Below are 67,112 nucleotides of genomic sequence, written 5' to 3' on the forward strand. Positions count from 1 at the left end.
GGTCCGGCGGCGGGCTTCAGGGAGTCAGGCACTTTGGAAGCATGGGCCGGGCACGAGAGCGAGACAGCGGGGCCCTGAATTCACAGCAACACCGTGCTCCGGGGAGAACGACGTCCGGGGAAAGACGAGTGCGGAGAGAGAAGCACGCAGGAGAGTGGAAGCGTCCCGCTTCGGGAGGCCGGAGCGCCCGGGCCGTGGGGCCGGGCTCTCCCGGGGCAGCGCTCCGAAGCGGAGGTGGGAAGCTGGTGGCTGCCTCGGCCTCTGTGGCATGGCCCGCGTTCCGGCCCCCTGGAGCTCCCTGGGAGAAACAAGAGAGGGGGGCATGCCAACAGCACCACCCCGCACTCGTCGCTCCACGGAGAAGCATGCCTTCGGAAAGCTGAGCCTGGAAAGCTCGAGTGAGCACCACAGCCTTCCCTCCGAGCGAGAAGCCTGGAGCCGAGCGGCCTTGGGCGTGCAGGCCTCTCTGGCCGAGAGCGAGAGAGTGGGCGCGGCGGGTGGGGGCGGAAGCCCAGGGAAGGCTGCCTGCAGGGCCTGGGGTCGGGGGCCGACCGAGATGTCGGCCCCTTCTCTCGGCCTCACCGTAGCCCCGCAGAAGGGCTGCGAAAGCGGCTACTGCTGCGACGGTGAAGCGCCACATGGAGCAGGACAAACGGCCTAGTTGGGGGGGCGCGGGAGAACGTCAGACAGCAGCCTCTTTTCCCTCAGGTGCAGAGAGCCTTCGGACGACCCAGCGGAGCAAGCGTTCGGAAAGCCCCGGGCTGCACAGCCGGCTCGCGGAGAGAGCCGAACGGCCGCGCCGGCCTCCCACCAGCCTCTCTGGGGTGGCTCTGAGCAGGGAGCCCTGCCCGAAGCGGGCGGTGGAAGCGCAGAGCTCCTGCCAAGGGAGAGCGTCAGGACGAGGCAGTGGCCCAGCAAGCCCCACTCCGTCCCGTGAAGAGAGAAGCGCTTGTGGCCCCTAGGAGCTCAGAGCAAGGCCAGACCCTCAGCTCCTTCGGCGCGCGTCACGGAGCGGTCCCTGTCAGCTCCCCCTTCCCCTCAGTCCCAGAGCCTTCCCTCAGACGCAGTGGAGGACGCCCACGCTCTGCCGGCTCGGGCCTCCACCCCGGGGACGTGTGGGTGCCGCCCGCGCCTCCGGTCCGGCGGCGGGCTTCAGGGAGTCAGGCACTTTGGAAGCATGGGCCGGGCACGAGAGCGAGACAGCGGGGCCCTGAATTCACAGCAACACCGTGCTCCGGGGAGAACGACGTCCGGGGAAAGACGAGTGCGGAGAGAGAAGCACGCAGGAGAGTGGAAGCGTCCCGCTTCGGGAGGCCGGAGCGCCCGGGCCGTGGGGCCGGGCTCTCCCGGGGCAGCGCTCCGAAGCGGAGGTGGGAAGCTGTTGGCTGCCTCGGCCTCTGTGGCATGGCCCGCGTTCCGGTCCCCTGGAGCTCCCTGGGAGAAACAAGAGAGGGGGGCATGCCAACAGCACCACCCCACACTCGTCGCTCCACGGAGAAGCATGCCTTCGGAAAGCTGAGCCTGGAAAGCTCGAGTGAGCACCACAGCCTTCCCTCCGAGCGAGAAGCCTGGAGCCGAGCGGCCTTGGGCGTGCAGGCCTCTCTGGCCGAGAGCGAGAGAGTGGGCGCGGCGGGTGGAGGCGGAAGCCCAGGGAAGGCTGCCTGCAGGGCCTGGGGTCGGGGGCCGACCGAGATGTCGGCCCCTTCTCTCGGCCTCACCGTAGCCCCGCAGAAGGGCTGCGAAAGCGGCTCCTGCTGCGACGGTGAAGCGCCGCATGGAGCAGGACAAACGGCCTAGTTCGTAGGGCGCGGGAGAACGTCTGACAGCAGCCTCGTTTCCCTCAGGTGCAGAGAGCCTTCGGACGACCCCAGTGGAGCAAGCGTTCGGAAAGCCCCGGGCTGCACAGCCGGCTCGCGGAGAGAGCCGAACGGCCGCGCCGGCCTCCCACCAGCCTCTCTGGGGTGGCTCTGAGCAGGGAGCCCTGCCCGAGACGGGCGGTGGAAGCGCAGAGCTCCTGCCAAGGGAGAGCGTCAGGACGAGGCAGTGGCCCAGCAAGCCCCACTCCGTCCCGTGAAGAGAGAAGCGCTTGTGGCCCCTAGGAGCACAGAGCAAGGGCCAGACCCTCAGCTCCTTCTGCGCGCGTCACGGAGCGGTCCCTGTCAGCTCCCCCTTCCCCTCAGTCCCAGAGCCTTCCCTCAGACGCAGTGGAGGACGCCCACGCTCTGCCGGCTCGGGCCTCCACCCCGGGGACGTGTGGGTGCCGCCCGCGCCTCCGGTCCGGCGGCGGGCTTCAGGGAGTCAGGCACTTTGGAAGCATGGGCCGGGCACGAGAGCGAGACAGCGGGGCCCTGAATTCACAGCAACACAGTGCTCCGGGGAGAACGACGTCCGGGGAAAGACGAGTGCGGAGAGAGAAGCACGCAGGAGAGTGGAAGCGTCCCGCTTCGGGAGGCCGGAGCGCCCGGGCCGTGGGGCCGGGCTCTCCCGGGGCAGCGCTCCGAAGCGGAGGTGGGAAGCTGGTGGCTGCCTCGGCCTCTGTGGCATGGCCCGCGTTCCGGCCCCCTGGAGCTCCCTGGGAGAAACAAGAGAGGGGGGCATGCCAACAGCACCACCCCGCACTCGTCGCTCCACGGAGAAGCATGCCTTCGGAAAGCTGAGCCTGGAAAGCTCGAGTGAGCACCACAGCCTTCCCTCCGAGCGAGAAGCCTGGAGCCGAGCGGCCTTGGGCGTGCAGGCCTCTCTGGCCGAGAGCGAGAGAGTGGGCGCGGCGGGTGGGGGCGGAAGCCCAGGGAAGGCTGCCTGCAGGGCCTGGGGTCGGGGGCCGACCGAGATGTCGGCCCCTTCTCTCGGCCTCACCGTAGCCCCGCAGAAGGGCTGCGAAAGCGGCTACTGCTGCGACGGTGAAGCGCCACATGGAGCAGGACAAACGGCCTAGTTGGGGGGGCGCGGGAGAACGTCAGACAGCAGCCTTGTTTCCCTGAGCGGCAGAGAGCCTTCGGACGACCCCAGCGGAGCAAGCGTTCGGAAAGCCCCGGGCTGCACAGCCGGCTCGCGGAGAGAGCCGAACGGCCGCGCCGGCCTCCCACCAGCCTCTCTGGGGTGGCTCTGAGCAGGGAGCCCTGCCCGAAGCGGGCGGTGGAAGCGCAGAGCTCCTGCCAAGGGAGAGCGTCAGGACGAGGCAGTGGCCCAGCAAGCCCCACTCCGTCCCGTGAAGAGAGAAGCGCTTGTGGCCCCTAGGAGCTCAGAGCAAGGCCAGACCCTCAGCTCCTTCTGCGCGCGTCACGGAGCGGTCCCTGTCAGCTCCCCCTTCCCCTCAGTCCCAGAGCCTTCCCTCAGACGCAGTGGAGGACGCCCACGCTCTGCCGGCTCGGGCCTCCACCCCGGGGACGTGTGGGTGCCGCCCGCGCCTCCGGTCCGGCGGCGGGCTTCAGGGAGTCAGGCACTTTGGAAGCATGGGCCGGGCACGAGAGCGAGACAGCGGGGCCCTGAATTCACAGCAACACCGTGCTCCGGGGAGAACGACGTCCGGGGAAAGACGAGTGCGGAGAGAGAAGCACGCAGGAGAGTGGAAGCGTCCCGCTTCGGGAGGCCGGAGCGCCCGGGCCGTGGGGCCGGGCTCTCCCGGGGCAGCGCTCCGAAGCGGAGGTGGGAAGCTGGTGGCTGCCTCGGCCTCTGTGGCATGGCCCGCGTTCCGGTCCCCTGGAGCTCCCTGGGAGAAACAAGAGAGGGGGGCATGCCAACAGCACCACCCCGCACTCGTCGCTCCACGGAGAAGCATGCCTTCGGAAAGCTGAGCCTGGAAAGCTCGAGTGAGCACCACAGCCTTCCCTCCGAGCGAGAAGCCTGGAGCCGAGCGGCCTTGGGCGTGCAGGCCTCTCTGGCCGAGAGCGAGAGAGTGGGCGCGGCGGGTGGAGGCGGAAGCCCAGGGAAGGCTGCCTGCAGGGCCTGGGGTCTGTGGCCGACCGAGATGTCGGCCCCTTCTCTCGGCCTCACCGTAGCCCCGCAGAAGGGCTGCGAAAGCGGCTCCTGCTGCGACGGTGAAGCGCGGCATGGAGCAGGACAAACGGCCTAGTTCGTAGGGCGCGGGAGAACGTCTGACAGCAGCCTCGTTTCCCTCAGGTGCAGAGAGCCTTCGGACGACCCCAGTGGAGCAAGCGTTCGGAAAGCCCCGGGCTGCACAGCCGGCTCGCGGAGAGAGCCGAACGGCCGCGCCGGCCTCCCACCAGCCTCTCTGGGGTGGCTCTGAGCAGGGAGCCCTGCCCGAGACGGGCGGTGGAAGCGCAGAGCTCCTGCCAAGGGAGAGCGTCAGGACGAGGCAGTGGCCCAGCAAGCCCCACTCCGTCCCGTGAAGAGAGAAGCGCTTGTGGCCCCTAGGAGCACAGAGCAAGGGCCAGACCCTCAGCTCCTTCTGCGCGCGTCACGGAGCGGTCCCTGTCAGCTCCCCCTTCCCCTCAGTCCCAGAGCCTTCCCTCAGACGCAGTGGAGGACGCCCACGCTCTGCCGGCTCGGGCCTCCACCCCGGGGACGTGTGGGTGCCGCCCGCGCCTCCGGTCCGGCGGCGGGCTTCAGGGAGTCAGGCACTTTGGAAGCATGGGCCGGGCACGAGAGCGAGACAGCGGGGCCCTGAATTCACAGCAACACCGTGCTCCGGGGAGAACGACGTCCGGGGAAAGACGAGTGCGGAGAGAGAAGCACGCAGGAGAGTGGAAGCGTCCCGCTTCGGGAGGCCGGAGCGCCCGGGCCGTGGGGCCGGGCTCTCCCGGGGCAGCGCTCCGAAGCGGAGGTGGGAAGCTGGTGGCTGCCTCGGCCTCTGTGGCATGGCCCGCGTTCCGGCCCCCTGGAGCTCCCTGGGAGAAACAAGAGAGGGGGGCATGCCAACAGCACCACCCCGCACTCGTCGCTCCACGGAGAAGCATGCCTTCGGAAAGCTGAGCCTGGAAAGCTCGAGTGAGCACCACAGCCTTCCCTCCGAGCGAGAAGCCTGGAGCCGAGCGGCCTTGGGCGTGCAGGCCTCTCTGGCCGAGAGCGAGAGAGTGGGCGCGGCGGGTGGGGGCGGAAGCCCAGGGAAGGCTGCCTGCAGGGCCTGGGGTCGGGGGCCGACCGAGATGTCGGCCCCTTCTCTCGGCCTCACCGTAGCCCCGCAGAAGGGCTGCGAAAGCGGCTACTGCTGCGACGGTGAAGCGCCACATGGAGCAGGACAAACGGCCTAGTTGGGGGGGCGCGGGAGAACGTCAGACAGCAGCCTCTTTTCCCTCAGGTGCAGAGAGCCTTCGGACGACCCAGCGGAGCAAGCGTTCGGAAAGCCCCGGGCTGCACAGCCGGCTCGCGGAGAGAGCCGAACGGCCGCGCCGGCCTCCCACCAGCCTCTCTGGGGTGGCTCTGAGCAGGGAGCCCTGCCCGAAGCGGGCGGTGGAAGCGCAGAGCTCCTGCCAAGGGAGAGCGTCAGGACGAGGCAGTGGCCCAGCAAGCCCCACTCCGTCCCGTGAAGAGAGAAGCGCTTGTGGCCCCTAGGAGCTCAGAGCAAGGCCAGACCCTCAGCTCCTTCGGCGCGCGTCACGGAGCGGTCCCTGTCAGCTCCCCCTTCCCCTCAGTCCCAGAGCCTTCCCTCAGACGCAGTGGAGGACGCCCACGCTCTGCCGGCTCGGGCCTCCACCCCGGGGACGTGTGGGTGCCGCCCGCGCCTCCGGTCCGGCGGCGGGCTTCAGGGAGTCAGGCACTTTGGAAGCATGGGCCGGGCACGAGAGCGAGACAGCGGGGCCCTGAATTCACAGCAACACCGTGCTCCGGGGAGAACGACGTCCGGGGAAAGACGAGTGCGGAGAGAGAAGCACGCAGGAGAGTGGAAGCGTCCCGCTTCGGGAGGCCGGAGCGCCCGGGCCGTGGGGCCGGGCTCTCCCGGGGCAGCGCTCCGAAGCGGAGGTGGGAAGCTGTTGGCTGCCTCGGCCTCTGTGGCATGGCCCGCGTTCCGGTCCCCTGGAGCTCCCTGGGAGAAACAAGAGAGGGGGGCATGCCAACAGCACCACCCCACACTCGTCGCTCCACGGAGAAGCATGCCTTCGGAAAGCTGAGCCTGGAAAGCTCGAGTGAGCACCACAGCCTTCCCTCCGAGCGAGAAGCCTGGAGCCGAGCGGCCTTGGGCGTGCAGGCCTCTCTGGCCGAGAGCGAGAGAGTGGGCGCGGCGGGTGGAGGCGGAAGCCCAGGGAAGGCTGCCTGCAGGGCCTGGGGTCGGGGGCCGACCGAGATGTCGGCCCCTTCTCTCGGCCTCACCGTAGCCCCGCAGAAGGGCTGCGAAAGCGGCTCCTGCTGCGACGGTGAAGCGCCGCATGGAGCAGGACAAACGGCCTAGTTCGTAGGGCGCGGGAGAACGTCTGACAGCAGCCTCGTTTCCCTCAGGTGCAGAGAGCCTTCGGACGACCCCAGTGGAGCAAGCGTTCGGAAAGCCCCGGGCTGCACAGCCGGCTCGCGGAGAGAGCCGAACGGCCGCGCCGGCCTCCCACCAGCCTCTCTGGGGTGGCTCTGAGCAGGGAGCCCTGCCCGAGACGGGCGGTGGAAGCGCAGAGCTCCTGCCAAGGGAGAGCGTCAGGACGAGGCAGTGGCCCAGCAAGCCCCACTCCGTCCCGTGAAGAGAGAAGCGCTTGTGGCCCCTAGGAGCACAGAGCAAGGGCCAGACCCTCAGCTCCTTCTGCGCGCGTCACGGAGCGGTCCCTGTCAGCTCCCCCTTCCCCTCAGTCCCAGAGCCTTCCCTCAGACGCAGTGGAGGACGCCCACGCTCTGCCGGCTCGGGCCTCCACCCCGGGGACGTGTGGGTGCCGCCCGCGCCTCCGGTCCGGCGGCGGGCTTCAGGGAGTCAGGCACTTTGGAAGCATGGGCCGGGCACGAGAGCGAGACAGCGGGGCCCTGAATTCACAGCAACACAGTGCTCCGGGGAGAACGACGTCCGGGGAAAGACGAGTGCGGAGAGAGAAGCACGCAGGAGAGTGGAAGCGTCCCGCTTCGGGAGGCCGGAGCGCCCGGGCCGTGGGGCCGGGCTCTCCCGGGGCAGCGCTCCGAAGCGGAGGTGGGAAGCTGGTGGCTGCCTCGGCCTCTGTGGCATGGCCCGCGTTCCGGCCCCCTGGAGCTCCCTGGGAGAAACAAGAGAGGGGGGCATGCCAACAGCACCACCCCGCACTCGTCGCTCCACGGAGAAGCATGCCTTCGGAAAGCTGAGCCTGGAAAGCTCGAGTGAGCACCACAGCCTTCCCTCCGAGCGAGAAGCCTGGAGCCGAGCGGCCTTGGGCGTGCAGGCCTCTCTGGCCGAGAGCGAGAGAGTGGGCGCGGCGGGTGGGGGCGGAAGCCCAGGGAAGGCTGCCTGCAGGGCCTGGGGTCGGGGGCCGACCGAGATGTCGGCCCCTTCTCTCGGCCTCACCGTAGCCCCGCAGAAGGGCTGCGAAAGCGGCTACTGCTGCGACGGTGAAGCGCCACATGGAGCAGGACAAACGGCCTAGTTGGGGGGGCGCGGGAGAACGTCAGACAGCAGCCTTGTTTCCCTGAGCGGCAGAGAGCCTTCGGACGACCCCAGCGGAGCAAGCGTTCGGAAAGCCCCGGGCTGCACAGCCGGCTCGCGGAGAGAGCCGAACGGCCGCGCCGGCCTCCCACCAGCCTCTCTGGGGTGGCTCTGAGCAGGGAGCCCTGCCCGAAGCGGGCGGTGGAAGCGCAGAGCTCCTGCCAAGGGAGAGCGTCAGGACGAGGCAGTGGCCCAGCAAGCCCCACTCCGTCCCGTGAAGAGAGAAGCGCTTGTGGCCCCTAGGAGCTCAGAGCAAGGCCAGACCCTCAGCTCCTTCTGCGCGCGTCACGGAGCGGTCCCTGTCAGCTCCCCCTTCCCCTCAGTCCCAGAGCCTTCCCTCAGACGCAGTGGAGGACGCCCACGCTCTGCCGGCTCGGGCCTCCACCCCGGGGACGTGTGGGTGCCGCCCGCGCCTCCGGTCCGGCGGCGGGCTTCAGGGAGTCAGGCACTTTGGAAGCATGGGCCGGGCACGAGAGCGAGACAGCGGGGCCCTGAATTCACAGCAACACCGTGCTCCGGGGAGAACGACGTCCGGGGAAAGACGAGTGCGGAGAGAGAAGCACGCAGGAGAGTGGAAGCGTCCCGCTTCGGGAGGCCGGAGCGCCCGGGCCGTGGGGCCGGGCTCTCCCGGGGCAGCGCTCCGAAGCGGAGGTGGGAAGCTGTTGGCTGCCTCGGCCTCTGTGGCATGGCCCGCGTTCCGGTCCCCTGGAGCTCCCTGGGAGAAACAAGAGAGGGGGGCATGCCAACAGCACCACCCCGCACTCGTCGCTCCACGGAGAAGCATGCCTTCGGAAAGCTGAGCCTGGAAAGCTCGAGTGAGCACCACAGCCTTCCCTCCGAGCGAGAAGCCTGGAGCCGAGCGGCCTTGGGCGTGCAGGCCTCTCTGGCCGAGAGCGAGAGAGTGGGCGCGGCGGGTGGAGGCGGAAGCCCAGGGAAGGCTGCCTGCAGGGCCTGGGGTCGGGGGCCGACCGAGATGTCGGCCCCTTCTCTCGGCCTCACCGTAGCCCCGCAGAAGGGCTGCGAAAGCGGCTCCTGCTGCGACGGTGAAGCGCCGCATGGAGCAGGACAAACGGCCTAGTTCGTAGGGCGCGGGAGAACGTCTGACAGCAGCCTCGTTTCCCTCAGGTGCAGAGAGCCTTCGGACGACCCCAGTGGAGCAAGCGTTCGGAAAGCCCCGGGCTGCACAGCCGGCTCGCGGAGAGAGCCGAACGGCCGCGCCGGCCTCCCACCAGCCTCTCTGGGGTGGCTCTGAGCAGGGAGCCCTGCCCGAGACGGGCGGTGGAAGCGCAGAGCTCCTGCCAAGGGAGAGCGTCAGGACGAGGCAGTGGCCCAGCAAGCCCCACTCCGTCCCGTGAAGAGAGAAGCGCTTGTGGCCCCTAGGAGCACAGAGCAAGGGCCAGACCCTCAGCTCCTTCTGCGCGCGTCACGGAGCGGTCCCTGTCAGCTCCCCCTTCCCCTCAGTCCCAGAGCCTTCCCTCAGACGCAGTGGAGGACGCCCACGCTCTGCCGGCTCGGGCCTCCACCCCGGGGACGTGTGGGTGCCGCCCGCGCCTCCGGTCCGGCGGCGGGCTTCAGGGAGTCAGGCACTTTGGAAGCATGGGCCGGGCACGAGAGCGAGACAGCGGGGCCCTGAATTCACAGCAACACAGTGCTCCGGGGAGAACGACGTCCGGGGAAAGACGAGTGCGGAGAGAGAAGCACGCAGGAGAGTGGAAGCGTCCCGCTTCGGGAGGCCGGAGCGCCCGGGCCGTGGGGCCGGGCTCTCCCGGGGCAGCGCTCCGAAGCGGAGGTGGGAAGCTGGTGGCTGCCTCGGCCTCTGTGGCATGGCCCGCGTTCCGGCCCCCTGGAGCTCCCTGGGAGAAACAAGAGAGGGGGGCATGCCAACAGCACCACCCCGCACTCGTCGCTCCACGGAGAAGCATGCCTTCGGAAAGCTGAGCCTGGAAAGCTCGAGTGAGCACCACAGCCTTCCCTCCGAGCGAGAAGCCTGGAGCCGAGCGGCCTTGGGCGTGCAGGCCTCTCTGGCCGAGAGCGAGAGAGTGGGCGCGGCGGGTGGGGGCGGAAGCCCAGGGAAGGCTGCCTGCAGGGCCTGGGGTCGGGGGCCGACCGAGATGTCGGCCCCTTCTCTCGGCCTCACCGTAGCCCCGCAGAAGGGCTGCGAAAGCGGCTACTGCTGCGACGGTGAAGCGCCACATGGAGCAGGACAAACGGCCTAGTTGGGGGGGCGCGGGAGAACGTCAGACAGCAGCCTTGTTTCCCTGAGCGGCAGAGAGCCTTCGGACGACCCCAGCGGAGCAAGCGTTCGGAAAGCCCCGGGCTGCACAGCCGGCTCGCGGAGAGAGCCGAACGGCCGCGCCGGCCTCCCACCAGCCTCTCTGGGGTGGCTCTGAGCAGGGAGCCCTGCCCGAAGCGGGCGGTGGAAGCGCAGAGCTCCTGCCAAGGGAGAGCGTCAGGACGAGGCAGTGGCCCAGCAAGCCCCACTCCGTCCCGTGAAGAGAGAAGCGCTTGTGGCCCCAAGGAGCTCAGAGCAAGGCCAGACCCTCAGCTCCTTCTGCGCGCGTCACGGAGCGGTCCCTGTCAGCTCCCCCTTCCCCTCAGTCCCAGAGCCTTCCCTCAGACGCAGTGGAGGACGCCCACGCTCTGCCGGCTCGGGCCTCCACCCCGGGGACGTGTGGGTGCCGCCCGCGCCTCCGGTCCGGCGGCGGGCTTCAGGGAGTCAGGCACTTTGGAAGCATGGGCCGGGCACGAGAGCGAGACAGCGGGGCCCTGAATTCACAGCAACACCGTGCTCCGGGGAGAACGACGTCCGGGGAAAGACGAGTGCGGAGAGAGAAGCACGCAGGAGAGTGGAAGCGTCCCGCTTCGGGAGGCCGGAGCGCCCGGGCCGTGGGGCCGGGCTCTCCCGGGGCAGCGCTCCGAAGCGGAGGTGGGAAGCTGTTGGCTGCCTCGGCCTCTGTGGCATGGCCCGCGTTCCGGTCCCCTGGAGCTCCCTGGGAGAAACAAGAGAGGGGGGCATGCCAACAGCACCACCCCGCACTCGTCGCTCCACGGAGAAGCATGCCTTCGGAAAGCTGAGCCTGGAAAGCTCGAGTGAGCACCACAGCCTTCCCTCCGAGCGAGAAGCCTGGAGCCGAGCGGCCTTGGGCGTGCAGGCCTCTCTGGCCGAGAGCGAGAGAGTGGGCGCGGCGGGTGGAGGCGGAAGCCCAGGGAAGGCTGCCTGCAGGGCCTGGGGTCGGTGGCCGACCGAGATGTCGGCCCCTTCTCTCGGCCTCACCGTAGCCCCGCAGAAGGGCTGCGAAAGCGGCTCCTGCTGCGACGGTGAAGCGCGGCATGGAGCAGGACAAACGGCCTAGTTCGTAGGGCGCGGGAGAACGTCTGACAGCAGCCTCGTTTCCCTCAGGTGCAGAGAGCCTTCGGACGACCCCAGTGGAGCAAGCGTTCGGAAAGCCCCGGGCTGCACAGCCGGCTCGCGGAGAGAGCCGAACGGCCGCGCCGGCCTCCCACCAGCCTCTCTGGGGTGGCTCTGAGCAGGGAGCCCTGCCCGAGACGGGCGGTGGAAGCGCAGAGCTCCTGCCAAGGGAGAGCGTCAGGACGAGGCAGTGGCCCAGCAAGCCCCACTCCGTCCCGTGAAGAGAGAAGCGCTTGTGGCCCCTAGGAGCACAGAGCAAGGGCCAGACCCTCAGCTCCTTCTGCGCGCGTCACGGAGCGGTCCCTGTCAGCTCCCCCTTCCCCTCAGTCCCAGAGCCTTCCCTCAGACGCAGTGGAGGACGCCCACGCTCTGCCGGCTCGGGCCTCCACCCCGGGGACGTGTGGGTGCCGCCCGCGCCTCCGGTCCGGCGGCGGGCTTCAGGGAGTCAGGCACTTTGGAAGCATGGGCCGGGCACGAGAGCGAGACAGCGGGGCCCTGAATTCACAGCAACACCGTGCTCCGGGGAGAACGACGTCCGGGGAAAGACGAGTGCGGAGAGAGAAGCACGCAGGAGAGTGGAAGCGTCCCGCTTCGGGAGGCCGGAGCGCCCGGGCCGTGGGGCCGGGCTCTCCCGGGGCAGCGCTCCGAAGCGGAGGTGGGAAGCTGGTGGCTGCCTCGGCCTCTGTGGCATGGCCCGCGTTCCGGTCCCCTGGAGCTCCCTGGGAGAAACAAGAGAGGGGGGCATGCCAACAGCACCACCCCGCACTCGTCGCTCCACGGAGAAGCATGCCTTCGGAAAGCTGAGCCTGGAAAGCTCGAGTGAGCACCACAGCCTTCCCTCCGAGCGAGAAGCCTGGAGCCGAGCGGCCTTGGGCGTGCAGGCCTCTCTGGCCGAGAGCGAGAGAGTGGGCGCGGCGGGTGGAGGCGGAAGCCCAGGGAAGGCTGCCTGCAGGGCCTGGGGTCGGTGGCCGACCGAGATGTCGGCCCCTTCTCTCGGCCTCACCGTAGCCCCGCAGAAGGGCTGCGAAAGCGGCTCCTGCTTCGACGGTGAAGCGCGGCATGGAGCAGGACAAACGGCCTAGTTCGTAGGGCGCGGGAGAACGTCTGACAGCAGCCTCGTTTCCCTCAGGTGCAGAGAGCCTTCGGACGACCCCAGTGGAGCAAGCGTTCGGAAAGCCCCGGGCTGCACAGCCGGCTCGCGGAGAGAGCCGAACGGCCGCGCCGGCCTCCCACCAGCCTCTCTGGGGTGGCTCTAAGCAGGGAGCCCTGCCCGAGACGGGCGGTGGAAGCGCAGAGCTCCTGCCAAGGGAGAGCGTCAGGACGAGGCAGTGGCCCAGCAAGCCCCACTCCGTCCCGTGAAGAGAGAAGCGCTTGTGGCCCCTAGGAGCACAGAGCAAGGGCCAGACCCTCAGCTCCTTCTGCGCGCGTCACGGAGCGGTCCCTGTCAGCTCCCCCTTCCCCTCAGTCCCAGAGCCTTCCCTCAGACGCAGTGGAGGACGCCCACGCTCTGCCGGTTCGGGCCTCCACCCCGGGGACGTGTGGGTGCCGCCCGCGCCTCCGGTCCGGCGGCGGGCTTCAGGGAGTCAGGCACTTTGGAAGCATGGGCCGGGCACGAGAGCGAGACAGCGGGGCCCTGAATTCACAGCAACACCGTGCTCCGGGGAGAACGACGTCCGGGGAAAGACGAGTGCGGAGAGAGAAGCACGCAGGAGAGTGGAAGCGTCCCGCTTCGGGAGGCCGGAGCGCCCGGGCCGTGGGGCCGGGCTCTCCCGGGGCAGCGCTCCGAAGCGGAGGTGGGAAGCTGGTGGCTGCCTCGGCCTCTGTGGCATGGCCCGCGTTCCGGCCCCCTGGAGCTCCCTGGGAGAAACAAGAGAGGGGGGCATGCCAACAGCACCACCCCGCACTCGTCGCTCCACGGAGAAGCATGCCTTCGGAAAGCTGAGCCTGGAAAGCTCGAGTGAGCACCACAGCCGTCCCTCCGAGCGAGAAGCCTGGAGCCGAGCGGCCTTGGGCGTGCAGGCCTCTCTGGCCGAGAGCGAGAGAGTGGGCGCGGCGGGTGGGGGCGGAAGCCCAGGGAAGGCTGCCTGCAGGGCCTGGGGTCGGGGGCCGACCGAGATGTCGGCCCCTTCTCTCGGCCTCACCGTAGCCCCGCAGAAGGGCTGCGAAAGCGGCTCCTGCTGCGACGGTGAAGCGCCGCATGGAGCAGGACAAACGGCCTAGTTCGTAGGGCGCGGGAGAACGTCTGACAGCAGCCTCGTTTCCCTCAGGTGCAGAGAGCCTTCGGACGACCCCAGTGGAGCAAGCGTTCGGAAAGCCCCGGGCTGCACAGCCGGCTCGCGGAGAGAGCCGAACGGCCGCGCCAGCCTCCCGCCAGCCTCTCTGGGGTGGCTCTGAGCAGGGAGCCCTGCCCGAGACGGGCGGTGGAAGCGCAGAGCTCCTGCCAAGGGAGAGCGTCAGGACGAGGCAGTGGCCCAGCAAGCCCCACTCCGTCCCGTGAAGAGAGAAGCGCTTGTGGCCCCTAGGAGCACAGAGCAAGGGCCAGACCCTCAGCTCCTTCTGCGCGCGTCACGGAGCGGTCCCTGTCAGCTCCCCCTTCCCCTCAGTCCCAGAGCCTTCCCTCAGACGCAGTGGAGGACGCCCACGCTCTGCCGGCTCGGGCCTCCACCCCGGGGACGTGTGGGTGCCGCCCGCGCCTCCGGTCCGGCGGCGGGCTTCAGGGAGTCAGGCACTTTGGAAGCATGGGCCGGGCACGAGAGCGAGACAGCGGGGCCCTGAATTCACAGCAACACCGTGCTCCGGGGAGAACGACGTCCGGGGAAAGACGAGTGCGGAGAGAGAAGCACGCAGGAGAGTGGAAGCGTCCCGCTTCGGGAGGCCGGAGCGCCCGGGCCGTGGGGCCGGGCTCTCCCGGGGCAGCGCTCCGAAGCGGAGGTGGGAAGCTGGTGGCTGCCTCGGCCTCTGTGGCATGGCCCGCGTTCCGGCCCCCTGGAGCTCCCTGGGAGAAACAAGAGAGGGGGGCATGCCAACAGCACCACCCCGCACTCGTCGCTCCACGGAGAAGCATGCCTTCGGAAAGCTGAGCCTGGAAAGCTCGAGTGAGCACCACAGCCTTCCCTCCGAGCGAGAAGCCTGGAGCCGAGCGGCCTTGGGCGTGCAGGCCTCTCTGGCCGAGAGCGAGAGAGTGGGCGCGGCGGGTGGAGGCGGAAGCCCAGGGAAGGCTGCCTGCAGGGCCTGGGGTCTGGGGCCGACCGAGATGTCGGCTCCTTCTCTCGGCCTCACCGTAGCCCCACAGAAGGGCTGCGAAAGCGGCTCCTGCTGCGACGGTGAAGCGCCACATGGAGCAGGACAAACGGCCTAGTTCGGAGGGCGCGGGAGAACGTCTGACAGCAGCCTCGTTTCCCTCAGCTGCAGAGAGCCTTCGGACGACCCAGCGGAGCAAGCGTTCGGAAAGCCCCGGGCTGCACAGCCGGCTCGCGGAGAGAGCCGAACGGCCGCGCCGGCCTCCCACCAGCCTCTCTGGGGTGGCTCTGAGCAGGGAGCCCTGCCCGAAGCGGTCGGTGGAAGCGCAGAGCTCCTATCAAGGGAGAGTGTCAGGAGGAGGCAGTGGCCCAGCAAGCCCCACTCCGTCCCGTGAAGAGAGAAGCGCTTGTGGCCCCTAGGAGCACAGAGCAAGGGCCAGACCCTCAGCTCCTTCTGCGCGCGTCACGGAGCGGTCCCTGTCAGCTCCCCCTTCCCCTCAGTCCCAGAGCCTTCCCTCAGACGCAGTGGAGGACGCCCACGCTCTGCCGGCTCGGGCCTCCACCCCGGGGACGTGTGGGTGCCGCCCGCGCCTCCGGTCCGGCGGCGGGCTTCAGGGAGTCAGGCACTTTGGAAGCATGGGCCGGGCACGAGAGCGAGACAGCGGGGCCCTGAATTCACAGCAACACCGTGCTCCGGGGAGAACGACGTCCGGGGAAAGACGAGTGCGGAGAGAGAAGCACGCAGGAGAGTGGAAGCGTCCCGCTTCGGGAGGCCGGAGCGCCCGGGCCGTGGGGCCGGGCTCTCCCGGGGCAGCGCTCCGAAGCGGAGGTGGGAAGCTGGTGGCTGCCTCGGCCTCTGTGGCATGGCCCGCGTTCCGGCCCCCTGGAGCTCCCTGGGAGAAACAAGAGAGGGGGGCATGCCAACAGCACCACCCCCCACTCGTCGCTCCACGGAGAAGCATGCCTTAGGAAAGCTGAGCCTGGAAAGCTCGAGTGAGCACCACAGCCTTCCCTCCGAGCGAGAAGCCTGGAGCCGAGCGGCCTTGGGCGTGCAGGCCTCTCTGGCCAAGAGCGAGAGAGTGGGCGCGGCGGGTGGAGGCGGAAGCCCAGGGAAGGCTGCCTGCAGGGCCTGGGGTCGGGGGCCGACCGAGATGTCGGCCCCTTCTCTCGGCCTCACCGTAGCCCCGCAGAAGGGCTGCGAAAGCGGCTCCTGCTGCGACGGTGAAGCGCCACATGGAGCAGGACAAACGGCCTAGTTCGGAGGGCGCGGGAGAACGTCTGACAGCAGCCTCGTTTCCCTCAGGTGCAGAGAGCCTTCGGACGACCCCAGTGGAGCAAGCGTTCGGAAAGCCCCGGGCTGCACAGCCGGCTCGCGGAGAGAGCCGAACGGCCGCGCCGGCCTCCCACCAGCCTCTCTGGGGTGGCTCTGAGCAGGGAGCCCTGCCCGAGACGGGCGGTGGAAGCGCAGAGCTCCTGCCAAGGGAGAGCGTCAGGACGAGGCAGTGGCCCAGCAAGCCCCACTCCGTCCCGTGAAGAGAGAAGCGCTTGTGGCCCCTAGGAGCACAGAGCAAGGGCCAGACCCTCAGCTCCTTCTGCGCGCGTCACGGAGCGGTCCCTGTCAGCTCCCCCTTCCGCTCAGTCCCAGAGCCTTCCCTCAGACGCAGTGGAGGACGCCCACGCTCTGCCGGCTCGGGCCTCCACCCCGGGGACGTGTGGGTGCCGCCCGCGCCTCCGGTCCGGCGGCGGGCTTCAGGGAGTCAGGCACTTTGGAAGCATGGGCCGGGCACGAGAGCGAGACAGCGGGGCCCTGAATTCACAGCAACACCGTGCTCCGGGGAGAACGACGTCCGGGGAAAGACGAGTGCGGAGAGAGAAGCACGCAGGAGAGTGGAAGCGTCCCGCTTCGGGAGGCCGGAGCGCCCGGGCCGTGGGGCCGGGCTCTCCCGGGGCAGCGCTCCGAAGCGGAGGTGGGAAGCTGTTGGCTGCCTCGGCCTCTGTGGCATGGCCCGCGTTCCGGCCCCCTGGAGCTCCCTGGGAGAAACAAGAGAGGGGGGCATGCCAACAGCACCACCCCGCACTCGTCGCTCCACGGAGAAGCATGCCTTCGGAAAGCTGAGCCTGGAAAGCTCGAGTGAGCACCACAGCCTTCCCTCCGAGCGAGAAGCCTGGAGCCGAGCGGCCTTGGGCGTGCAGGCCTCTCTGGCCGAGAGCGAGAGAGTGGGCGCGGCGGGTGGAGGCGGAAGCCCAGGGAAGGCTGCCTGCAGGGCCTGGGGTCGGGGGCCGACCGAGATGTCGGCCCCTTCTCTCGGCCTCACCGTAGCCCCGCAGAAGGGCTGCGAAAGCGGCTCCTGCTGCGACGGTGAAGCGCCACATGGAGCAGGACAAACGGCCTAGTTCGGAGGGCGCGGGAGAACGTCTGACAGCAGCCTCGTTTCCCTCAGCTGCAGAGAGCCTTCGGACGGCCCCAGCGGAGCAAGCGTTCGGAAAGCCCCGGGCTGCACAGCCGGCTCGCGGAGAGAGCCGAACGGCTGCGCCGGCCTCCCACCAGCCTCTCTGGGGTGGCTCTGAGCAGGGAGCCCTGCCCGAAGCGGGCGGTGGAAGCGCAGAGCTCCTGCCAAGGGAGAGCGTCAGGACGAGGCAGTGGCCCAGCAAGCCCCACTCCGTCCCGTGAAGAGAGAAGCGCTTGTGGCCCCTAGGAGCACAGAGCAAGGGCCAGACCCTCAGCTCCTTCTGCGCGCGTCACGGAGCGGTCCCTGTCAGCTCCCCCTTCCCCTCAGTCCCAGAGCCTTCCCTCAGACGCAGTGGAGGACGCCCACGCTCTGCCGGCTCGGGCCTCCACCCCGGGGACGTGTGGGTGCCGCCCGCGCCTCCGGTCCGGCGGCGGGCTTCAGGGAGTCAGGCACTTTGGAAGCATGGGCCGGGCACGAGAGCGAGACAGCGGGGCCCTGAATTCACAGCAACACCGTGCTCCGGGGAGAACGACGTCCGGGGAAAGACGAGTGCGGAGAGAGAAGCACGCAGGAGAGTGGAAGCGTCCCGCTTCGGGAGGCCGGAGCGCCCGGGCCGTGGGGCCGGGCTCTCCCGGGGCAGCGCTCCGAAGCGGAGGTGGGAAGCTGGTGGCTGCCTCGGCCTCTGTGGCATGGCCCGCGTTCCGGCCCCCTGGAGCTCCCTGGGAGAAACAAGAGAGGGGGGCATGCCAACAGCACCACCCCGCACTCGTCGCTCCACGGAGAAGCATGCCTTCGGAAAGCTGAGCCTGGAAAGCTCGAGTGAGCACCACAGCCTTCCCTCCGAGCGAGAAGCCTGGAGCCGAGCGGCCTTGGGCGTGCAGGCCTCTCTGGCCGAGAGCGAGAGAGTGGGCGCGGCGGGTGGAGGCGGAAGCCCAGGGAAGGCTGCCTGCAGGGCCTGGGGTCGGGGGCCGACCGAGATGTCGGCCCCTTCTCTCGGCCTCACCGTAGCCCCGCAGAAGGGCTGCGAAAGCGGCTCCTGCTGCGACGGTGAAGCGCCACATGGAGCAGGACAAACGGCCTAGTTCGGAGGGCGCGGGAGAACGTCTGACAGCAGCCTCGTTTCCCTCAGCTGCAGAGAGCCTTCGGAAGACCCCAGCGGAGCAAGCGTTCGGAAAGCCCCGGGTTGCACAGCCGGCTCGTGGAGAGAGCCGAAAGGCTACGCCGGCCTCCCACCAGCCTCTCTGGGGTGGCTCTGAGCAGGGAGCCCTGCCGGAAGCGGGCGGTGGAAGCGCAGAGCTCCTGCCAAGGGAGAGCGTCAGGAAGAGGCAGTGGCCCAGCAAGCCCCACTCCGTCCCGTGAAGAGAGAAGCGCTTGTGGCCCCTAGGAGCACAGAGCAAGGGCCAGACCCTCAGCTCCTTCTGCGCGCGTCACGGAGCGGTCCCTGTCAGCTCCCCCTTCCCCTCAGTCCCAGAGCCTTCCCTCAGACGCAGTGGAGGACGCCCACGCTCTGCCGGCTCGGGCCTCCACCCCGGGGACGTGTGGGTGCCGTCCGCGCCTCCGGTCCGGCGGCGGGCTTCAGGGAGTCAGGCACTTTGGAAGCATGGGCCGGGCACGAGAGCGAGACAGCGGGGCCCTGAATTCACAGCAACACCGTGCTCCGGGGAGAACGACGTCCGGGGAAAGACGAGTGTGGAGAGAGAAGCACGCAGGAGAGTGGAAGCGTCCCGCTTCGGGAGGCCGGAGCGCCCGGGCCGTGGGGCCGGGCTCTCCCGGGGCAGCGCTCCGAAGCGGAGGTGGGAAGCTGGTGGCTGCCTCGGCCTCTGTGGCATGGCCCGCGTTCCGGCCCCCTGGAGCTCCCTGGGAGAAACAAGAGAGGGGGGCATGCCAACAGCACCACCCCGCACTCGTCGCTCCACGGAGAAGCATGCCTTCCGAAAGCTGAGCCTGGAAAGCTCGAGTGAGCACCACAGCCTTCCCTCCGAGCGAGAAGCCTGGAGCCGAGCGGCCTTGGGCGTGCAGACCTCTCTGGCCGAGAGCGAGAGAGTGGGCGCGGCGGGTGGAGGCGGAAGCCCAGGGAAGGCTGCCTGCAGGGCCTGGGGTCGGTGGCCGACCGAGATGTCGGCCCCTTCTCTCGGCCTCACCGTAGCCCCGCAGAAGGGCTGCGAAAGCGGCTCCTGCTGCCACGGTGAAGCGCCACATGGAGCAGGCCAAACGGCCTAGTTCGGAGGGCGCGGGAGAACGTCTGACAGCAACCTCGTTTCCCTCAGCTGCAGAGAGCCTTCGGACGACCCCAGCGGAGCAAGCGTTCGGAAAGCCCCGGGCTGCACAGCCGGCTCGCGGAGAGAGCCGAACGGCTGCGCCGGCCTCCCACCAGCCTCTCTGGGGTGGCTCTGAGCAGGGAGCCCTGCCCGAAGCGGGCGGTGGAAGCGCAGAGCTCCTGCCAAGGGAGAGCGTCAGGACGAGGCAGTGGCCCAGCAAGCCCCACTCCGTCCCGTGAAGAGAGAAGCGCTTGTGGCCCCTAGGAGCACAGAGCAAGGGCCAGACCCTCAGCTCCTTCTGCGCGCGTCACGGAGCGGTCCCTGTCAGCTCCCCCTTCCCCTCAGTCCCAGAGCCTTCCCTCAGACGCAGTGGAGGACGCCCACGCTCTGCCGGCTCGGGCCTCCACCCCGGGGACGTGTGGGTGCCGCCCGCGCCTCCGGTCCGGCGGCGGGCTTCAGGGAGTCAGGCACTTTGGAAGCATGGGCCGGGCACGAGAGCGAGACAGCGGGGCCCTGAATTCACAGCAACACCGTGCTCCGGGGAGAACGACGTCCGGGGAAAGACGAGTGCGGAGAGAGAAGCACGCAGGAGAGTGGAAGCGTCCCGCTTCGGGAGGCCGGAGCGCCCGGGCCGTGGGGCCGGGCTCTCCCGGGGTAGCGCTCCGAAGCGGAGGTGGGAAGCTGTTGGCTGCCACGGCCTCTGTGGCATGGCCCGCGTTCCGGTCCCCTGGAGCTCCCTGGGAGAAACAAGAGAGGGGGGCATGCCAACAGCACCACCCCGCACTCGTCGCTCCACGGAGAAGCATGCCTTCGGAAAGCTGAGCCTGGAAAGCTCGAGTGAGCACCACAGCCTTCCCTCCGAGCGAGAAGCCTGGAGCCGAGCGGCCTTGGGCGTGCAGGCCTCTCTGGCCGAGAGCGAGAGAGTGGGCGCGGCGGGTGGAGGCGGAAGCCCAGGGAAGGCTGCCTGCAGGGCCTGGGGTCGGGGGCCGACCGAGATGTCGGCCCCTTCTCTCGGCCTCACCGTAGCCCCGCAGAGGGGCTGCGAAAGCGGCTACTGCTGCGACGGTGAAGCGCCACATGGAGCAGCACAAACGGCCTAGTTGGGGGGGCGCGGGAGAACGTCAGACAGCAGCCTCTTTTCCCTCAGGTGCAGAGAGCCTTCGGACGACCCAGCGGAGCAAGCGTTCGGAAAGCCCCGGGCTGCACAGCCGGCTCGCGGAGAGAGCCGAACGGCCGAGCCGGCCTCCCACCAGCCTCTCTGGGGTGGCTCTGAGCAGGGAGCCCTGCCCGAAGCGGGCGGTGGAAGCGCAGAGCTCCTGCCAAGGGAGAGCGTCAGGACGAGGCAGTGGCCCAGCAAGCCCCACTCCGTCCCGTGAAGAGAGAAGCGCTTGTGGCCCCTAGGAGCTCAGAGCAAGGCCAGACCCTCAGCTCCTTCTGCGCGCGTCACGGAGCGGTCCCTGTCAGCTCCCCCTTCCCCTCAGTCCCAGAGCCTTCCCTCAGACGCAGTGGAGGACGCCCACGCTCTGCCGGCTCGGGCCTCCACCCCGGGGACGTGTGGGTGCCGCCCGCGCCTCCGGTCCGGCGGCGGGCTTCAGGGAGTCAGGCACTTTGGAAGCATGGGCCGGGCACGAGAGCGAGACAGCGGGGCCCTGAATTCACAGCAACACCGTGCTCCGGGGAGAACGACGTCCGGGGAAAGACGAGTGCGGAGAGAGAAGCACGCAGGAGAGTGGAAGCGTCCCGCTTCGGGAGGCCGGAGCGCCCGGGCCGTGGGGCCGGGCTCTCCCGGGGCAGCGCTCCGAAGCGGAGGTGGGAAGCTGTTGGCTGCCTCGGCCTCTGTGGCATGGCCCGCGTTCCGGTCCCCTGGAGCTCCCTGGGAGAAACAAGAGAGGGGGGCATGCCAACAGCACCACCCCGCACTCGTCGCTCCACGGAGAAGCATGCCTTCGGAAAGCTGAGCCTGGAAAGCTCGAGTGAGCACCACAGCCTTCCCTCCGAGCGAGAAGCCTGGAGCCGAGCGGCCTTGGGCGTGCAGGCCTCTCTGGCCGAGAGCGAGAGAGTGGGCGCGGCGGGTGGAGGCGGAAGCCCAGGGAAGGCTGCCTGCAGGGCCTGGGGTCGGTGGCCGACCGAGATGTCGGCCCCTTCTCTCGGCCTCACCGTAGCCCCGCAGAAGGGCTGCGAAAGCGGCTCCTGCTGCGACGGTGAAGCGCCGCATGGAGCAGGACAAACGGCCTAGTTCGTAGGGCGCGGGAGAACGTCTGACAGCAGCCTCGTTTCCCTCAGGTGCAGAGAGCCTTCGGACGACCCCAGTGGAGCAAGCGTTCGGAAAGCCCCGGGCTGCACAGCCGGCTCGCGGAGAGAGCCGAACGGCCGCGCCGGCCTCCCACCAGCCTCTCTGGGGTGGCTCTGAGCAGGGAGCCCTGCCCGAGACGGGCGGTGGAAGCGCAGAGCTCCTGCCAAGGGAGAGCGTCAGGACGAGGCAGTGGCCCAGCAAGCCCCACTCCGTCCCGTGAAGAGAGAAGCGCTTGTGGCCCCTAGGAGCACAGAGCAAGGGCCAGACCCTCAGCTCCTTCTGCGCGCGTCACGGAGCGGTCCCTGTCAGCTCCCCCTTCCCCTCAGTCCCAGAGCCTTCCCTCAGACGCAGTGGAGGACGCCCACGCTCTGCCGGCTCGGGCCTCCACCCCGGGGACGTGTGGGTGCCGCCCGCGCCTCCGGTCCGGCGGCGGGCTTCAGGGAGTCAGGCACTTTGGAAGCATGGGCCGGGCACGAGAGCGAGACAGCGGGGCCCTGAATTCACAGCAACACCGTGCTCCGGGGAGAACGACGTCCGGGGAAAGACGAGTGCGGAGAGAGAAGCACGCAGGAGAGTGGAAGCGTCCCGCTTCGGGAGGCCGGAGCGCCCGGGCCGTGGGGCCGGGCTCTCCCGGGGCAGCGCTCCGAAGCGGAGGTGGGAAGCTGGTGGCTGCCTCGGCCTCTGTGGCATGGCCCGCGTTCCGGCCCCCTGGAGCTCCCTGGGAGAAACAAGAGAGGGGGGCATGCCAACAGCACCACCCCGCACTCGTCGCTCCACGGAGAAGCATGCCTTCGGAAAGCTGAGCCTGGAAAGCTCGAGTGAGCACCACAGCCTTCCCTCCGAGCGAGAAGCCTGGAGCCGAGCGGCCTTGGGCGTGCAGGCCTCTCTGGCCGAGAGCGAGAGAGTGGGCGCGGCGGGTGGAGGCGGAAGCCCAGGGAAGGCTGCCTGCAGGGCCTGGGGTCGGGGGCCGACCGAGATGTCGGCCCCTTCTCTCGGCCTCACCGTAGCCCCGCAGAAGGGCTGCGAAAGCGGCTCCTGCTGCGACGGTGAAGCGCCACATGGAGCAGGACAAACGGCCTAGTTCGGAGGGCGCGGGAGAACGTCTGACAGCAGCCTCGTTTCCCTCAGCTGCAGAGAGCCTTCGGAAGACCCCAGCGGAGCAAGCGTTCGGAAAGCCCCGGGTTGCACAGCCGGCTCGTGGAGAGAGCCGAAAGGCTACGCCGGCCTCCCACCAGCCTCTCTGGGGTGGCTCTGAGCAGGGAGCCCTGCCGGAAGCGGGCGGTGGAAGCGCAGAGCTCCTGCCAAGGGAGAGCGTCAGGAAGAGGCAGTGGCCCAGCAAGCCCCACTCCGTCCCGTGAAGAGAGAAGCGCTTGTGGCCCCTAGGAGCACAGAGCAAGGGCCAGACCCTCAGCTCCTTCTGCGCGCGTCACGGAGCGGTCCCTGTCAGCTCCCCCTTCCCCTCAGTCCCAGAGCCTTCCCTCAGACGCAGTGGAGGACGCCCACGCTCTGCCGGCTCGGGCCTCCACCCCGGGGACGTGTGGGTGCCGTCCGCGCCTCCGGTCCGGCGGCGGGCTTCAGGGAGTCAGGCACTTTGGAAGCATGGGCCGGGCACGAGAGCGAGACAGCGGGGCCCTGAATTCACAGCAACACCGTGCTCCGGGGAGAACGACGTCCGGGGAAAGACGAGTGTGGAGAGAGAAGCACGCAGGAGAGTGGAAGCGTCCCGCTTCGGGAGGCCGGAGCGCCCGGGCCGTGGGGCCGGGCTCTCCCGGGGCAGCGCTCCGAAGCGGAGGTGGGAAGCTGGTGGCTGCCTCGGCCTCTGTGGCATGGCCCGCGTTCCGGCCCCCTGGAGCTCCCTGGGAGAAACAAGAGAGGGGGGCATGCCAACAGCACCACCCCGCACTCGTCGCTCCACGGAGAAGCATGCCTTCCGAAAGCTGAGCCTGGAAAGCTCGAGTGAGCACCACAGCCTTCCCTCCGAGCGAGAAGCCTGGAGCCGAGCGGCCTTGGGCGTGCAGACCTCTCTGGCCGAGAGCGAGAGAGTGGGCGCGGCGGGTGGAGGCGGAAGCCCAGGGAAGGCTGCCTGCAGGGCCTGGGGTCGGTGGCCGACCGAGATGTCGGCCCCTTCTCTCGGCCTCACCGTAGCCCCGCAGAAGGGCTGCGAAAGCGGCTCCTGCTGCCACGGTGAAGCGCCACATGGAGCAGGCCAAACGGCCTAGTTCGGAGGGCGCGGGAGAACGTCTGACAGCAACCTCGTTTCCCTCAGCTGCAGAGAGCCTTCGGACGACCCCAGCGGAGCAAGCGTTCGGAAAGCCCCGGGCTGCACAGCCGGCTCGCGGAGAGAGCCGAACGGCTGCGCCGGCCTCCCACCAGCCTCTCTGGGGTGGCTCTGAGCAGGGAGCCCTGCCCGAAGCGGGCGGTGGAAGCGCAGAGCTCCTGCCAAGGGAGAGCGTCAGGACGAGGCAGTGGCCCAGCAAGCCCCACTCCGTCCCGTGAAGAGAGAAGCGCTTGTGGCCCCTAGGAGCACAGAGCAAGGGCCAGACCCTCAGCTCCTTCTGCGCGCGTCACGGAGCGGTCCCTGTCAGCTCCCCCTTCCCCTCAGTCCCAGAGCCTTCCCTCAGACGCAGTGGAGGACGCCCACGCTCTGCCGGCTCGGGCCTCCACCCCGGGGACGTGTGGGTGCCGCCCGCGCCTCCGGTCCGGCGGCGGGCTTCAGGGAGTCAGGCACTTTGGAAGCATGGGCCGGGCACGAGAGCGAGACAGCGGGGCCCTGAATTCACAGCAACACCGTGCTCCGGGGAGAACGACGTCCGGGGAAAGACGAGTGCGGAGAGAGAAGCACGCAGGAGAGTGGAAGCGTCCCGCTTCGGGAGGCCGGAGCGCCCGGGCCGTGGGGCCGGGCTCTCCCGGGGTAGCGCTCCGAAGCGGAGGTGGGAAGCTGTTGGCTGCCACGGCCTCTGTGGCATGGCCCGCGTTCCGGTCCCCTGGAGCTCCCTGGGAGAAACAAGAGAGGGGGGCATGCCAACAGCACCACCCCGCACTCGTCGCTCCACGGAGAAGCATGCCTTCGGAAAGCTGAGCCTGGAAAGCTCGAGTGAGCACCACAGCCTTCCCTCCGAGCGAGAAGCCTGGAGCCGAGCGGCCTTGGGCGTGCAGGCCTCTCTGGCCGAGAGCGAGAGAGTGGGCGCGGCGGGTGGAGGCGGAAGCCCAGGGAAGGCTGCCTGCAGGGCCTGGGGTCGGGGGCCGACCGAGATGTCGGCCCCTTCTCTCGGCCTCACCGTAGCCCCGCAGAGGGGCTGCGAAAGCGGCTACTGCTGCGACGGTGAAGCGCCACATGGAGCAGCACAAACGGCCTAGTTGGGGGGGCGCGGGAGAACGTCAGACAGCAGCCTCTTTTCCCTCAGGTGCAGAGAGCCTTCGGACGACCCAGCGGAGCAAGCGTTCGGAAAGCCCCGGGCTGCACAGCCGGCTCGCGGAGAGAGCCGAACGGCCGAGCCGGCCTCCCACCAGCCTCTCTGGGGTGGCTCTGAGCAGGGAGCCCTGCCCGAAGCGGGCGGTGGAAGCGCAGAGCTCCTGCCAAGGGAGAGCGTCAGGACGAGGCAGTGGCCCAGCAAGCCCCACTCCGTCCCGTGAAGAGAGAAGCGCTTGTGGCCCCTAGGAGCTCAGAGCAAGGCCAGACCCTCAGCTCCTTCTGCGCGCGTCACGGAGCGGTCCCTGTCAGCTCCCCCTTCCCCTCAGTCCCAGAGCCTTCCCTCAGACGCAGTGGAGGACGCCCACGCTCTGCCGGCTCGGGCCTCCACCCCGGGGACGTGTGGGTGCCGCCCGCGCCTCCGGTCCGGCGGCGGGCTTCAGGGAGTCAGGCACTTTGGAAGCATGGGCCGGGCACGAGAGCGAGACAGCGGGGCCCTGAATTCACAGCAACACCGTGCTCCGGGGAGAACGACGTCCGGGGAAAGACGAGTGCGGAGAGAGAAGCACGCAGGAGAGTGGAAGCGTCCCGCTTCGGGAGGCCGGAGCGCCCGGGCCGTGGGGCCGGGCTCTCCCGGGGCAGCGCTCCGAAGCGGAGGTGGGAAGCTGTTGGCTGCCTCGGCCTCTGTGGCATGGCCCGCGTTCCGGTCCCCTGGAGCTCCCTGGGAGAAACAAGAGAGGGGGGCATGCCAACAGCACCACCCCGCACTCGTCGCTCCACGGAGAAGCATGCCTTCGGAAAGCTGAGCCTGGAAAGCTCGAGTGAGCACCACAGCCTTCCCTCCGAGCGAGAAGCCTGGAGCCGAGCGGCCTTGGGCGTGCAGGCCTCTCTGGCCGAGAGCGAGAGAGTGGGCGCGGCGGGTGGAGGCGGAAGCCCAGGGAAGGCTGCCTGCAGGGCCTGGGGTCGGTGGCCGACCGAGATGTCGGCCCCTTCTCTCGGCCTCACCGTAGCCCCGCAGAAGGGCTGCGAAAGCGGCTCCTGCTGCGACGGTGAAGCGCCGCATGGAGCAGGACAAACGGCCTAGTTCGTAGGGCGCGGGAGAACGTCTGACAGCAGCCTCGTTTCCCTCAGGTGCAGAGAGCCTTCGGACGACCCCAGTGGAGCAAGCGTTCGGAAAGCCCCGGGCTGCACAGCCGGCTCGCGGAGAGAGCCGAACGGCCGCGCCGGCCTCCCACCAGCCTCTCTGGGGTGGCTCTGAGCAGGGAGCCCTGCCCGAGACGGGCGGTGGAAGCGCAGAGCTCCTGCCAAGGGAGAGCGTCAGGACGAGGCAGTGGCCCAGCAAGCCCCACTCCGTCCCGTGAAGAGAGAAGCGCTTGTGGCCCCTAGGAGCACAGAGCAAGGGCCAGACCCTCAGCTCCTTCTGCGCGCGTCACGGAGCGGTCCCTGTCAGCTCCCCCTTCCCCTCAGTCCCAGAGCCTTCCCTCAGACGCAGTGGAGGACGCCCACGCTCTGCCGGCTCGGGCCTCCACCCCGGGGACGTGTGGGTGCCGCCCGCGCCTCCGGTCCGGCGGCGGGCTTCAGGGAGTCAGGCACTTTGGAAGCATGGGCCGGGCACGAGAGCGAGACAGCGGGGCCCTGAATTCACAGCAACACCGTGCTCCGGGGAGAACGACGTCCGGGGAAAGACGAGTGCGGAGAGAGAAGCACGCAGGAGAGTGGAAGCGTCCCGCTTCGGGAGGCCGGAGCGCCCGGGCCGTGGGGCCGGGCTCTCCCGGGGCAGCGCTCCGAAGCGGAGGTGGGAAGCTGGTGGCTGCCTCGGCCTCTGTGGCATGGCCCGCGTTCCGGCCCCCTGGAGCTCCCTGGGAGAAACAAGAGAGGGGGGCATGCCAACAGCACCACCCCGCACTCGTCGCTCCACGGAGAAGCATGCCTTCGGAAAGCTGAGCCTGGAAAGCTCGAGTGAGCACCACAGCCTTCCCTCCGAGCGAGAAGCCTGGAGCCGAGCGGCCTTGGGCGTGCAGGCCTCTCTGGCCGAGAGCGAGAGAGTGGGCGCGGCGGGTGGAGGCGGAAGCCCAGGGAAGGCTGCCTGCAGGGCCTGGGGTCGGGGGCCGACCGAGATGTCGGCCCCTTCTCTCGGCCTCACCGTAGCCCCGCAGAAGGGCTGCGAAAGCGGCTCCTGCTGCGACGGTGAAGCGCCACATGGAGCAGGACAAACGGCCTAGTTCGGAGGGCGCGGGAGAACGTCTGACAGCAGCCTCGTTTCCCTCAGCTGCAGAGAGCCTTCGGAAGACCCCAGCGGAGCAAGCGTTCGGAAAGCCCCGGGTTGCACAGCCGGCTCGTGGAGAGAGCCGAAAGGCTACGCCGGCCTCCCACCAGCCTCTCTGGGGTGGCTCTGAGCAGGGAGCCCTGCCGGAAGCGGGCGGTGGAAGCGCAGAGCTCCTGCCAAGGGAGAGCGTCAGGAAGAGGCAGTGGCCCAGCAAGCCCCACTCCGTCCCGTGAAGAGAGAAGCGCTTGTGGCCCCTAGGAGCACAGAGCAAGGGCCAGACCCTCAGCTCCTTCTGCGCGCGTCACGGAGCGGTCCCTGTCAGCTCCCCCTTCCCCTCAGTCCCAGAGCCTTCCCTCAGACGCAGTGGAGGACGCCCACGCTCTGCCGGCTCGGGCCTCCACCCCGGGGACGTGTGGGTGCCGTCCGCGCCTCCGGTCCGGCGGCGGGCTTCAGGGAGTCAGGCACTTTGGAAGCATGGGCCGGGCACGAGAGCGAGACAGCGGGGCCCTGAATTCACAGCAACACCGTGCTCCGGGGAGAACGACGTCCGGGGAAAGACGAGTGTGGAGAGAGAAGCACGCAGGAGAGTGGAAGCGTCCCGCTTCGGGAGGCCGGAGCGCCCGGGCCGTGGGGCCGGGCTCTCCCGGGGCAGCGCTCCGAAGCGGAGGTGGGAAGCTGGTGGCTGCCTCGGCCTCTGTGGCATGGCCCGCGTTCCGGCCCCCTGGAGCTCCCTGGGAGAAACAAGAGAGGGGGGCATGCCAACAGCACCACCCCGCACTCGTCGCTCCACGGAGAAGCATGCCTTCCGAAAGCTGAGCCTGGAAAGCTCGAGTGAGCACCACAGCCTTCCCTCCGAGCGAGAAGCCTGGAGCCGAGCGGCCTTGGGCGTGCAGACCTCTCTGGCCGAGAGCGAGAGAGTGGGCGCGGCGGGTGGAGGCGGAAGCCCAGGGAAGGCTGCCTGCAGGGCCTGGGGTCGGTGGCCGACCGAGATGTCGGCCCCTTCTCTCGGCCTCACCGTAGCCCCGCAGAAGGGCTGCGAAAGCGGCTCCTGCTGCCACGGTGAAGCGCCACATGGAGCAGGCCAAACGGCCTAGTTCGGAGGGCGCGGGAGAACGTCTGACAGCAACCTCGTTTCCCTCAGCTGCAGAGAGCCTTCGGACGACCCCAGCGGAGCAAGCGTTCGGAAAGCCCCGGGCTGCACAGCCGGCTCGCGGAGAGAGCCGAACGGCTGCGCCGGCCTCCCACCAGCCTCTCTGGGGTGGCTCTGAGCAGGGAGCCCTGCCCGAAGCGGGCGGTGGAAGCGCAGAGCTCCTGCCAAGGGAGAGCGTCAGGACGAGGCAGTGGCCCAGCAAGCCCCACTCCGTCCCGTGAAGAGAGAAGCGCTTGTGGCCCCTAGGAGCACAGAGCAAGGGCCAGACCCTCAGCTCCTTCTGCGCGCGTCACGGAGCGGTCCCTGTCAGCTCCCCCTTCCCCTCAGTCCCAGAGCCTTCCCTCAGACGCAGTGGAGGACGCCCACGCTCTGCCGGCTCGGGCCTCCACCCCGGGGACGTGTGGGTGCCGCCCGCGCCTCCGGTCCGGCGGCGGGCTTCAGGGAGTCAGGCACTTTGGAAGCATGGGCCGGGCACGAGAGCGAGACAGCGGGGCCCTGAATTCACAGCAACACCGTGCTCCGGGGAGAACGACGTCCGGGGAAAGACGAGTGCGGAGAGAGAAGCACGCAGGAGAGTGGAAGCGTCCCGCTTCGGGAGGCCGGAGCGCCCGGGCCGTGGGGCCGGGCTCTCCCGGGGTAGCGCTCCGAAGCGGAGGTGGGAAGCTGTTGGCTGCCACGGCCTCTGTGGCATGGCCCGCGTTCCGGTCCCCTGGAGCTCCCTGGGAGAAACAAGAGAGGGGGGCATGCCAACAGCACCACCCCGCACTCGTCGCTCCACGGAGAAGCATGCCTTCGGAAAGCTGAGCCTGGAAAGCTCGAGTGAGCACCACAGCCTTCCCTCCGAGCGAGAAGCCTGGAGCCGAGCGGCCTTGGGCGTGCAGGCCTCTCTGGCCGAGAGCGAGAGAGTGGGCGCGGCGGGTGGAGGCGGAAGCCCAGGGAAGGCTGCCTGCAGGGCCTGGGGTCGGGGGCCGACCGAGATGTCGGCCCCTTCTCTCGGCCTCACCGTAGCCCCGCAGAGGGGCTGCGAAAGCGGCTACTGCTGCGACGGTGAAGCGCCACATGGAGCAGGACAAACGGCCTAGTTGGGGGGGCGCGGGAGAACGTCAGACAGCAGCCTCTTTTCCCTCAGGTGCAGAGAGCCTTCGGACGACCCAGCGGAGCAAGCGTTCGGAAAGCCCCGGGCTGCACAGCCGGCTCGCGGAGAGAGCCGAACGGCCGAGCCGGCCTCCCACCAGCCTCTCTGGGGTGGCTCTGAGCAGGGAGCCCTGCCCGAAGCGGGCGGTGGAAGCGCAGAGCTCCTGCCAAGGGAGAGCGTCAGGACGAGGCAGTGGCCCAGCAAGCCCCACTCCGTCCCGTGAAGAGAGAAGCGCTTGTGGCCCCTAGGAGCTCAGAGCAAGGCCAGACCCTCAGCTCCTTCTGCGCGCGTCACGGAGCGGTCCCTGTCAGCTCCCCCTTCCCCTCAGTCCCAGAGCCTTCCCTCAGACGCAGTGGAGGACGCCCACGCTCTGCCGGCTCGGGCCTCCACCCCGGGGACGTGTGGGTGCCGCCCGCGCCTCCGGTCCGGCGGCGGGCTTCAGGGAGTCAGGCACTTTGGAAGCATGGGCCGGGCACGAGAGCGAGACAGCGGGGCCCTGAATTCACAGCAACACCGTGCTCCGGGGAGAACGACGTCCGGGGAAAGACGAGTGCGGAGAGAGAAGCACGCAGGAGAGTGGAAGCGTCCCGCTTCGGGAGGCCGGAGCGCCCGGGCCGTGGGGCCGGGCTCTCCCGGGGCAGCGCTCCGAAGCGGAGGTGGGAAGCTGTTGGCTGCCTCGGCCTCTGTGGCATGGCCCGCGTTCCGGTCCCCTGGAGCTCCCTGGGAGAAACAAGAGAGGGGGGCATGCCAACAGCACCACCCCGCACTCGTCGCTCCACGGAGAAGCATGCCTTCGGAAAGCTGAGCCTGGAAAGCTCGAGTGAGCACCACAGCCTTCCCTCCGAGCGAGAAGCCTGGAGCCGAGCGGCCTTGGGCGTGCAGGCCTCTCTGGCCGAGAGCGAGAGAGTGGGCGCGGCGGGTGGAGGCGGAAGCCCAGGGAAGGCTGCCTGCAGGGCCTGGGGTCGGTGGCCGACCGAGATGTCGGCCCCTTCTCTCGGCCTCACCGTAGCCCCGCAGAAGGGCTGCGAAAGCGGCTCCTGCTGCGACGGTGAAGCGCCGCATGGAGCAGGACAAACGGCCTAGTTCGTAGGGCGCGGGAGAACGTCTGACAGCAGCCTCGTTTCCCTCAGGTGCAGAGAGCCTTCGGACGACCCCAGTGGAGCAAGCGTTCGGAAAGCCCCGGGCTGCACAGCCGGCTCGCGGAGAGAGCCGAACGGCCGCGCCGGCCTCCCACCAGCCTCTCTGGGGTGGCTCTGAGCAGGGAGCCCTGCCCGAGACGGGCGGTGGAAGCGCAGAGCTCCTGCCAAGGGAGAGCGTCAGGACGAGGCAGTGGCCCAGCAAGCCCCACTCCGTCCCGTGAAGAGAGAAGCGCTTGTGGCCCCTAGGAGCACAGAGCAAGGGCCAGACCCTCAGCTCCTTCTGCGCGCGTCACGGAGCGGTCCCTGTCAGCTCCCCCTTCCCCTCAGTCCCAGAGCCTTCCCTCAGACGCAGTGGAGGACGCCCACGCTCTGCCGGCTCGGGCCTCCACCCCGGGGACGTGTGGGTGCCGCCCGCGCCTCCGGTCCGGCGGCGGGCTTCAGGGAGTCAGGCACTTTGGAAGCATGGGCCGGGCACGAGAGCGAGACAGCGGGGCCCTGAATTCACAGCAACACCGTGCTCCGGGGAGAACGACGTCCGGGGAAAGACGAGTGCGGAGAGAGAAGCACGCAGGAGAGTGGAAGCGTCCCGCTTCGGGAGGCCGGAGCGCCCGGGCCGTGGGGCCGGGCTCTCCCGGGGCAGCGCTCCGAAGCGGAGGTGGGAAGCTGGTGGCTGCCTCGGCCTCTGTGGCATGGCCCGCGTTCCGGCCCCCTGGAGCTCCCTGGGAGAAACAAGAGAGGGGGGCATGCCAACAGCACCACCCCGCACTCGTCGCTCCACGGAGAAGCATGCCTTCGGAAAGCTGAGCCTGGAAAGCTCGAGTGAGCACCACAGCCTTCCCTCCGAGCGAGAAGCCTGGAGCCGAGCGGCCTTGGGCGTGCAGGCCTCTCTGGCCGAGAGCGAGAGAGTGGGCGCGGCGGGTGGGGGCGGAAGCCCAGGGAAGGCTGCCTGCAGGGCCTGGGGTCGGGGGCCGACCGAGATGTCGGCCCCTTCTCTCGGCCTCACCGTAGCCCCGCAGAAGGGCTGCGAAAGCGGCTACTGCTGCGACGGTGAAGCGCCACATGGAGCAGGACAAACGGCCTAGTTGGGGGGGCGCGGGAGAACGTCAGACAGCAGCCTCTTTTCCCTCAGGTGCAGAGAGCCTTCGGACGACCCAGCGGAGCAAGCGTTCGGAAAGCCCCGGGCTGCACAGCCGGCTCGCGGAGAGAGCCGAACGGCCGCGCCGGCCTCCCACCAGCCTCTCTGGGGTGGCTCTGAGCAGGGAGCCCTGCCCGAAGCGGGCGGTGGTAGCGCAGAGCTCCTGCCAAGGGAGAGCGTCAGGACGAGGCAGTGGCCCAGCAAGCCCCACTCCGTCCCGTGAAGAGAGAAGCGCTTGTGGCCCCTAGGAGCACAGAGCAAGGGCCAGACCCTCAGCTCCTTCTGCGCGCGTCACGGAGCGGTCCCTGTCAGCTCCCCCTTCCCCTCAGTCCCAGAGCCTTCCCTCAGACGCAGTGGAGGACGCCCACGCTCTGCCGGCTCGGGCCTCCACCCCGGGGACGTGTGGGTGCCGCCCGCGCCTCCGGTCCGGCGGCGGGCTTCAGGGAGTCAGGCACTTTGGAAGCATGGGCCGGGCACGAGAGCGAGACAGCGGGGCCCTGAATTCACAGCAACACCGTGCTCCGGGGAGAACGACGTCCGGGGAAAGACGAGTGCGGAGAGAGAAGCACGCAGGAGAGTGGAAGCGTCCCGCTTCGGGAGGCCGGAGCGCCCGGGCCGTGGGGCCGGGCTCTCCCGGGGCAGCGCTCCGAAGCGGAGGTGGGAAGCTGTTGGCTGCCTCGGCCTCTGTGGCATGGCCCGCGTTCCGGTCCCCTGGAGCTCCCTGGGAGAAACAAGAGAGGGGGGCATGCCAACAGCACCACCCCGCACTCGTCGCTCCACGGAGAAGCATGCCTTCGGAAAGCTGAGCCTGGAAAGCTCGAGTGAGCACCACAGCCTTCCCTCCGAGCGAGAAGCCTGGAGCCGAGCGGCCTTGGGCGTGCAGGCCTCTCTGGCCGAGAGCGAGAGAGTGGGCGCGGCGGGTGGAGGCGGAAGCCCAGGGAAGGCTGCCTGCAGGGCCTGGGGTCGGGGGCCGACCGAGATGTCGGCCCCTTCTCTCGGCCTCACCGTAGCCCCGCAGAAGGGCTGCGAAAGCGGCTCCTGCTGCGACGGTGAAGCGCCGCATGGAGCAGGACAAACGGCCTAGTTCGTAGGGCGCGGGAGAACGTCTGACAGCAGCCTCGTTTCCCTCAGGTGCAGAGAGCCTTCGGACGACCCCAGTGGAGCAATCGTTCGGAAAGCCCCGGGCTGCACAGCCGGCTCGCGGAGAGAGCCGAACGGCCGCGCCGGCCTCCCACCAGCCTCTCTGGGGTGGCTCTGAGCAGGGAGCCCTGCCCGAGACGGGCGGTGGAAGCGCAGAGCTCCTGCCAAGGGAGAGCGTCAGGACGAGGCAGTGGGCCAGCAAGCCCCACTCCGTCCCGTGAAGAGAGAAGCGCTTGTGGCCCCTAGGAGCACAGAGCAAGGGCCAGACCCTAAGCTCCTTCTGCGCGCGTCACGGAGCGGTCCCTGTCAGCTCCCCCTTCCCCTCAGTCCCAGAGCCTTACCTCAGACGCAGTGGAGGACGCCCACGCTCTGCCGGTTCGGGCCTCCATCCCGGGGACGTGTGGGTGCCGCCCGCGCCTCCGGTCCGGCGGCGGGCTTCAGGGAGTCAGGCACTTTGGAAGCATGGGCCGGGCACGAGAGCGAGACAGCGGGGCCCTGAATTCACAGCAACACCGTGCTCCGGGGAGAACGACGTCCGGGGAAAGACGAGTGCGGAGAGAGAAGCACGCAGGAGAGTGGAAGCGTCCCGCTTCGGGAGGCCGGAGCGCCCGGGCCGTGGGGCCGGGCTCTCCCGGGGCAGCGCTCCGAAGCGGAGGTGGGAAGCTGGTGGCTGCCTCGGCCTCTGTGGCATGGCCCGCGTTCCGGTCCCCTGGAGCTCCCTGGGAGAAACAAGAGAGGGGGGCATGCCAACAGCACCACCCCGCACTCGTCGCTCCACGGAGAAGCATGCCTTCGGAAAGCTGAGCCTGGAAAGCTCGAGTGAGCACCACAGCCTTCCCTCCGAGCGAGAAGCCTGGAGCCGAGCGGCCTTGGGCGTGCAGGCCTCTCTGGCCGAGAGCGAGAGAGTGGGCGCGGCGGGTGGAGGCGGAAGCCCAGGGAAGGCTGCCTGCAGGGCCTGGGGTCGGTGGCCGACCGAGATGTCGGCCCCTTCTCTCGGCCTCACCGTAGCCCCGCAGAAGGGCTGCGAAAGCGGCTCCTGCTGCGACGGTGAAGCGCGGCATGGAGCAGGACAAACGGCCTAGTTCGTAGGGCGCGGGAGAACGTCTGACAGCAGCCTCGTTTCCCTCAGGTGCAGAGAGCCTTCGGACGACCCCAGTGGAGCAAGCGTTCGGAAAGCCCCGGGCTGCACAGCCGGCTCGCGGAGAGAGCCGAACGGCCGCGCCGGCCTCCCACCAGCCTCTCTGGGGTGGCTCTGAGCAGGGAGCCCTGCCCGAGACGGGCGGTGGAAGCGCAGAGCTCCTGCCAAGGGAGAGCGTCAGGACGAGGCAGTGGCCCAGCAAGCCCCACTCCGTCCCGTGAAGAGAGAAGCGCTTGTGGCCCCTAGGAGCACAGAGCAAGGGCCAGACCCTCAGCTCCTTCTGCGCGCGTCACGGAGCGGTCCCTGTCAGCTCCCCCTTCCCCTCAGTCCCAGAGCCTTCCCTCAGACGCAGTGGAGGACGCCCACGCTCTGCCGGTTCGGGCCTCCACCCCGGGGACGTGTGGGTGCCGCCCGCGCCTCCGGTCCGGCGGCGGGCTTCAGGGAGTCAGGCACTTTGGAAGCATGGGCCGGGCACGAGAGCGAGACAGCGGGGCCCTGAATTCACAGCAACACCGTGCTCCGGGGAGAACGACGTCCGGGGAAAGACGAGTGCGGAGAGAGAAGCACGCAGGAGAGTGGAAGCGTCCCGCTTCGGGAGGCCGGAGCGCCCGGGCCGTGGGGCCGGGCTCTCCCGGGGCAGCGCTCCGAAGCGGACGTGGGAAGCTGGTGGCTGCCTCGGCCTCTGTGGCATGGCCCGCGTTCCGGCCCCCTGGAGCTCCCTGGGAGAAACAAGAGAGGGGGGCATGCCAACAGCACCACCCCGCACTCGTCGCTCCACGGAGAAGCATGCCTTCGGAAAGCTGAGCCTGGAAAGCTCGAGTGAGCACCACAGCCTTCCCTCCGAGCGAGAAGCCTGGAGCCGAGCGGCCTTGGGCGTGCAGGCCTCTCTGGCCGAGAGCGAGAGAGTGGGCGCGGCGGGTGGGGGCGGAAGCCCAGGGAAGGCTGCCTGCAGGGCCTGGGGTCGGGGGCCGACCGAGATGTCGGCCCCTTCTCTCGGCCTCACCGTAGCCCCGCAGAAGGGCTGCGAAAGCGGCTACTGCTGCGACGGTGAAGCGCCACATGGAGCAGGACAAACGGCCTAGTTGGGGGGGCGCGGGAGAACGTCAGACAGCAGCCTCTTTTCCCTCAGGTGCAGAGAGCCTTCGGACGACCCAGCGGAGCAAGCGTTCGGAAAGCCCCGGGCTGCACAGCCGGCTCGCGGAGAGAGCCGAACGGCCGCGCCGGCCTCCCACCAGCCTCTCTGGGGTGGCTCTGAGCAGGGAGCCCTGCCCGAAGCGGGCGGTGGAAGCGCAGAGCTCCTGCCAAGGGAGAGCGTCAGGACGAGGCAGTGGCCCAGCAAGCCCCACTCCGTCCCGTGAAGAGAGAAGCGCTTGTGGCCCCTAGGAGCTCAGAGCAAGGCCAGACCCTCAGCTCCTTCTGCGCGCGTCACGGAGCGGTCCCTGTCAGCTCCCCCTTCCCCTCAGTCCCAGAGCCTTCCCTCAGACGCAGTGGAGGACGCCCACGCTCTGCCGGCTCGGGCCTCCACCCCGGGGACGTGTGGGTGCCGCCCGCGCCTCCGGTCCGGCGGCGGGCTTCAGGGAGTCAGGCACTTTGGAAGCATGGGCCGGGCACGAGAGCGAGACAGCGGGGCCCTGAATTCACAGCAACACCGTGCTCCGGGGAGAACGACGTCCGGGGAAAGACGAGTGCGGAGAGAGAAGCACGCAGGAGAGTGGAAGCGTCCCGCTTCGGGAGGCCGGAGCGCCCGGGCCGTGGGGCCGGGCTCTCCCGGGGCAGCGCTCCGAAGCGGAGGTGGGAAGCTGTTGGCTGCCTCGGCCTCTGTGGCATGGCCCGCGTTCCGGTCCCCTGGAGCTCCCTGGGAGAAACAAGAGAGGGGGGCATGCCAACAGCACCACCCCGCACTCGTCGCTCCACGGAGAAGCATGCCTTCGGAAAGCTGAGCCTGGAAAGCTCGAGTGAGCACCACAGCCTTCCCTCCGAGCGAGAAGCCTGGAGCCGAGCGGCCTTGGGCGTGCAGGCCTCTCTGGCCGAGAGCGAGAGAGTGGGCGCGGCGGGTGGAGGCGGAAGCCCAGGGAAGGCTGCCTGCAGGGCCTGGGGTCGGTGGCCGACCGAGATGTCGGCCCCTTCTCTCGGCCTCACCGTAGCCCCGCAGAAGGGCTGCGAAAGCGGCTCCTGCTGCGACGGTGAAGCGCCGCATGGAGCAGGACAAACGGCCTAGTTCGTAGGGCGCGGGAGAACGTCTGACAGCAGCCTCGTTTCCCTCAGGTGCAGAGAGCCTTCGGACGACCCCAGTGGAGCAAGCGTTCGGAAAGCCCCGGGCTGCACAGCCGGCTCGCGGAGAGAGCCGAACGGCCGCGCCGGCCTCCCACCAGCCTCTCTGGGGTGGCTCTGAGCAGGGAGCCCTGCCCGAGACGGGCGGTGGAAGCGCAGAGCTCCTGCCAAGGGAGAGCGTCAGGACGAGGCAGTGGCCCAGCAAGCCCCACTCCGTCCCGTGAAGAGAGAAGCGCTTGTGGCCCCTAGGAGCACAGAGCAAGGGCCAGACCCTCAGCTCCTTCTGCGCGCGTCACGGAGCAGTCCCTGTCAGCTCCCCCTTCCCCTCAGTCCCAGAGCCTTCCCTCAGACGCAGTGGAGGACGCCCACGCTCTGCCGGCTCGGGCCTCCACCCCGGGGACCTGTGGGTGCCGCCCGCGCCTCCGGTCCGGCGGCGGGCTTCAGGGAGTCAGGCACTTTGGAAGCATGGGCCGGGCACGAGAGCGAGACAGCGGGGCCCTGAATTCACAGCAACACCGTGCTCCGGGGAGAACGACGTCCGGGGAAAGACGAGTGCGGAGAGAGAAGCACGCAGGAGAGTGGAAGCGTCCCGCTTCGGGAGGCCGGAGCGCCCGGGCCGTGGGGCCGGGCTCTCCCGGGGCAGCGCTCCGAAGCGGAGGTGGGAAGCTGGTGGCTGCCTCGGCCTCTGTGGCATGGCCCGCGTTCCGGCCCCCTGGAGCTCCCTGGGAGAAACAAGAGAGGGGGGCATGCCAACAGCACCACCCCGCACTCGTCGCTCCACGGAGAAGCATGCCTTCGGAAAGCTGAGCCTGGAAAGCTCGAGTGAGCACCACAGCCTTCCCTCCGAGCGAGAAGCCTGGAGCCGAGCGGCCTTGGGCGTGCAGGCCTCTCTGGCCGAGAGCGAGAGAGTGGGCGCGGCGGGTGGGGGCGGAAGCCCAGGGAAGGCTGCCTGCAGGGCCTGGGGTCGGGGGCCGACCGAGATGTCGGCCCCTTCTCTCGGCCTCACCGTAGCCCCGCAGAAGGGCTGCGAAAGCGGCTACTGCTGCGACGGTGAAGCGCCACATGGAGCAGGACAAACGGCCTAGTTGGGGGGGCGCGGGAGAACGTCAGACAGCAGCCTCTTTTCCCTCAGGTGCAGAGAGCCTTCGGACGACCCAGCGGAGCAAGCGTTCGGAAAGCCCCGGGCTGCACAGCCGGCTCGCGGAGAGAGCCGAACGGCCGCGCCGGCCTCCCACCAGCCTCTCTGGGGTGGCTCTGAGCAGGGAGCCCTGCCCGAAGCGGGCGGTGGAAGCGCAGAGCTCCTGCCAAGGGAGAGCGTCAGGACGAGGCAGTGGCCCAGCAAGCCCCACTCCGTCCCGTGAAGAGAGAAGCGCTTGTGGCCCCTAGGAGCTCAGAGCAAGGCCAGACCCTCAGCTCCTTCTGCGCGCGTCACGGAGCGGTCCCTGTCAGCTCCCCCTTCCCCTCAGTCCCAGAGCCTTCCCTCAGACGCAGTGGAGGACGCCCACGCTCTGCCGGCTCGGGCCTCCACCCCGGGGACGTGTGGGTGCCGCCCGCGCCTCCGGTCCGGCGGCGGGCTTCAGGGAGTCAGGCACTTTGGAAGCATGGGCCGGGCACGAGAGCGAGACAGCGGGGCCCTGAATTCACAGCAACACCGTGCTCCGGGGAGAACGACGTCCGGGGAAAGACGAGTGCGGAGAGAGAAGCACGCAGGAGAGTGGAAGCGTCCCGCTTCGGGAGGCCGGAGCGCCCGGGCCGTGGGGCCGGGCTCTCCCGGGGTAGCGCTCCGAAGTGGAGGTGGGAAGCTGTTGGCTGCCACGGCCTCTGTGGCATGGCCCGCGTTCCGGTCCCCTGGAGCTCCCTGGGAGAAACAAGAGAGGGGGGCATGCCAACAGCACCACCCCGCACTCGTCGCTCCACGGAGAAGCATGCCTTCGGAAAGCTGAGCCTGGAAAGCTCGAGTGAGCACCACAGCCTTCCCTCCGAGCGAGAAGCCTGGAGCCGAGCGGCCTTGGGCGTGCAGGCCTCTCTGGCCGAGAGCGAGAGAGTGGGCGCGGCGGGTGGAGGCGGAAGCCCAGGGAAGGCTGCCTGCAGGGCCTGGGGTCGGGGGCCGACCGAGATGTCGGCCCCTTCTCTCGGCCTCACCGTAGCCCCGCAGAAGGGCTGCGAAAGCGGCTCCTGCTGCGACGGTGAAGCGCCACATGGAGCAGGACAAACGGCCTAGTTCGGAGGGCGCGGGAGAACGTCTGACAGCAGCCTCGTTTCCCTCAGCTGCAGAGAGCCTTCGGACGGCCCCAGCGGAGCAAGCGTTCGGAAAGCCCCGGGCTGCACAGCCGGCTCGCGGAGAGAGCCGAACGGCTGCGCCGGCCTCCCACCAGCCTCTCTGGGGTGGCTCTGAGCAGGGAGCCCTGCCCGAAGCGGGCGGTGGAAGCGCAGAGCTCCTGCCAAGGGAGAGCGTCAGGACGAGGCAGTGGCCCAGCAAGCCCCACTCCGTCCCGTGAAGAGAGAAGCGCTTGTGGCCCCTAGGAGCACAGAGCAAGGGCCAGACCCTCAGCTCCTTCTGCGCGCGTCACGGAGCGGTCCCTGTCAGCTCCCCCTTCCCCTCAGTCCCAGAGCCTTCCCTCAGACGCAGTGGAGGACGCCCACGCTCTGCCGGCTCGGGCCTCCACCCCGGGGACCTGTGGGTGCCGCCCGCGCCTCCGGTCCGGCGGCGGGCTTCAGGGAGTCAGGCACTTTGGAAGCATGGGCCGGGCACGAGAGCGAGACAGCGGGGCCCTGAATTCACAGCAACACCGTGCTCCGGGGAGAACGACGTCCGGGGAAAGACGAGTGCGGAGAGAGAAGCACGCAGGAGAGTGGAAGCGTCCCGCTTCGGGAGGCCGGAGCGCCCGGGCCGTGGGGCCGGGCTCTCCCGGGGCAGCGCTCCGAAGCGGAGGTGGGAAGCTGGTGGCTGCCTCGGCCTCTGTGGCATGGCCCGCGTTCCGGCCCCCTGGAGCTCCCTGGGAGAAACAAGAGAGGGGGGCATGCCAACAGCACCACCCCGCACTCGTCGCTCCACGGAGAAGCATGCCTTCGGAAAGCTGAGCCTGGAAAGCTCGAGTGAGCACCACAGCCTTCCCTCCGAGCGAGAAGCCTGGAGCCGAGCGGCCTTGGGCGTGCAGGCCTCTCTGGCCGAGAGCGAGAGAGTGGGCGCGGCGGGTGGAGGCGGAAGCCCAGGGAAGGCTGCCTGCAGGGCCTGGGGTCGGGGGCCGACCGAGATGTCGGCCCCTTCTCTCGGCCTCACCGTAGCCCCGCAGAAGGGCTGCGAAAGCGGCTCCTGCTGCGACGGTGAAGCGCCACATGGAGCAGGACAAACGGCCTAGTTCGGAGGGCGCGGGAGAACGTCTGACAGCAGCCTCGTTTCCCTCAGCTGCAGAGAGCCTTCGGAAGACCCCAGCGGAGCAAGCGTTCGGAAAGCCCCGGGTTGCACAGCCGGCTCGTGGAGAGAGCCGAAAGGCTACGCCGGCCTCCCACCAGCCTCTCTGGGGTGGCTCTGAGCAGGGAGCCCTGCCGGAAGCGGGCGGTGGAAGCGCAGAGCTCCTGCCAAGGGAGAGCGTCAGGAAGAGGCAGTGGCCCAGCAAGCCCCACTCCGTCCCGTGAAGAGAGAAGCGCTTGTGGCCCCTAGGAGCACAGAGCAAGGGCCAGACCCTCAGCTCCTTCTGCGCGCGTCACGGAGCGGTCCCTGTCAGCTCCCCCTTCCCCTCAGTCCCAGAGCCTTCCCTCAGACGCAGTGGAGGACGCCCACTCTCTGCCGGCTCGGGCCTCCACCCCGGGGACGTGTGGGTGCCGCCCGCGCCTCCGGTCCGGCGGCGGGCTTCAGGGAGTCAGGCACTTTGGAAGCATGGGCCGGGCACGAGAGCGAGACAGCGGGGCCCTGAATTCACAGCAACACCGTGCTCCGGGGAGAACGACGTCCGGGGAAAGACGAGTGTGGAGAGAGAAGCACGCAGGAGAGTGGAAGCGTCCCGCTTCGGGAGGCCGGAGCGCCCGGGCCGTGGGGCCGGGCTCTCCCGGGGCAGCGCTCCGAAGCGGAGGTGGGAAGCTGGTGGCTGCCTCGGCCTCTGTGGCATGGCCCGCGTTCCGGCCCCCTGGAGCTCCCTGGGAGAAACAAGAGAGGGGGGCATGCCAACAGCACCACCCCGCACTCGTCGCTCCACGGAGAAGCATGCCTTCCGAAAGCTGAGCCTGGAAAGCTCGAGTGAGCACCACAGCCTTCCCTCCGAGCGAGAAGCCTGGAGCCGAGCGGCCTTGGGCGTGCAGACCTCTCTGGCCGAGAGCGAGAGAGTGGGCGCGGCGGGTGGAGGCGGAAGCCCAGGGAAGGCTGCCTGCAGGGCCTGGGGTCGGTGGCCGACCGAGATGTCGGCCCCTTCTCTCGGCCTCACCGTAGCCCCGCAGAAGGGCTGCGAAAGCGGCTCCTGCTGCCACGGTGAAGCGCCACATGGAGCAGGCCAAACGGCCTAGTTCGGAGGGCGCGGGAGAACGTCTGACAGCAACCTCGTTTCCCTCAGCTGCAGAGAGCCTTCGGACGACCCCAGCGGAGCAAGCGTTCGGAAAGCCCCGGGCTGCACAGCCGGCTCGCGGAGAGAGCCGAACGGCTGCGCCGGCCTCCCACCAGCCTCTCTGGGGTGGCTCTGAGCAGGGAGCCCTGCCCGAAGCGGGCGGTGGAAGCGCAGAGCTCCTGCCAAGGGAGAGCGTCAGGACGAGGCAGTGGCCCAGCAAGCCCCACTCCGTCCCGTGAAGAGAGAAGCGCTTGTGGCCCCTAGGAGCACAGAGCAAGGGCCAGACCCTCAGCTCCTTCTGCGCGCGTCACGGAGCGGTCCCTGTCAGCTCCCCCTTCCCCTCAGTCCCAGAGCCTTCCCTCAGACGCAGTGGAGGACGCCCACGCTCTGCCGGCTCGGGCCTCCACCCCGGGGACCTGTGGGTGCCGCCCGCGCCTCCGGTCCGGCGGCGGGCTTCAGGGAGTCAGGCACTTTGGAAGCATGGGCCGGGCACGAGAGCGAGACAGCGGGGCCCTGAATTCACAGCAACACCGTGCTCCGGGGAGAACGACGTCCGGGGAAAGACGAGTGCGGAGAGAGAAGCACGCAGGAGAGTGGAAGCGTCCCGCTTCGGGAGGCCGGAGCGCCCGGGCCGTGGGGCCGGGCTCTCCCGGGGTAGCGCTCCGAAGTGGAGGTGGGAAGCTGTTGGCTGCCACGGCCTCTGTGGCATGGCCCGCGTTCCGGTCCCCTGGAGCTCCCTGGGAGAAACAAGAGAGGGGGGCATGCCAACAGCACCACCCCGCACTCGTCGCTCCACGGAGAAGCATGCCTTCGGAAAGCTGAGCCTGGAAAGCTCGAGTGAGCACCACAGCCTTCCCTCCGAGCGAGAAGCCTGGAGCCGAGCGGCCTTGGGCGTGCAGGCCTCTCTGGCCGAGAGCGAGAGAGTGGGCGCGGCGGGTGGAGGCGGAAGCCCAGGGAAGGCTGCCTGCAGGGCCTGGGGTCGGGGGCCGACCGAGATGTCGGCCCCTTCTCTCGGCCTCACCGTAGCCCCGCAGAAGGGCTGCGAAAGCGGCTCCTGCTGCGACGGTGAAGCGCCACATGGAGCAGGACAAACGGCCTAGTTCGGAGGGCGCGGGAGAACGTCTGACAGCAGCCTCGTTTCCCTCAGGTGCAGAGAGCCTTCGGACGACCCAGCGGAGCAAGCGTTCGGAAAGCCCCGGGCTGCACAGCCGGCTCGCGGAGAGAGCCGAACGGCCGCGCCGGCCTCCCACCAGCCTCTCTGGGGTGGCTCTGAGCAGGGAGCCCTGCCCGAAGCGGGCGGTGGAAGCGCAGAGCTCCTGCCAAGGGAGAGCGTCAGGACGAGGCAGTGGCCCAGCAAGCCCCACTCCGTCCCGTGAAGAGAGAAGCGCTTGTGGCCCCTAGGAGCACAGAGCAAGGGCCAGACCCTCAGCTCCTTCTGCGCGCGTCACGGAGCGGTCCCTGTCAGCTCCCCCTTCCCCTCAGTCCCAGAGCCTTCCCTCAGACGCAGTGGAGGACGCCCACGCTCTGCCGGCTCGGGCCTCCACCCCGGGGACGTGTGGGTGCCGTCCGCGCCTCCGGTCCGGCGGTGGGCTTCAGGGAGTCAGGCACTTTGGAAGCATGGGCCGGGCACGAGAGCGAGACAGCGGGGCCCTGAATTCACAGCAACACCGTGCTCCGGGGAGAACGACGTCCGGGGAAAGACGAGTGCGGAGAGAGAAGCACGCAGGAGAGGGGAAGCGTCCCGCTTCGGGAGGCCGGAGCGCCCGGGCCGTGGGGCCGGGCTCTCCCGGGGCAGCGCTCCGAAGCGGAGGTGGGAAGCTGGTGGCTGCCTCGGCCTCTGTGGCATGGCCCGCGTTCCGGCCCCCTGGAGCTCCCTGGGAGAAACAAGAGAGGGGGGCATGCCAACAGCACCACCCCGCACTCGTCGCTCCACGGAGAAGCATGCCTTCGGAAAGCTGAGCCTGGAAAGCTCGAGTGAGCACCACAGCCTTCCCTCCGAGCGAGAAGCCTGGAGCCGAGCGGCCTTGGGCGTGCAGGCCTCTCTGGCCGAGAGCGAGAGAGTGGGCGCGGCGGGTGGAGGCGGAAGCCCAGGGAAGGCTGCCTGCAGGGCCTGGGGTCGGGGGCCGACCGAGATGTCGGCCCCTTCTCTCGGCCTCACCGTAGCCCCGCAGAAGGGCTGCGAAAGCGGCTCCTGCTGCGACGGTGAAGCGCCACATGGAGCAGGACAAACGGCCTAGTTCGGAGGGCGCGGGAGAACGTCTGACAGCAGCCTCGTTTCCCTCAGCTGCAGAGAGCCTTCGGACGACCCCAGCGGAGCAAGCGTTCGGAAAGCCCCGGGCTGCACAGCCGGCTCGCGGAGAGAGCCGAACGGCTGCGCCGGCCTCCCACCAGCCTCTCTGGGGTGGCTCTGAGCAGGGAGCCCTGCCCGAAGCGGGCGGTGGAAGCGCAGAGCTCCTGCCAAGGGAGAGCGTCAGGACGAGGCAGTGGCCCAGCAAGCCCCACTCCGTCCCGTGAAGAGAGAAGCGCTTGTGGCCCCTAGGAGCACAGAGCAAGGGCCAGACCCTCAGCTCCTTCTGCGCGCGTCACGGAGCGGTCCCTGTCAGCTCCCCCTTCCCCTCAGTCCCAGAGCCTTCCCTCAGACGCAGTGGAGGACGCCCACGCTCTGCCGGCTCGGGCCTCCACCCCGGGGACCTGTGGGTGCCGCCCGCGCCTCCGGTCCGGCGGCGGGCTTCAGGGAGTCAGGCACTTTGGAAGCATGGGCCGGGCACGAGAGCGAGACAGCGGGGCCCTGAATTCACAGCAACACCGTGCTCCGGGGAGAACGACGTCCGGGGAAAGACGAGTGCGGAGAGAGAAGCACGCAGGAGAGTGGAAGCGTCCCGCTTCGGGAGGCCGGAGCGCCCGGGCCGTGGGGCCGGGCTCTCCCGGGGCAGCGCTCCGAAGCGGAGGTGGGAAGCTGGTGGCTGCCTCGGCCTCTGTGGCATGGCCCGCGTTCCGGCCCCCTGGAGCTCCCTGGGAGAAACAAGAGAGGGGGGCATGCCAACAGCACCACCCCGCACTCGTCGCTCCACGGAGAAGCATGCCTTCGGAAAGCTGAGCCTGGAAAGCTCGAGTGAGCACCACAGCCTTCCCTCCGAGCGAGAAGCCTGGAGCCGAGCGGCCTTGGGCGTGCAGGCCTCTCTGGCCGAGAGCGAGAGAGTGGGCGCGGCGGGTGGAGGCGGAAGCCCAGGGAAGGCTGCCTGCAGGGCCTGGGGTCGGGGGCCGACCGAGATGTTGGCCCCTTCTCTCGGCCTCACCGTAGCCCCGCAGAAGGGCTGCGAAAGCGGCTCCTGCTGCGACGGTGAAGCGCCGCATGGAGCAGGACAAACGGCCTAGTTCGTAGGGCGCGGGAGAACGTCTGACAGCAGCCTCGTTTCCCTCAGCTGCAGAGAGCCTTCGGACGACCCCAGCGGAGCAAGCGTTCGGAAAGCCCCGGGCTGCACAGCCGGCTCGCGGAGAGAGCCGAACGGCCGCGCCGGCCTTCCACCAGCCTCTCTGGGGTGGCTCTGAGCAGGGAGCCCTGCCCGAGACGGTCGGTGGAAGCGCAGAGCTCCTGCCAAGGGAGAGCGTCAGGACGAGGCAGTGGCCCAGCAAGCCCCACTCCGTCCCGTGAAGAGAGAAGCGCTTGTGGCCCCTAGGAGCACAGAGCAAGGGCCAGACCCTCAGCTCCTTCTGCGCGCGTCACGGAGCGGTCCCTGTCAGCTCCCCCTTCCCCTCAGTCCCAGAGCCTTCCCTCAGACGCAGTGGAGGACGCCCACGCTCTGCCGGCTCGGGCCTCCACCCCGGGGACGTGTGGGTGCCGCCCGCGCCTCCGGTCCGGCGGCGGGCTTCAGGGAGTCAGGCACTTTGGAAGCATGGGCCGGGCACGAGAGCGAGACAGCGGGGCCCTGAATTCACAGCAACACCGTGCTCCGGGGAGAACGACGTCCGGGGAAAGACGAGTGCGGAGAGAGAAGCACGCAGGAGAGTGGAAGAGTCCCGCTTCGGGAGGCCGGAGCGCCCGGGCCGTGGGGCCGGGCTCTCCCAGGGTAGCGCTCCGAAGCGGAGGTGGGAAGCTGTTGGCTGCCTCGGCCTCTGTGGCATGGCCCGCGTTCCGGTCCCCTGGAGCTCCCTGGGAGAAACAAGAGAGGGGGGCATGCCAACAGCACCACCCCGCACTCGTCGCTCCACGGAGAAGCGTGCCTTAGGAAAGCTGAGCCTGGAAAGCTCGAGTGAGCACCACAGCCTTCCCTCCGAGCGAGAAGCCTGGAGCCGAGCGGCCTTGGGCGTGCAGGCCTCTCTGGCCGAGAGCGAGAGAGTGGGCGCGGCGGGTGGAGGCGGAAGCCCAGGGAAGGCTGCCTGCAGGGCCTGGGGTCGGGGGCCGACCGAGATGTCGGCCCCTTCTCTCGGCCTCACCGTAGCCCCGCAGAAGGGCTGCGAAAGCGGCTCCTGCTGCGACGGTGAAGCGCCACATGGAGCAGGACAAACGGCCTAGTTCGGAGGGCGCGGGAGAACGTCTGACAGCAGCCTCGTTTCCCTCAGCTGCAGAGAGCCTTCGGAAGACCCCAGCGGAGCAAGCGTTCGGAAAGCCCCGGGTTGCACAGCCGGCTCGTGGAGAGAGCCGAAAGGCTACGCCGGCCTCCCACCAGCCTCTCTGGGGTGGCTCTGAGCAGGGAGCCCTGCCGGAAGCGGGCGGTGGAAGCGCAGAGCTCCTGCCAAGGGAGAGCGTCAGGAAGAGGCAGTGGCCCAGCAAGCCCCACTCCGTCCCGTGAAGAGAGAAGCGCTTGTGGCCCCTAGGAGCACAGAGCAAGGGCCAGACCCTCAGCTCCTTCTGCGCGCGTCACGGAGCGGTCCCTGTCAGCTCCCCCTTCCCCTCAGTCCCAGAGCCTTCCCTCAGACGCAGTGGAGGACGCCCACGCTCTGCCGGCTCGGGCCTCCACCCCGGGGACGTGTGGGTGCCGCCCGCGCCTCCGGTCCGGCGGCGGGCTTCAGGGAGTCAGGCACTTTGGAAGCATGGGCCGGGCACGAGAGCGAGACAGCGGGGCCCTGAATTCACAGCAACACCGTGCTCCGGGGAGAACGACGTCCGGGGAAAGACGAGTGCGGAGAGAGAAGCACGCAGGAGAGTGGAAGCGTCCCGCTTCGGGAGGCCGGAGCGCCCGGGCCGTGGGGCCGGGCTCTCCCGGGGCAGCGCTCCGAAGCGGAGGTGGGAAGCTGGTGGCTGTCTCGGCCTCTGTGGCATGGCCCGCGTTCCGGCCCCCTGGAGCTCCCTGGGAGAAACAAGAGAGGGGGGCATGCCAACAGCACCACCCCGCACTCGTCGCTCCACGGAGAAGCATGCCTTCGGAAAGCTGAGCCTGGTAAGCTCGAGTGAGCACCACAGCCTTCCCTCCGAGCGAGAAGCCTGGAGCCGAGCGGCCTTGGGCGTGCAGACCTCTCTGGCCGAGAGCGAGAGAGTGGGCGCGGCGGGTGGAGGCGGAAGCCCAGGGAAGGCTGCCTGCAGGGCCTGGGGTCGGTGGCCGACCGAGATGTTGGCCCCTTCTCTCGGCCTCACCGTAGCCCCGCAGAAGGGCTGCGAAAGCGGCTCCTGCTGCGACGGTGAAGCGCCGCATGGAGCAGGACAAACGACCTAGTTCGGAGGGCGCGGGAGAACGTCTGACAGCAGCCTCGTTTCCCTCAGCTGCAGAGAGCCTTCGGAAGACCCCAGCGGAGCAAGCGTTCGGAAAGCCCCGGGCTGCACAGCCGGCTCGCGGAGAGAGCCGAACGGCCGCGCCGGCCTTCCACCAGCCTCTCTGGGGTGGCTCTGATCAGGGAGCCCTGCCCGAGACGGGCGGTGGAAGCGCAGAGCTCCTGCCAAGGGAGAGCGTCAGGACGAGGCAGTGGCCCAGCAAGCCCCACTCCGTCCCGTGAAGAGAGAAGCGCTTGTGGCCCCTAGGAGCACAGAGCAAGGGCCAGACCCTCAGCTCCTTCTGCGCGCGTCACGGAGCGGTCCCTGTCAGCTCCCCCTTCCCCTCAGTCCCAGAGCCTTCCCTCAGACGCAGTGGAGGACGCCCACGCTCTGCCGGCTCGGGCCTCCACCCCGGGGACGTGTGGGTGCCGCCCGCGCCTCCGGTCCGGCGGCGGGCTTCAGGGAGTCAGGCACTTTGGAAGCATGGGCCGGGCACGAGAGCGAGACAGCGGGGCCCTGAATTCACAGCAACACCGTGCTCCGGGGAGAACGACGTCCGGGGAAAGACGAGTGCGGAGAGAGAAGCACGCAGGAGAGTGGAAGCGTCCCGCTTCGGGAGGCCGGAGCGCCCGGGCCGTGGGTCCGGGCTCTCCCGGGGCAGCGCTCCGAAGCGGAGGTGGGAAGCTGGTGGCTGCCTCGGCCTCTGTGGCATGGCCCGCGTTCCGGCCCCCTGGAGCTCCCTGGGAGAAACAAGAGAGGGGGGCATGCCAACAGCACCACCCCGCACTCGTCGCTCCACGGAGAAGCATGCCTTCGGAAAGCTGAGCCTGGAAAGCTCGAGTGAGCACCACAGCCTTCCCTCCGAGCGAGAAGCCTGGAGCCGAGCGGCCTTGGGCGTGCAGGCCTCTCTGGCCGAGAGCGAGAGAGTGGGCGCGGCGGGTGGAGGCGGAAGCCCAGGGAAGGCTGCCTGCAGGGCCTGGGGTCGGGGGCCGACCGAGATGTCGGCCCCTTCTCTCGGCCTCACCGTAGCCCCGCAGAAGGGCTGCGAAAGCGGCTCCTGCTGCGACGGTGAAGCGCCACATGGAGCAGGACAAACGGCCTAGTTCGGAGGGCGCGGGAGAACGTCTGACAGCAGCCTCGTTTCCCTCAGCTGCCGAGAGCCTTCGGACGACCCAGCGGAGCAAGCGTTCGGAAAGCCCCGGGCTGCACAGCCGGCTCGCGGAGAGAGCCGAACGGCCGCGCCGGCCTCCCACCAGCCTCTCTGGGGTGGCTCTGAGCAGGAAGCCCTGCCCGAAGCGGTCGGTGGAAGCGCAGAGCTCCTATCAAGGGAGAGTGTCAGGAGGAGGCAGTGGCCCAGCAAGTCCCACTCCGTCCCATGAAGAGAGAAGCGCTTGTGGCCCCTAGGAGCACAGAGCAAGGGCCAGACCCTCAGCTCCTTCTGCGCGCGTCACGGAGCGGTCCCTGTCAGCTCCCCCTTCCCCTCAGTCCCAGAGCCTTCCCTCAGACGCAGTGGAGGACGCCCACGCTCTGCCGGCTCGGGCCTCCACCCCGGGGACGTGTGGGTGCCGCCCGCGCCTCCGGTCCGGCGGCGGGCTTCAGGGAGTCAGGCACTTTGGAAGCATGGGCCGGGCACGAGAGCGAGACAGCGGGGCCCTGAATTCACAGCAACACCGTGCTCCGGGGAGAACGACGTCCGGGGAAAGACGAGTGCGGAGAGAGAAGCACGCAGGAGAGTGGAAGCGTCCCGCTTCGGGAGGCCGGAGCGCCCGGGCCGTGGGGCCGGGCTCTCCCGGGGCAGCGCTCCGAAGCGGAGGTGGGAAGCTGGTGGCTGCCTCGGCCTCTGTGGCATGGCCCGCGTTCCGGCCCCCTGGAGCTCCCTGGGAGAAACAAGAGAGGGGGGCATGCCAACAGCACCACCCCGCACTCGTCGCTCCACGGAGAAGCATGCCTTCGGAAAGCTGAGCCTGGAAAGCTCGAGTGAGCACCACAGCCTTCCCTCCGAGCGAGAAGCCTGGAGCCGAGCGGCCTTGGGCGTGCAGGCCTCTCTGGCCGAGAGCGAGAGAGTGGGCGCGGCGGGTGGAGGCGGAAGCCCAGGGAAGGCTGCCTGCAGGGCCTGGGGTCGGGGGCCGACCGAGATGTCGGCCCCTTCTCTCGACCTCACCGTAGCCCCGCAGAAGGGCTGCGAAAGCGGCTCCTGCTGCGACGGTGAAGCGCCACATGGAGCAGGACAAACGGCCTAGTTCGGAGGGCGCGGGAGAACGTCTGACAGCAGCCTCGTTTCCCTCAGCTGCAGAGAGCCTTCGGACGACCCCAGCGGAGCAAGCGTTCGGAAAGCCCCGGGCTGCACAGCCGGCTCGCGGAGAGAGCCGAACGGCTGCGCCGGCCTCCCACCAGCCTCTCTGGGGTGGCTCTGAGCAGGGAGCCCTGCCGGAAGCGGGCGGTGGAAGCGCAGAGCTCCTGCCAAGGGAGAGCGTCAGGACGAGGCAGTGGCCCAGCAAGCCCCACTCCGTCCCGTGAAGAGAGAAGCGCTTGTGGCCCCTAGGAGCACAGAGCAAGGGCCAGACCCTCAGCTCCTTCTGCGCGCGTCACGGAGCGGTCCCTGTCAGCTCCCCCTTCCCCTCAGTCCCAGAGCCTTCCCTCAGACGCAGTGGAGGACGCCCACGCTCTGCCGGCTCGGGCCTCCACCCCGGGGACGTGTGGGTGCCGCCCGCGCCTCCGGTCCGGCGGTGGGCTTCAGGGAGTCAGGCACTTTGGAAGCATGGGCCGGGCACGAGAGCGAGACAGCGGGGCCCTGAATTCACAGCAACACCGTGCTCCGGGGAGAACGACGTCCGGGGAAAGACGAGTGCGGAGAGAGAAGCACGCAGGAGAGTGGAAGCGTCCCGCTTCGGGAGGCCGGAGCGCCCGTGGCCGTGGGGCCGGGCTCTCCCGGGGCAGCGCTCCGAAGCGGAGGTGGGAAGCTGGTGGCTGCCTCGGCCTCTGTGGCATGGCCCGCGTTCCGGCCCCCTGGAGCTCCCTGGGAGAAACAAGAGAGGGGGGCATGCCAACAGCACCACCCCGCACTCGTCGCTCCACGGAGAAGCATGCCTTAGGAAAGCTGAGCCTGGAAAGCTCGAGTGAGCACCACAGCCTTCCCTCCGAGCGAGAAGCCTGGAGCCGAGCGGCCTTGGGCGTGCAGGCCTCTCTGGCCGAGAGCGAGAGAGTGGGCGCGGCGGGTGGAGGCGGAAGCCCAGGGAAGGCTGCCTGCAGGGCCTGGGGTCGGGGGCCGACCGAGATGTCGGCCCCTTCTCTCGGCCTCACCGTAGCCCCGCAGAAGGGCTGCGAAAGCGATTCCTGCTGCGACGGTGAAGCGCCACATGGAGCAGGAAAAACGGCCTAGTTCGGAGGGCGCGGGAGAACGTCTGACAGCAGCCTCGTTTCCCTCAGCTGCAGAGAGCCTTCAGAAGACCCCAGCGGAGCAAGCGTTCGGAAAGCCCCGGGTTGCACAGCCGGCTCGCGCAGAGAGCCGAAAGGCTACGCCGGCCTTCCACCAGCCTCTCTGGGGTGGCTCTGAGCAGGGAGCCCTGCCGGAAGCGGGCGGTGGAAGCGCAGAGCTCCTGCCAAGGGAGAGCGTCAGGACGAGGCAGTGGCCCAGCAAGCCCCACTCCGTCCCGTGAAGAGAGAAGCGCTTGTGGCCCCTACGAGCACAGAGCAAGGGCCAGACCCTCAGCTCCTTCTGCGCGCGTCACGGAGCGGTCCCTGTCAGCTCCCCCTTCCCCTCAGTCCCAGAGCCTTCCCTCAGACGCAGTGGAGGACGCCCACGCTCTGCCGGCTCGGGCCTCCACCCCGGGGACGTGTGGGTGCCGCCCGCGCCTCCGGTCCGGCGGCGGGCTTCAGGGAGTCAGGCACTTTGGAAGCATGGGCCGGGCACGAGAGCGAGACAGCGGGGCCCTGAATTCACAGCAACACCGTGCTCCGGGGAGAACGACGTCCGGGGAAAGACGAGTGCGGAGAGAGAAGCACGCAGGAGAGTGGAAGCGTCCCGCTTCGGGAGGCCGGAGCGCCCGGGCCGTGGGGCCGGGCTCTCCCGGGGCAGCGCTCCGAAGCGGAGGTGGGAAGCTGGTGGCTGCCTCGGCCTCTGTGGCATGGCCCGCGTTCCGGCCCCCTGGAGCTCCCTGGGAGAAACAAGAGAGGGGGGCATGCCAACAGCACCACCCCGCACTCGTCGCTCCACGGAGAAGCATGCCTTCCGAAAGCTGAGCCTGGAAAGCTCGAGTGAGCACCACAGCCTTCCCTCCGAGCGAGAAGCCTGGAGCCGAGCGGCCTTGGGCGTGCAGACCTCTCTGGCCGAGAGCGAGAGAGTGGGCGCGGCGGGTGGAGGCGGAAGCCCAGGGAAGGCTGCCTGCAGGGCCTGGGGTCGGTGGCCGACCGAGATGTCGGCCCCTTCTCTCGGCCTCACCGTAGCCCCGCAGAAGGGCTGCGAAAGCGGCTCCTGCTGCGACGGTGAAGCGCCACATGGAGCAGGACAAACGGCCTAGTTCGGAGGGCGCGGGAGAACGTCTGACAGCAGCCTCGTTTCCCTCAGCTGCAGAGAGCCTTCGGAAGACCCCAGCGGAGCAAGCGTTCGGAAAGCCCCGGGTTGCACAGCCGGCTCGCGGAGAGAGCCGAAAGGCTACGCCGGCCTCCCACCAGCCTCTCTGGGGTGGCTCTGAGCAGGGAGCCCTGCCGGAAGCGGGCGGTGGAAGCGCAGAGCTCCTGCCAAGGGAGAGCGTCAGGACGAGGCAGTGGCCCAGCAAGCCCCACTCCGTCCCGTGAAGAGAGAAGCGCTTGTGGCCCCTAGGAGCACAGAGCAAGGGCCAGACCCTCAGCTCCTTCTGCGCGCGTCACGGAGCGGTCCCTGTCAGCTCCCCCTTCCCCTCAGTCCCAGAGCCTTCCCTCAGACGCAGTGGAGGACGCCCACGCTCTGCCGGCTCGGGCCTCCACCCCGGGGACGTGTGGGTGCCGCCCGCGCCTCCGGTCCGGCGGCGGGCTTCAGGGAGTCAGGCACTTTGGAAGCATGGGCCGGGCACGAGAGCGAGACAGCGGGGCCCTGAATTCACAGCAACACCGTGCTCCGGGGAGAACGACGTCCGGGGAAAGACGAGTGCAGAGAGAGAAGCACGCAGGAGAGTGGAAGCGTCCCGCTTCGGGAGGCCGGAGCGCCCGGGCCGTGGGGCCGGGCTCTCCCAGGGTAGCGCTCCGAAGCGGAGGTGGGAAGCTGTTGGCTGCATCGGCCTCTGTGGCATGGCCCGCGTTCCGGTCCCCTGGAGCTCCCTGGGAGAAACAAGAGAGGGGGGCATGCCAACAGCACCACCCCGCACTCGTCGCTCCACGGAGAAGCATGCCTTCGGAAAGCTGAGCCTGGAAAGCTCGAGTGAGCACCACAGCCTTCCCTCCGAGCGAGAAGCCTGGAGCCGAGCGGCATTGGGCGTGCAGGCCTCTCTGGCCGAGAGCGAGAGAGTGGGCGCGGCGGGTGGAGGCGGAAGCCCAGGGAAGGCTGCCTGCAGGGCCTGGGGTCGGGGGCCGACCGAGATGTCGGCCCCTTCTCTCGGCCTCACCGTAGCCCCGCAGAAGGGCTGCGAAAGCGGCTCCTGCTGCGACGGTGAAGCGCCACATGGAGCAGGACAAACGGCCTAGTTCGGAGGGCGCGGGAGAACGTCTGACAGCAGCTTCGTTTCCCTCAGCTGCAGAGAGCCTTCGGAAGACCCCAGCGGAGCAAGCGTTCGGAAAGCCCCGGGTTGCACAGCCGGCTCGTGGAGAGAGCCGAAAGGCTACGCCGGCCTCCCACCAGCCTCTCTGGGGTGGCTCTGAGCAGGGAGCCCTGCCGGAAGCGGGCGGTGGAAGCGCAGAGCTCCTGCCAAGGGAGAGCGTCAGGAAGAGGCAGTGGCCCAGCAAGCCCCACTCCGTCCCGTGAAGAGAGAAGCGCTTGTGGCCCCTAGGAGCACAGAGCAAGGGCCAGACCCTCAGCTCCTTCTGCGCGCGTCACGGAGCGGTCCCTGTCAGCTCCCCCTTCCCCTCAGTCCCAGAGCCTTCCCTCAGACGCAGTGGAGGACGCCCACGCTCTGCCGGCTCGGGCCTCCACCCCGGGGACGTGTGGGTGCCGCCCGCGCCTCCGGTCCGGCGGCGGGCTTCAGGGAGTCAGGCACTTTGGAAGCATGGGCCGGGCACGAGAGCGAGACAGCGGGGCCCTGAATTCACAGCAACACCGTGCTCCGGGGAGAACGACGTCCGGGGAAAGACGAGTGCGGAGAGAGAAGCACGCAGGAGAGTGGAAGCGTCCCGCTTCGGGAGGCCGGAGCGCCCGGGCCGTGGGGCCGGGCTCTCCCGGGGCAGCGCTCCGAAGCGGAGGTGGGAAGCTGGTGGCTGCCTCGGCCTCTGTGGCATGGCCCGCGTTCCGGCCCCCTGGAGCTCCCTGGGAGAAACAAGAGAGGGGGGCATGCCAACAGCACCACCCCGCACTCGTCGCTCCACGGAGAAGCATGCCTTCCGAAAGCTGAGCCTGGAAAGCTCGAGTGAGCACCACAGCCTTCCCTCCGAGCGAGAAGCCTGGAGCCGAGCGGCCTTGGGCGTGCAGACCTCTCTGGCCGAGAGCGAGAGAGTGGGCGCGGCGGGTGGAGGCGGAAGCCCAGGGAAGGCTGCCTGCAGGGCCTGGGGTCGGTGGCCGACCGAGATGTCGGCCCCTTCTCTGGGCCTCACCGTAGCCCCGCAGAAGGGCTGCGAAAGCGGCTCCTGCTGCCACGGTGAAGCGCCACATGGAGCAGGCCAAACGGCCTAGTTCGGAGGGCGCGGGAGAACGTCTGACAGCAGCCTCGTTTCCCTCAGCTGCAGAGAGCCTTCGGACGACCCCAGCGGAGCAAGCGTTCGGAAAGCCCCGGGCTGCACAGCCGGCTCGCGGAGAGAGCCGAACGGCTGCGCCGGCCTCCCACCAGCCTCTCTGGGGTGGCTCTGAGCAGGGAGCCCTGCCCGAAGCGGGCGGTGGAAGCGCAGAGCTCCTGCCAAGGGAGAGCGTCAGGACGAGGCAGTGGCCCAGCAAGCCCCACTCCGTCCCGGGAAGAGAGAAGCGCTTGTGGCCCCTAGGAGCACAGAGCAAGGGCCAGACCCTCAGCTCCTTCTGCGCGCGTCACGGAGCGGTCCCTGTCAGCTCCCCCTTCCCCTCAGTCCCAGAGCCTTCCCTCAGACGCAGTGGAGGACGCCCACGCTCTGCCGGCTCGGGCCTCCACCCCGGGGACGTGTGGGTGCCGCCCGCGCCTCCGGTCCGGCGGCGGGCTTCAGGGAGTCAGGCACTTTGGAAGCATGGGCCGGGCACGAGAGCGAGACAGCGGGGCCCTGAATTCACAGCAACACCGTGCTCCGGGGAGAACGACGTCCGGGGAAAGACGAGTGCGGAGAGAGAAGCACGCAGGAGAGTGGAAGAGTCCCGCTTCGGGAGGCCGGAGCGCCCGGGCCGTGGGGCCGGGCTCTCCCAGGGTAGCGCTCCGAAGCGGAGGTGGGAAGCTGTTGGCTGCCTCGGCCTCTGTGGCATGGCCCGCGTTCCGGTCCCCTGGAGCTCCCTGGGAGAAACAAGAGAGGGGGGCATGCCAACAGCACCACCCCGCACTCGTCGCTCCACGGAGAAGCGTGCCTTAGGAAAGCTGAGCCTGGAAAGCTCGAGTGAGCACCACAGCCTTCCCTCCGAGCGAGAAGCCTGGAGCCGAGCGGCCTTGGGCGTGCAGGCCTCTCTGGCCGAGAGCGAGAGAGTGGGCGCGGCGGGTGGAGGCGGAAGCCCAGGGAAGGCTGCCTGCAGGGCCTGGGGTCGGGGGCCGACCGAGATGTCGGCCCCTTCTCTCGGCCTCACCGTAGCCCCGCAGAAGGGCTGCGAAAGCGGCTCCTGCTGCGACGGTGAAGCGCCACATGGAGCAGGACAAACGGCCTAGTTCGGAGGGCGCGGGAGAACGTCTGACAGCAGCCTCGTTTCCCTCAGCTGCAGAGAGCCTTCGGAAGACCCCAGCGGAGCAAGCGTTCGGAAAGCCCCGGGTTGCACAGCCGGCTCGTGGAGAGAGCCGAAAGGCTACGCCGGCCTCCCACCAGCCTCTCTGGGGTGGCTCTGAGCAGGGAGCCCTGCCGGAAGCGGGCGGTGGAAGCGCAGAGCTCCTGCCAAGGGAGAGCGTCAGGAAGAGGCAGTGGCCCAGCAAGCCCCACTCCGTCCCGTGAAGAGAGAAGCGCTTGTGGCCCCTAGGAGCACAGAGCAAGGGCCAGACCCTCAGCTCCTTCTGCGCGCGTCACGGAGCGGTCCCTGTCAGCTCCCCCTTCCCCTCAGTCCCAGAGCCTTCCCTCAGACGCAGTGGAGGACGCCCACGCTCTGCCGGCTCGGGCCTCCACCCCGGGGACGTGTGGGTGCCGCCCGCGCCTCCGGTCCGGCGGCGGGCTTCAGGGAGTCAGGCACTTTGGAAGCATGGGCCGGGCACGAGAGCGAGACAGCGGGGCCCTGAATTCACAGCAACACCGTGCTCCGGGGAGAACGACGTCCGGGGAAAGACGAGTGCGGAGAGAGAAGCACGCAGGAGAGTGGAAGCGTCCCGCTTCGGGAGGCCGGAGCGCCCGGGCCGTGGGGCCGGGCTCTCCCGGGGCAGCGCTCCGAAGCGGAGGTGGGAAGCTGGTGGCTGTCTCGGCCTCTGTGGCATGGCCCGCGTTCCGGCCCCCTGGAGCTCCCTGGGAGAAACAAGAGAGGGGGGCATGCCAACAGCACCACCCCGCACTCGTCGCTCCACGGAGAAGCATGCCTTCGGAAAGCTGAGCCTGGTAAGCTCGAGTGAGCACCACAGCCTTCCCTCCGAGCGAGAAGCCTGGAGCCGAGCGGCCTTGGGCGTGCAGACCTCTCTGGCCGAGAGCGAGAGAGTGGGCGCGGCGGGTGGAGGCGGAAGCCCAGGGAAGGCTGCCTGCAGGGCCTGGGGTCGGTGGCCGACCGAGATGTTGGCCCCTTCTCTCGGCCTCACCGTAGCCCCGCAGAAGGGCTGCGAAAGCGGCTCCTGCTGCGACGGTGAAGCGCCGCATGGAGCAGGACAAACGACCTAGTTCGGAGGGCGCGGGAGAACGTCTGACAGCAGCCTCGTTTCCCTCAGCTGCAGAGAGCCTTCGGAAGACCCCAGCGGAGCAAGCGTTCGGAAAGCCCCGGGCTGCACAGCCGGCTCGCGGAGAGAGCCGAACGGCCGCGCCGGCCTTCCACCAGCCTCTCTGGGGTGGCTCTGATCAGGGAGCCCTGCCCGAGACGGGCGGTGGAAGCGCAGAGCTCCTGCCAAGGGAGAGCGTCAGGACGAGGCAGTGGCCCAGCAAGCCCCACTCCGTCCCGTGAAGAGAGAAGCGCTTGTGGCCCCTAGGAGCACAGAGCAAGGGCCAGACCCTCAGCTCCTTCTGCGCGCGTCACGGAGCGGTCCCTGTCAGCTCCCCCTTCCCCTCAGTCCCAGAGCCTTCCCTCAGACGCAGTGGAGGACGCCCACGCTCTGCCGGCTCGGGCCTCCACCCCGGGGACGTGTGGGTGCCGCCCGCGCCTCCGGTCCGGCGGCGGGCTTCAGGGAGTCAGGCACTTTGGAAGCATGGGCCGGGCACGAGAGCGAGACAGCGGGGCCCTGAATTCACAGCAACACCGTGCTCCGGGGAGAACGACGTCCGGGGAAAGACGAGTGCGGAGAGAGAAGCACGCAGGAGAGTGGAAGCGTCCCGCTTCGGGAGGCCGGAGCGCCCGGGCCGTGGGTCCGGGCTCTCCCGGGGCAGCGCTCCGAAGCGGAGGTGGGAAGCTGGTGGCTGCCTCGGCCTCTGTGGCATGGCCCGCGTTCCGGCCCCCTGGAGCTCCCTGGGAGAAACAAGAGAGGGGGGCATGCCAACAGCACCACCCCGCACTCGTCGCTCCACGGAGAAGCATGCCTTCGGAAAGCTGAGCCTGGAAAGCTCGAGTGAGCACCACAGCCTTCCCTCCGAGCGAGAAGCCTGGAGCCGAGCGGCCTTGGGCGTGCAGGCCTCTCTGGCCGAGAGCGAGAGAGTGGGCGCGGCGGGTGGAGGCGGAAGCCCAGGGAAGGCTGCCTGCAGGGCCTGGGGTCGGGGGCCGACCGAGATGTCGGCCCCTTCTCTCGGCCTCACCGTAGCCCCGCAGAAGGGCTGCGAAAGCGGCTCCTGCTGCGACGGTGAAGCGCCACATGGAGCAGGACAAACGGCCTAGTTCGGAGGGCGCGGGAGAACGTCTGACAGCAGCCTCGTTTCCCTCAGCTGCCGAGAGCCTTCGGACGACCCAGCGGAGCAAGCGTTCGGAAAGCCCCGGGCTGCAGAGCCGGCTCGCGGAGAGAGCCGAACGGCCGCGCCGGCCTCCCACCAGCCTCTCTGGGGTGGCTCTGAGCAGGAAGCCCTGCCCGAAGCGGTCGGTGGAAGCGCAGAGCTCCTATCAAGGGAGAGTGTCAGGAGGAGGCAGTGGCCCAGCAAGTCCCACTCCGTCCCATGAAGAGAGAAGCGCTTGTGGCCCCTAGGAGCACAGAGCAAGGGCCAGACCCTCAGCTCCTTCTGCGCGCGTCACGGAGCGGTCCCTGTCAGCTCCCCCTTCCCCTCAGTCCCAGAGCCTTCCCTCAGACGCAGTGGAGGACGCCCACGCTCTGCCGGCTCGGGCCTCCACCCCGGGGACGTGTGGGTGCCGCCCGCGCCTCCGGTCCGGCGGCGGGCTTCAGGGAGTCAGGCACTTTGGAAGCATGGGCCGGGCACGAGAGCGAGACAGCGGGGCCCTGAATTCACAGCAACACCGTGCTCCGGGGAGAACGACGTCCGGGGAAAGACGAGTGCGGATAGAGAAGCACGCAGGAGAGTGGAAGCGTCCCGCTTCGGGAGGCCGGAGCGCCCGGGCCGTGGGGCCGGGCTCTCCCGGGGCAGCGCTCCGAAGCGGAGGTGGGAAGCTGGTGGCTGCCTCGGCCTCTGTGGCATGGCCCGCGTTCCGGCCCCCTGGAGCTCCCTGGGAGAAACAAGAGAGGGGGGCATGCCAACAGCACCACCCCGCACTCGTCGCTCCACGGAGAAGCATGCCTTCGGAAAGCTGAGCCTGGAAAGCTCGAGTGAGCACCACAGCCTTCCCTCCGAGCGAGAAGCCTGGAGCCGAGCGGCCTTGGGCGTGCAGGCCTCTCTGGCCGAGAGCGAGAGAGTGGGCGCGGCGGGTGGAGGCGGAAGCCCAGGGAAGGCTGCCTGCAGGGCCTGGGGTCGGGGGCCGACCGAGATGTCGGCCCCTTCTCTCGGCCTCACCGTAGCCTCGCAGAAGGGCTGCGAAAGCGGCTCCTGCTGCGACGGTGAAGCGCCACATGGAGCAGGACAAACGGCCTAGTTCGGAGGGCGCGGGAGAACGTCTGACAGCAGCCTCGTTTCCCTCAGCTGCAGAGAGCCTTCAGAAGACCCCAGCGGAGCAAGCGTTCGGAAAGCCCCGGGTTGCACAGCCGGCTCGCGCAGAGAGCCGAAAGGCTACGCCGGCCTTCCACCAGCCTCTCTGGGGTGGCTCTGAGCAGGGAGCCCTGCCGGAAGCGGGCGGTGGAAGCGCAGAGCTCCTGCCAAGGGAGAGCGTCAGGACGAGGCAGTGGCCCAGCAAGCCCCACTCCGTCCCGTGAAGAGAGAAGCGCTTGTGGCCCCTACGAGCACAGAGCAAGGGCCAGACCCTCAGCTCCTTCTGCGCGCGTCACGGAGCGGTCCCTGTCAGCTCCCCCTTCCCCTCAGTCCCAGAGCCTTCCCTCAGACGCAGTGGAGGACGCCCACGCTCTGCCGGCTCGGGCCTCCACCCCGGGGACGTGTGGGTGCCGCCCGCGCCTCCGGTCCGGCGGCGGGCTTCAGGGAGTCAGGCACTTTGGAAGCATGGGCCGGGCACGAGAGCGAGACAGCGGGGCCCTGAATTCACAGCAACACCGTGCTCCGGGGAGAACGACGTCCGGGGAAAGACGAGTGCGGAGAGAGAAGCACGCAGGAGAGTGGAAGCGTCCCGCTTCGGGAGGCCGGAGCGCCCGGGCCGTGGGGCCGGGCTCTCCCGGGGCAGCGCTCCGAAGCGGAGGTGGGAAGCTGGTGGCTGCCTCGGCCTCTGTGGCATGGCCCGCGTTCCGGCCCCCTGGAGCTCCCTGGGAGAAACAAGAGAGGGGGGCATGCCAACAGCACCACCCCGCACTCGTCGCTCCACGGAGAAGCATGCCTTCCGAAAGCTGAGCCTGGAAAGCTCGAGTGAGCACCACAGCCTTCCCTCCGAGCGAGAAGCCTGGAGCCGAGCGGCCTTGGGCGTGCAGACCTCTCTGGCCGAGAGCGAGAGAGTGGGCGCGGCGGGTGGAGGCGGAAGCCCAGGGAAGGCTGCCTGCAGGGCCTGGGGTCGGTGGCCGACCGAGATGTCGGCCCCTTCTCTCGGCCTCACCGTAGCCCCGCAGAAGGGCTGCGAAAGCGGCTCCTGCTGCGACGGTGAAGCGCCACATGGAGCAGGACAAACGGCCTAGTTCGGAGGGCGCGGGAGAACGTCTGACAGCAGCCTCGTTTCCCTCAGCTGCAGAGAGCCTTCGGAAGACCCCAGCGGAGCAAGCGTTCGGAAAGCCCCGGGTTGCACAGCCGGCTCGCGGAGAGAGCCGAAAGGCTACGCCGGCCTCCCACCAGCCTCTCTGGGGTGGCTCTGAGCAGGGAGCCCTGCCGGAAGCGGGCGGTGGAAGCGCAGAGCTCCTGCCAAGGGAGAGCGTCAGGACGAGGCAGTGGCCCAGCAAGCCCCACTCCGTCCCGTGAAGAGAGAAGCGCTTGTGGCCCCTAGGAGCACAGAGCAAGGGCCAGACCCTCAGCTCCTTCTGCGCGCGTCACGGAGCGGTCCCTGTCAGCTCCCCCTTCCCCTCAGTCCCAGAGCCTTCCCTCAGACGCAGTGGAGGACGCCCACGCTCTGCCGGCTCGGGCCTCCACCCCGGGGACGTGTGGGTGCCGCCCGCGCCTCCGGTCCGGCGGCGGGCTTCAGGGAGTCAGGCACTTTGGAAGCATGGGCCGGGCACGAGAGCGAGACAGCGGGGCCCTGAATTCACAGCAACACCGTGCTCCGGGGAGAACGACGTCCGGGGAAAGACGAGTGCGGAGAGAGAAGCACGCAGGAGAGTGGAAGCGTCCCGCTTCGGGAGGCCGGAGCGCCCGGGCCGTGGGGCCGGGCTCTCCCAGGGTAGCGCTCCGAAGCGGAGGTGGGAAGCTGTTGGCTGCCTCGGCCTCTGTGGCATGGCCCGCGTTCCGGTCCCCTGGAGCTCCCTGGGAGAAACAAGAGAGGGGGGCATGCCAACAGCACCACCCCGCACTCGTCGCTCCACGGAGAAGCATGCCTTCGGAAAGCTGAGCCTGGAAAGCTCGAGTGAGCACCACAGCCTTCCCTCCGAGCGAGAAGCCTGGAGCCGAGCGGCATTGGGCGTGCAGGCCTCTCTGGCCGAGAGCGAGAGAGTGGGCGCGGCGGGTGGAGGCGGAAGCCCAGGGAAGGCTGCCTGCAGGGCCTGGGGTCGGGGGCCGACCGAGATGTCGGCCCCTTCTCTCGGCCTCACCGTAGCCCCGCAGAAGGGCTGCGAAAGCGGCTCCTGCTGCGACGGTGAAGCGCCACATGGAGCAGGACAAACGGCCTAGTTCGGAGGGCGCGGGAGAACGTCTGACAGCAGCTTCGTTTCCCTCAGCTGCAGAGAGCCTTCGGAAGACCCCAGCGGAGCAAGCGTTCGGAAAGCCCCGGGTTGCACAGCCGGCTCGTGGAGAGAGCCGAAAGGCTACGCCGGCCTCCCACCAGCCTCTCTGGGGTGGCTCTGAGCAGGGAGCCCTGCCGGAAGCGGGCGGTGGAAGCGCAGAGCTCCTGCCAAGGGAGAGCGTCAGGAAGAGGCAGTGGCCCAGCAAGCCCCACTCCGTCCCGTGAAGAGAGAATCGCTTGTGGCCCCTAGGAGCACAGAGCAAGGGCCAGACCCTCAGCTCCTTCTGCGCGCGTCACGGAGCGGTCCCTGTCAGCTCCCCCTTCCCCTCAGTCCCAGAGCCTTCCCTCAGACGCAGTGGAGGACGCCCACGCTCTGCCGGCTCGGGCCTCCACCCCGGGGACGTGTGGGTGCCGCCCGCGCCTCCGGTCCGGCGGCGGGCTTCAGGGAGTCAGGCACTTTGGAAGCATGGGCCGGGCACGAGAGCGAGACAGCGGGGCCCTGAATTCACAGCAACACCGTGCTCCGGGGAGAACGACGTCCGGGGAAAGACGAGTGCGGAGAGAGAAGCACGCAGGAGAGTGGAAGCGTCCCGCTTCGGGAGGCCGGAGCGCCCGGGCCGTGGGGCCGGGCTCTCCCGGGGCAGCGCTCCGAAGCGGAGGTGGGAAGCTGGTGGCTGCCTCGGCCTCTGTGGCATGGCCCGCGTTCCGGCCCCCTGGAGCTCCCTGGGAGAAACAAGAGAGGGGGGCATGCCAACAGCACCACCCCGCACTCGTCGCTCCACGGAGAAGCATGCCTTCCGAAAGCTGAGCCTGGAAAGCTCGAGTGAGCACCACAGCCTTCCCTCCGAGCGAGAAGCCTGGAGCCGAGCGGCCTTGGGCGTGCAGACCTCTCTGGCCGAGAGCGAGAGAGTGGGCGCGGCGGGTGGAGGCGGAAGCCCAGGGAAGGCTGCCTGCAGGGCCTGGGGTCGGTGGCCGACCGAGATGTCGGCCCCTTCTCTGGGCCTCACCGTAGCCCCGCAGAAGGGCTGCGAAAGCGGCTCCTGCTGCCACGGTGAAGCGCCACATGGAGCAGGCCAAACGGCCTAGTTCGGAGGGCGCGGGAGAACGTCTGACAGCAGCCTCGTTTCCCTCAGCTGCAGAGAGCCTTCGGACGACCCCAGCGGAGCAAGCGTTCGGAAAGCCCCGGGTTGCACAGCCGGCTCGCGCAGAGAGCCGAAAGGCTACGCCGGCCTTCCACCAGCCTCTCTGGGGTGGCTCTGAGCAGGGAGCCCTGCCGGAAGCGGGCGGTGGAAGCGCAGAGCTCCTGCCAAGGGAGAGCGTCAGGACGAGGCAGTGGCCCAGCAAGCCCCACTCCGTCCCGTGAAGAGAGAAGCGCTTGTGGCCCCTACGAGCACAGAGCAAGGGCCAGACCCTCAGCTCCTTCTGCGCGCGTCACGGAGCGGTCCCTGTCAGCTCCCCCTTCCCCTCAGTCCCAGAGCCTTCCCTCAGACGCAGTGGAGGACGCCCACGCTCTGCCGGCTCGGGCCTCCACCCCGGGGACGTGTGGGTGCCGCCCGCGCCTCCGGTCCGGCGGCGGGCTTCAGGGAGTCAGGCACTTTGGAAGCATGGGCCGGGCACGAGAGCGAGACAGCGGGGCCCTGAATTCACAGCAACACCGTGCTCCGGGGAGAACGACGTCCGGGGAAAGACGAGTGCGGAGAGAGAAGCACGCAGGAGAGTGGAAGCGTCCCGCTTCGGGAGGCCGGAGCGCCCGGGCCGTGGGGCCGGGCTCTCCCGGGGCAGCGCTCCGAAGCGGAGGTGGGAAGCTGGTGGCTGCCTCGGCCTCTGTGGCATGGCCCGCGTTCCGGCCCCCTGGAGCTCCCTGGGAGAAACAAGAGAGGGGGGCATGCCAACAGCACCACCCCGCACTCGTCGCTCCACGGAGAAGCATGCCTTCCGAAAGCTGAGCCTGGAAAGCTCGAGTGAGCACCACAGCCTTCCCTCCGAGCGAGAAGCCTGGAGCCGAGCGGCCTTGGGCGTGCAGACCTCTCTGGCCGAGAGCGAGAGAGTGGGCGCGGCGGGTGGAGGCGGAAGCCCAGGGAAGGCTGCCTGCAGGGCCTGGGGTCGGTGGCCGACCGAGATGTCGGCCCCTTCTCTCGGCCTCACCGTAGCCCCGCAGAAGGGCTGCGAAAGCGGCTCCTGCTGCGACGGTGAAGCGCCACATGGAGCAGGACAAACGGCCTAGTTCGGAGGGCGCGGGAGAACGTCTGACAGCAGCCTCGTTTCCCTCAGCTGCAGAGAGCCTTCGGAAGACCCCAGCGGAGCAAGCGTTCGGAAAGCCCCGGGTTGCACAGCCGGCTCGCGGAGAGAGCCGAAAGGCTACGCCGGCCTCCCACCAGCCTCTCTGGGGTGGCTCTGAGCAGGGAGCCCTGCCGGAAGCGGGCGGTGGAAGCGCAGAGCTCCTGCCAAGGGAGAGCGTCAGGACGAGGCAGTGGCCCAGCAAGCCCCACTCCGTCCCGTGAAGAGAGAAGCGCTTGTGGCCCCTAGGAGCACAGAGCAAGGGCCAGACCCTCAGCTCCTTCTGCGCGCGTCACGGAGCGGTCCCTGTCAGCTCCCCCTTCCCCTCAGTCCCAGAGCCTTCCCTCAGACGCAGTGGAGGACGCCCACGCTCTGCCGGCTCGGGCCTCCACCCCGGGGACGTGTGGGTGCCGCCCGCGCCTCCGGTCCGGCGGCGGGCTTCAGGGAGTCAGGCACTTTGGAAGCATGGGCCGGGCACGAGAGCGAGACAGCGGGGCCCTGAATTCACAGCAACACCGTGCTCCGGGGAGAACGACGTCCGGGGAAAGACGAGTGCAGAGAGAGAAGCACGCAGGAGAGTGGAAGCGTCCCGCTTCGGGAGGCCGGAGCGCCCGGGCCGTGGGGCCGGGCTCTCCCAGGGTAGCGCTCCGAAGCGGAGGTGGGAAGCTGTTGGCTGCCTCGGCCTCTGTGGCATGGCCCGCGTTCCGGTCCCCTGGAGCTCCCTGGGAGAAACAAGAGAGGGGGGCATGCCAACAGCACCACCCCGCACTCGTCGCTCCACGGAGAAGCATGCCTTCGGAAAGCTGAGCCTGGAAAGCTCGAGTGAGCACCACAGCCTTCCCTCCGAGCGAGAAGCCTGGAGCCGAGCGGCATTGGGCGTGCAGGCCTCTCTGGCCGAGAGCGAGAGAGTGGGCGCGGCGGGTGGAGGCGGAAGCCCAGGGAAGGCTGCCTGCAGGGCCTGGGGTCGGGGGCCGACCGAGATGTCGGCCCCTTCTCTCGGCCTCACCGTAGCCCCGCAGAAGGGCTGCGAAAGCGGCTCCTGCTGCGACGGTGAAGCGCCACATGGAGCAGGACAAACGGCCTAGTTCGGAGGGCGCGGGAGAACGTCTGACAGCAGCTTCGTTTCCCTCAGCTGCAGAGAGCCTTCGGAAGACCCCAGCGGAGCAAGCGTTCGGAAAGCCCCGGGTTGCACAGCCGGCTCGTGGAGAGAGCCGAAAGGCTACGCCGGCCTCCCACCAGCCTCTCTGGGGTGGCTCTGAGCAGGGAGCCCTGCCGGAAGCGGGCGGTGGAAGCGCAGAGCTCCTGCCAAGGGAGAGCGTCAGGAAGAGGCAGTGGCCCAGCAAGCCCCACTCCGTCCCGTGAAGAGAGAAGCGCTTGTGGCCCCTAGGAGCACAGAGCAAGGGCCAGACCCTCAGCTCCTTCTGCGCGCGTCACGGAGCGGTCCCTGTCAGCTCCCCCTTCCCCTCAGTCCCAGAGCCTTCCCTCAGACGCAGTGGAGGACGCCCACGCTCTGCCGGCTCGGGCCTCCACCCCGGGGACGTGTGGGTGCCGCCCGCGCCTCCGGTCCGGCGGCGGGCTTCAGGGAGTCAGGCACTTTGGAAGCATGGGCCGGGCACGAGAGCGAGACAGCGGGGCCCTGAATTCACAGCAACACCGTGCTCCGGGGAGAACGACGTCCGGGGAAAGACGAGTGCGGAGAGAGAAGCACGCAGGAGAGTGGAAGCGTCCCGCTTCGGGAGGCCGGAGCGCCCGGGCCGTGGGGCCGGGCTCTCCCGGGGCAGCGCTCCGAAGCGGAGGTGGGAAGCTGGTGGCTGCCTCGGCCTCTGTGGCATGGCCCGCGTTCCGGCCCCCTGGAGCTCCCTGGGAGAAACAAGAGAGGGGGGCATGCCAACAGCACCACCCCGCACTCGTCGCTCCACGGAGAAGCATGCCTTCCGAAAGCTGAGCCTGGAAAGCTCGAGTGAGCACCACAGCCTTCCCTCCGAGCGAGAAGCCTGGAGCCGAGCGGCCTTGGGCGTGCAGACCTCTCTGGCCGAGAGCGAGAGAGTGGGCGCGGCGGGTGGAGGCGGAAGCCCAGGGAAGGCTGCCTGCAGGGCCTGGGGTCGGTGGCCGACCGAGATGTCGGCCCCTTCTCTGGGCCTCACCGTAGCCCCGCAGAAGGGCTGCGAAAGCGGCTCCTGCTGCCACGGTGAAGCGCCACATGGAGCAGGCCAAACGGCCTAGTTTGGAGGGCGCGGGAGAACGTCTGACAGCAGCCTCGTTTCCCTCAGCTGCAGAGAGCCTTCGGACGACCCCAGCGGAGCAAGCGTTCGGAAAGCCCCGGGCTGCACAGCCGGCTCGCGGAGAGAGCCGAACGGCTGCGCCGGCCTCCCACCAGCCTCTCTGGGGTGGCTCTGAGCAGGGAGCCCTGCCCGAAGCGGGCGGTGGAAGCGCAGAGCTCCTGCCAAGGGAGAGCGTCAGGACGAGGCAGTGGCCCAGCAAGCCCCACTCCGTCCCGGGAAGAGAGAAGCGCTTGTGGCCCCTAGGAGCACAGAGCAAGGGCCAGACCCTCAGCTCCTTCTGCGCGCGTCACGGAGCGGTCCCTGTCAGCTCCCCCTTCCCCTCAGTCCCAGAGCCTTCCCTCAGACGCAGTGGAGGACGCCCACGCTCTGCCGGCTCGGGCCTCCACCCCGGGGACGTGTGGGTGCCGCCCGCGCCTCCGGTCCGGCGGCGGGCTTCAGGGAGTCAGGCACTTTGGAAGCATGGGCCGGGCACGAGAGCGAGACAGCGGGGCCCTGAATTCACAGCAACACCGTGCTCCGGGGAGAACGACGTCCGGGGAAAGACGAGTGCGGAGAGAGAAGCACGCAGGAGAGTGGAAGAGTCCCGCTTCGGGAGGCCGGAGCGCCCGGGCCGTGGGGCCGGGCTCTCCCAGGGTAGCGCTCCGAAGCGGAGGTGGGAAGCTGTTGGCTGCCTCGGCCTCTGTGGCATGGCCCGCGTTCCGGTCCCCTGGAGCTCCCTGGGAGAAACAAGAGAGGGGGGCATGCCAACAGCACCACCCCGCACTCGTCGCTCCACGGAGAAGCGTGCCTTAGGAAAGCTGAGCCTGGAAAGCTCGAGTGAGCACCACAGCCTTCCCTCCGAGCGAGAAGCCTGGAGCCGAGCGGCCTTGGGCGTGCAGGCCTCTCTGGCCGAGAGCGAGAGAGTGGGCGCGGCGGGTGGAGGCGGAAGCCCAGGGAAGGCTGCCTGCAGGGCCTGGGGTCGGGGGCCGACCGAGATGTCGGCCCCTTCTCTCGGCCTCACCGTAGCCCCGCAGAAGGGCTGCGAAAGCGGCTCCTGCTGCGACGGTGAAGCGCCACATGGAGCAGGACAAACGGCCTAGTTCGGAGGGCGCGGGAGAACGTCTGACAGCAGCCTCGTTTCCCTCAGCTGCAGAGAGCCTTCGGAAGACCCCAGCGGAGCAAGCGTTCGGAAAGCCCCGGGTTGCACAGCCGGCTCGTGGAGAGAGCCGAAAGGCTACGCCGGCCTCCCACCAGCCTCTCTGGGGTGGCTCTGAGCAGGGAGCCCTGCCGGAAGCGGGCGGTGGAAGCGCAGAGCTCCTGCCAAGGGAGAGCGTCAGGAAGAGGCAGTGGCCCAGCAAGCCCCACTCCGTCCCGTGAAGAGAGAAGCGCTTGTGGCCCCTAGGAGCACAGAGCAAGGGCCAGACCCTCAGCTCCTTCTGCGCGCGTCACGGAGCGGTCCCTGTCAGCTCCCCCTTCCCCTCAGTCCCAGAGCCTTCCCTCAGACGCAGTGGAGGACGCCCACGCTCTGCCGGCTCGGGCCTCCACCCCGGGGACGTGTGGGTGCCGCCCGCGCCTCCGGTCCGGCGGCGGGCTTCAGGGAGTCAGGCACTTTGGAAGCATGGGCCGGGCACGAGAGCGAGACAGCGGGGCCCTGAATTCACAGCAACACCGTGCTCCGGGGAGAACGACGTCCGGGGAAAGACGAGTGCGGAGAGAGAAGCACGCAGGAGAGTGGAAGCGTCCCGCTTCGGGAGGCCGGAGCGCCCGGGCCGTGGGGCCGGGCTCTCCCGGGGCAGCGCTCCGAAGCGGAGGTGGGAAGCTGGTGGCTGTCTCGGCCTCTGTGGCATGGCCCGCGTTCCGGCCCCCTGGAGCTCCCTGGGAGAAACAAGAGAGGGGGGCATGCCAACAGCACCACCCCGCACTCGTCGCTCCACGGAGAAGCATGCCTTCGGAAAGCTGAGCCTGGTAAGCTCGAGTGAGCACCACAGCCTTCCCTCCGAGCGAGAAGCCTGGAGCCGAGCGGCCTTGGGCGTGCAGACCTCTCTGGCCGAGAGCGAGAGAGTGGGCGCGGCGGGTGGAGGCGGAAGCCCAGGGAAGGCTGCCTGCAGGGCCTGGGGTCGGTGGCCGACCGAGATGTTGGCCCCTTCTCTCGGCCTCACCGTAGCCCCGCAGAAGGGCTGCGAAAGCGGCTCCTGCTGCGACGGTGAAGCGCCGCATGGAGCAGGACAAACGACCTAGTTCGGAGGGCGCGGGAGAACGTCTGACAGCAGCCTCGTTTCCCTCAGCTGCAGAGAGCCTTCGGAAGACCCCAGCGGAGCAAGCGTTCGGAAAGCCCCGGGCTGCACAGCCGGCTCGCGGAGAGAGCCGAACGGCCGCGCCGGCCTTCCACCAGCCTCTCTGGGGTGGCTCTGATCAGGGAGCCCTGCCCGAGACGGGCGGTGGAAGCGCAGAGCTCCTGCCAAGGGAGAGCGTCAGGACGAGGCAGTGGCCCAGCAAGCCCCACTCCGTCCCGTGAAGAGAGAAGCGCTTGTGGCCCCTAGGAGCACAGAGCAAGGGCCAGACCCTCAGCTCCTTCTGCGCGCGTCACGGAGCGGTCCCTGTCAGCTCCCCCTTCCCCTCAGTCCCAGAGCCTTCCCTCAGACGCAGTGGAGGACGCCCACGCTCTGCCGGCTCGGGCCTCCACCCCGGGGACGTGTGGGTGCCGCC

Source organism: Martes martes (genome assembly GCF_963455335.1).
Source record: "Martes martes genome assembly, chromosome: 18".
NCBI classification, from domain to species: Eukaryota; Metazoa; Chordata; class Mammalia; order Carnivora; family Mustelidae; genus Martes; species Martes martes.